The sequence below is a fragment of the Paroedura picta genome, chromosome 13 (assembly GCF_049243985.1).
Source record: "Paroedura picta isolate Pp20150507F chromosome 13, Ppicta_v3.0, whole genome shotgun sequence".
Classification (NCBI taxonomy): domain Eukaryota; kingdom Metazoa; phylum Chordata; class Lepidosauria; order Squamata; family Gekkonidae; genus Paroedura; species Paroedura picta.
Window position 1 is genome coordinate 48,283,251 of NC_135381.1, and position 71,734 is coordinate 48,354,984.

The window sequence follows — 71,734 nt, forward strand, 5'->3', positions numbered from 1 at the left end:
GTTTCAAGTTCCTGCTTCTGTTCATGCAGCTGTGTGGTGTGCCATAGGGCTGGCTGGGGGCAGGGCAGGAGTTGAGAGGGCATTAGGAATCGATCTTGTTGGTGGCTTCAGAGAGGCAGCGATGCCCGTCCTCCACCAGCTCATCTACCAAGTCACCACTGGATTCCACAGAGCATTCCAGACTCCCATAAGGCTCCTCAGGCAAGCATAAACTTACCTACAGAGATGGAGGAGGATGCTGATTCAGGCCTTCAGGGCAAAATGCTCCAACCAGGGCACTCTTGTAGATAACACTAGGCCAACATGTGTCCTCACTCCAAAGATCAGATCCAGGGTCTTATGTGGCTTTAAGGAGCCACTAGACCAGGGTTTCATGAAACCTGTGACTACCTTGCAGGGGGTTTCAAAATGGGTGGGAGTTAATAACTTTTAAGTATATTTTAAACATTTGTTAAACGTTTATTGGGTGATATGACCATATACCCCCCTTCAAGGATTGCTGCCTTGCCATGGCAAGGGGGCTTGTATAGCTCAGTGAAGGAAATGGCAAACCACTCCAGTATCTTTGCCATAAAAACCCAATGGACAAGTTCAAAAGGCAAAACGATATGACGCCGGAAGATGAGCCCCTCAGGTCAGAAGGTGTCCAATATGCTACTGGGGATGAGCAGACGGCTAGTACGAGTAGCACCAGAATGAATGAAGCGACTGGGCCAAAGCCGAAAGGACACTCAGTTGTGGAAGTAACTGGTGGCGAAAAGACAGTCCAATGCTGTAAAGATTTTTATTCCATAGGAACCTGGAACGTCAGATCCATGAATCAAAGCAAGCTGGACGTGGTTAAACAAGAGATGACAAGACTGAACATCGACATTTTAGGAATCAGTGAACTCAAATGGACAGGAATGGGTGAATTTAATTCAGATGACCATCAGGTATACCACTATGGGCAAGAATCTCGCAGAAGAAATGGAGTAGCCTTCATAATCAATAAGAGAGTAGGAAAAGCAGTCTTGGGATACAATCCCCAAAATGACAGAATGATCTCAGTTCGAATCCAAGGCAAACCATTCAACATCACTAATCCAGGTCTATGCCCCAGCCACTGCTGCTGAAGAGGATGAAGTTGACCAGTTCTATGAAGCCCTACAACACCTTCAAGAAGAAACGCCAAAAAATGATGTGCTTATCATCATGGGGGATTGGAATGCTAAAGTAGGAAGCCAAAAGATAACCAGGATAACAGGCAAGTTTGGCCTTGAAGTACAAAATGAAGCAGGACACAGGCTGGTAGAATTTTGTCAAGAGAATACAATGGTCATAGCAAACACTTTTTTCCAACAACCCAAGAGACGACTCTACACATGGACATCACCAGAAGGTCAACACAGAAATCAGATTGACTATGTGCTCTGCAGCCAAAGATGGAGAAGTTCTATTCAGTCAGTAAAAACAAGATGAGGAGCTGATTGTGGTTCAGATCATCAGCTTCTTGTTGCAAAAGTTAGGCTTAAATTGAAGAAAGTAGGGAAAAGCACTAGGCCACTCAGGTATGAACTAAATCATATCCCCGACGAATATACAGTAGAGGTGACAAATAGATTTAAGGAATTAGATCTATCAGAGTGCCTGAAGAACTATGGACGGAGGTTCGCAACATTGTACAAGACGTAGCAACTAAAACCATCACAAAGAAAAAGAAATGCAAGAAATCAAAATGGCTGTCTGAGGAAGCTTTACAAATAGCTAAGGAGAGAAGGGAAGTGAAAGGCAAGGGAGAAAGAGAAAGATACACCCAACTGAATGCAGAATTCCAGAGAAAAGCTAGAAGAGATAAGAATGCCTTCTTAAATGAACAGCGCAAACAAATAGAAGAAAACAATAGAATGGGGAGGACCAGAGATCTTTTCAAGAAAATTGGAGATATGAAGAGAAAGTTTCATGCAAAGATGGATATGATAAGGGACCAAAATGGTAGGGACATCACAGAAGCAGAAGAGATTTAAAAAAGGTGGCAAAATTATTACAGAAGAACTATACAAGAGCGAGCTTAACATCCCTGATAACCACAATGGGGCAGTTACTGACCTGGAGCCAGACATCCTGGAATGTGAAGTCAAATGGGCCTTAGGAAGTCTGAGCAACAATAAAGCTAGTGGTGGTGACAGCATTCCAGGTGAACTATTCAAAATCTTAAAAGACGATGCAGTAAAGTGCTACACGCAATATGCCAGCAGATTTGGAAAACTCAACAATGGCCACAGGATTGGAAAAGGTCAGTTTACATTCCAATCCCAAAGAAGGGCAATGCCAAGGAATGTTCAAACTACTGCACCATTGCACTCATTTCTCATGCTAGCAAAGTTATGCTCAAAATCCTACAAGCTTGGCTCCAGCAATATGTGGACTGAGAACTTCCAGAAGTACAGGCAGGATTTCGAAGAGGCAGAGGAACTAGAGATCAAATTGCCAACATATGCTGGATCATGGAGAAAGCTAGGGAGTTCCAGAAGAACATCTACTTCTGCTTTGTTGACTATGCTAAAGCCCTTGATAGTGTGGAGCACAACAACCTATCTTCATAGGGCTTGGTCCCTTGGCCCCAGATCATCTTCGTCGCTCTCCTTTGTACCCTTTCAATTTTATCGACGTCCTTCTTGAAGTGAGGCCTCCAGAACTGCACACAGTACTCCAGGTGTGGTCTGACCAGTGCCGTATACAATGGGACTATGACATCTTGTGATTTTGATGTGATGCCTCTGTTGATACAGCCCAAAATGGCATTTGCCTTTTTTACCGCTGCATCACACTGCCTGCTCATGTTTAGTTTACAATCCACAAGTACCCCAAGGTCTCGTTCACACACAGTGTTACCTAGAAGCGTATCCCCCATCCAGTAGGCATGGTTTTCATTTTTCTGACCCAGATGCAGAACTTTACACTTATTCAATTGCATCTTGTTCTCATTTCCCATTTTTCCATTGTGTTCAGATCTCGTTGAACTCTGTCTCTATCTTCCGGAGTATTTGCCAGTCCTCCCTATTTGGTGTCATCTGCAAACTTGATGAGTAGTCCCTCCACCCCCTCATCTAGATCATTAATAAATATGTTAAAAAGTACCGGGCCAAGCACCGAGCCCTGAGGTACCCCGCTACTCACCTCTCTCCAGTCTGATGAAACACCATTGACAACAACTCTTTGAGTGCGGTTCTCTAACCAATTCCCTATCCACCTGACTATCTGAAAATCCAGATTGCAGTCCTTCAATTTATCCATCCGAACATCATGGGGAACCTTGTCAAAAGCTTTACTAAAATCCAAGTAAATGACATCAACCGAATTTCCCCGATCCAGCAAACCTGTTACTTGGTCAAAAAAGGAAACCAGGTTGGTCTGGCAGGACCTGTTGGAGACAAATCCATGCTGACTTCCTTGGATCACCAAATTGTCCTCCAGATGTTTGCAGATCGCTCCCTTTAATATCTGCTCCATTATCTTCCCCACAACAGAGGTCAGACTCACTGGTCTGTAGTTTCCCGGGTGATCCTTCCTCCCTTTTTTGAAGATCGGAATAACATTTGCTCTCTTCCAGTCCTCCGGGACATCTCCAGTCCTTAAAGAGGTTCTGAAGATGATGGACAAGGGCTGTGCAAGTTCTCTGGAAAGTTCTTTGAGTACTCTCGGGTGCATTTCATCCGGACCAGGGGATTTGAACTCATCCAGTGCAGCTAAATGCCTCTCGACAACCTCTCTATCCATGTTAACCTGCCACCCAGACACTGTCCTTTGGCTACGTCCATCTCTAGATGTGCCTAAACACTTTGACCTGTGGGAAAAAACAGATGTAAAATAGGCACTAAGCCTTTCTGCTTCCTCTGCATCCTCCGTTAGAGTTTGTCCATCCGCACCCAACAGTGGGCCTATTGCCTCCTTTACTTTACGTTTGCTCCTCACATAACTGAAAAATCTTTTCTTGTTACAATGGGCTTCCCTGGCCAATCTTAGCTCACTCTCAGCTTTGGCCTTTCTGATGATTGATCTACAGTGCCTAGTAACCTGTAGGTACTCTTCTTTAGAGCTCTGTCCTTCCCTCCATTTCCTGAATATTTTCCTTTTCTTTCTTAGTTCCTCTTGAAGTTCTCTGTTCATCCAAATAGGCTTCTTAGAGCTCCTGCAGTGTTTTCGTCTTTCTGGGATAGTCATTGATTGAGCATGCAATAGCTCCTGTTTGAGTAGCGCCCACCCTTCACATGCTCCCTTCCCTTCCAGCATTCTCGTCCATGGTATGACACTCATCATGTCTCTGAGTTTATTAAAGTTTGCCCTACGAAAATCCAACATCTGCGTCTGGCTACAAGCTTCCTTGGCTCCCCATCTCAAAAGGAATTCTATGAGGACATGGTCACTTCCCCCTAGGGTCCCCACCTCCTTCACCTCATCCACCAACTCTTGCCTGTTGGTCAGTATTAAAGGCCACATCCTGAAGATGAAACTCAAATACTTTGGCCATCTCATGAGAAGGAAGGACTCCCTGGAGAAGAGCCTAATGCTGGGAGCGATCGAGGGCAAAAGAAGAAGGGGACGACAGAGAAGGAGGTGGCTGGATGGAGTCACTGAAGCAGTAGGTGCAAACTTAAATGGACTCCGGGGAATGGTAGAGGACAGGAAGGCCTGGAGGATCATTGTCCATGGGGCCGCGATGGGTCAGACACGACTTCGCACCTAACAACAACAATGACCATATACAGTAATGTCAAACTGCCAACTCCCTCCTAAAGTGTCCCCTGATGGGCCTGGAGCGGGGGGGGGGAGGGGAGGGGCCCCGAGGGGGTGTTCATACAGCCCTCCGTTCCGACCATATTCTGCATGGCCATGCCACTTCTCAATAGTAAAATCAGTGAGGAAGTTTGCACTAGACTCCCGTTTATTTTTGCCACTCACAGGGCTGCTGTGAGGTTGACTGGGGATTGGCCCCCCTGTCCCTCTGCCCGTCTTCAGATGAGCCAACAGAGGACTGTTTATCAGAATCCGAGTGATCAGAATCCCTGACCCAGGAGAGCTGGGCCTTGATAGAACTTCACTGAGTGTCACCCCAATTTCATTGCCTTCCTAGTTTCCCAAAAGAGCAGAAATTATATGCAGTCGAATTGAGACACATCAATTACAGAACAGGCAGAGTCATCTTGTGCTTTTCAAACTGTAAGATTCCCCCCCCCCACATAAAAAGATAAATAAGCCAGTGAGGAATCTCCCTCTGCTTCAGGTCTGCCTATGAATAAATTGCATTACAGTCCAACAAAGAGTGAGCAGAATGACCTCTGCCCAGGGAACTGTCGGCCGCTCACGGAGGCGGCTTCTCTTGAGCTCTGCTCTTGTTTGGGGGCTGTCTGCATTCCAGTGACCTCCGGGCTCCGCTCTCTCCTGGCGACTCCTTTGAACTCCCATCTCAGGCAGGCAGGATTTCAGCCCTCTTTGCTCTCACTGTGGAGCCGGGGAAGCCACCCGCTCGGCCCCCAGGAGGCGGCTGCTGCTGCTGCTGCTGCTTATATGGAAAATATTTGGCCTGAGCAGCATTGCAGCACGTTTGGAGTGTGTGTGTGTGTGTGTGTGTGTGTGTGTGTGTGTGAGTATTTAACTCTTGGTGTGTCTCTCATTCACTGATTGTTCTTCACAATCCCTTCCTTTTCTTGCAAAAAGCCCCACACATCAAGGCAACGAAATACGCCCACGCAAACCGGGTCAAGAGGGAGAGCGAGCCCGTGTGTGAGGGAGCAGAGGCTCATTCCCACAGCACCCTTCCGATGGGGAGGACAATCGCCTGCCGCTCCTATGGAAGCGGACTTGGGACGACCATCTTTGGGTGCTCGAGTAACGGCAATTATACTGCAGTACTGGACGAAACCTACTTGCAGCAATGAAAGAGTCTGCTGTTTCCCCCAGGATATGACAAAGCTCGCTCACGTTTCCTCAACCCTCCCCGAGTGCAATACTCTTTCCGTGATGATCTTCTGGGATCCAGAAATGATCTTTGTTAATGAATCTTCCATAGGGATGTTTTAATTGACTGCAGTGCAATAGCTCAACCTAAAGCAACCCCGTTCTTTAAATCCTTTCAAGGAGACCATCAAAGATGCCCGCGCCTCATGACCATAACTTCCCTAACACTAAGGATGGCATTTATCCCTTTGAGGTTTCAGGCCATGCCCCTTCCTCCCTACCCTGCGTCCAACCGTATTTGTATTTGTTTTATGGAGGAAACTGAGGACCTTCTTCACTATATTCCCGACTGTCCCGAGAACTAAGTTCATTAAGAATCTTCTGCCTGCTGCTGGGGGCACAGCAAAACCTGAGCACTTAATCCGCTTGTTCTTAGATATCCCCAACAGGGTTGCCCCATTTGCTGTCTCTGCCAAGAAGATTAGGTCTAACGGTGTAAACAAATTGTGCTGCTCCAATAATGTTAATCCTGATGCTGTATTTATTAGCCAATTTGAGAATTTAACTTTTATTTTATCTTGTTTTTGTATACTCTGCACATGTGACTGTAATACGATGGCCCATGGTTAATGCAATACAATCTTTTTTGTATCTGTATAATTAAGGTGTTAGGAAAGTACTCCAGGCTACTCAAGGAAAAGAACAAGCTCCCAGGTGCCATCAGCCCATCCATAAGCCTTATGAACATAGAATTAGGCAAAGGTCAGCAGAGGAAGCCCCTCCTGGAGGGATGTGGCATCCAGCTACAGAACATACCTTTCATTTGCTGTGAGTACAATTGGCAATGCATCTCACTGAATGCCTCTCAGTGGCATTAAAAACTGGATTTCATGTTCAAAACCACAGTCAAGCTATTCACACATGAGCACACGTTGCACGGAAACAAGAGTTATTTTAACGGCAGACTTTGGACATGGGGCATCATGACACCTGGGAAAAGAGCTGCGAAATCATAGGTGCTCAGGGGGCAGGAGACATGGGGCAGTGTTGACAGGCTGTGCAGGGGGCATGGATTGCGGGCTCCCCACCAGCCCGGAGTGGCTGCAGATGCTCTTCCTCTGTGCCCAGCCCCAGGCTATAGCAGGCCTAGGTTGCCAACATCCAGCTGGTGACTGGAGGTCTCCTGGGAATACAACTGTTCTCCAGGCAACAGAAATTAGTTCACCTGAAGAAAATGGACACTTTGGAAGGAGGACTTTAGGCATTTGTACCTCAATAAATCCCCCCTTGCCAAAATCCCACACTCCTCTGGCTCCATCACCCAAATCTCCCAGTATTTCCCAACCCTAGACAGGCCTTCTTTTTCAAGACCCCCCTGCACATATGTGATTGCCCCCCCTGGGACAGGCTCAGCCTGAAAGCTCAACTATAAGTCCTCATGCACCCTCAGGGCAGTCCAGTCCAGTCCAGTCCAGTCCAGTCCAGTCCAGTCCAGTCCAGTCCAGTCCAGTCCAGTCCAGTCCAGTCCAGTCCAGTCCAGTCCAGTCCAGTCCAGTCCAGTCCAGCCATCCCTACTCTAGCCTACCGTGCATGGACACCCACTCTGCCCATGCTGCTAGGACACCCTCTGCCTCCATCTGCTGGCCCCTGCCTCGGCCTTCTGCCCCTCCTCAGCCTCAGCCAGGCATTCTTCAGCCTTCTTCACTTGGAGCTCGTTTGTGTGCAGCAGAAAGGCTGGAGGATGCCGTCTAGAGTCCCTAGAAGGCCTGTTGCTTCGAGGAAGAAATGAAGGCCCCTCATTATTAAGGATTTATATAGCAGAGGAAATATCAGCATTCAAGATATTTATTTAGGCTGGGAGAGAGAGAGAGAGAGAGAGCTGAGACTTCCACTCGCCCTCACAGGGGTATGATGGATGGACAACTTTTGTCCTTCAGGAACCGCAGCCAGTCACTTCCAAACAATAGATTATTAGATTACTCACCACTCCCAAAACCCTCATTATACGCATAAAAGTATAGACTAAACCAAATGACTGTGTGAAATTTAAAGCTGTAGTGTCCAGGGTGTCTCGACAGGGGACGAAGGACTAAGCACCAGACAGCATGGTCGAACTATCAGCTGTGGTGCCCTCTCCTCTGCCATCACCAACACCACTGGTACAACCTGGTTAAGGGCTTGTCAGACTTTCCCATTAAGGGCCAATCATAGCTCTTAGCAGGCTGCCTCAAATGTATAGAAGTTGCCTGTGTGCTTTTTTGTTCCCTGTTTGGTGTTTAAAGCAGGAGCTGTTAATAAAGAGCTGTTGTTTTCGAAGAACTTGGAGTCTGTGTCTTGCCGAACCCTCAGACTTATTATAAACCTCAGTGAGATTTCTGTGCTTATCCCTGCACACAGTATCCACCAGTGGTTGAGTGCTGCTGGTTAACATGCTTGTGTGCAACAGTTGGGTTCCATGTGACGCAGAAGAATTTCACAATTTATTTCGGATCCAAAGCACAGTCTGCCAGGCAACTTCTCTGGTCAGTTGGCAACTTTGCATGACCTCTCAATCATGTCCCGAGCGATGTCTTACTATGTTTTCAAATAAATATTAACAACATCAGCAACAACAATAGGAGGATGTTTGAAATGCATTGTTTTACCGGTGCACTTATTTTTGTAAATGGCCCTGAGAGCAGAACAGTGTTGTAGAAAAGAGCCACGCTGTGATAAAACTATATAAAGCAAAGGTGTAAAATGGTTATGGGGGGCTCCCTTGTTATGGGGGGCTCCAAACCAGAGTCAGATTCACCCTTCTGAACAGCCCCATCTCAAGGCAGACATGAGCAGTTTCCCTGCCTGGAAGAAAAGTGCTGTCTGGGCTTCAGAGGCAGCCTTGGCCCTCCTTCAGCAAGACCCCTGAGTGCTGGAACCACAGCAGCAAGTTTGCAGGGCAACTCTCCAGGGGAAGGCATCCATCAAGGGAGGCAAGTATTTATTTAGCAATTCAGGCATTGCATCCCTCTGATACCTAAGCTGCAGAGCTGCCTATCCAGAGGAGATGGGCAAAGTGACTGAAAACGAAACAAAAGTCCTGGGTAAGCAGTTAAAAGTCACACTGAGCTGAAGTCTCCCAAGAGGCTTTTGGTGCAGTCTTGAAAAGAAGCCACAAGGAGCGTCCCCAACTGCTTGTCCTGTTAATAATGACCAGGCATGGCCAATGAATTCCGTGCCATGGAAAGCTTCACTTATTTCATTTATCAGTGACAGTGTGGCTTGTGTGTCCTGAGGCTGGAGATCCCGGGATTGTCTGGCCCCCAGGCAAGAGACTTTCAGAGGGGGTTTGCCTTGGCCTGCCCCCCACATCACAATCTTGGTATTCCTTGGAGGTCTCCCCCCCCCCCCAAGTGCTAGGCAAGGCCAGCCCCGCTTAGCTTCTGAGATTTCTCTGGCCTGTTCAGGTCAGGGCATCACGAGCCTCTAGAGCAGGGGCAGTCAACCTGTGGTCCTCGAGATTGCCTCTGCACTGCCTCCCCGTGTTCCAGAAAGTGCCTTTAGAAGCACAGCCTGGATTTCCACCTCTCACTTTGTGCACGCTGAACATCCACAACAGGAAAGCTCCTCTCCTTAACCCCAAAGGCCCAAACGCAGCTGAGGCAAGAGATAACAGGAGGGAGCTCCAAGGACAGAGGCTCTCACACTTGTATTAAGGGAGCTGCCCTCCATCTATTACACCAAAAGGCACCTGGAGGGACAAATCATTGCATGCTTGAGTGATCTTCTCCTCTGGGCATCCTGCCCCTTCTGCCTGCCTCAGTACTTTGCGCTGAGCTGTCTGCCAGCCCCTAGTCAGCAAGTGTCTCGGATCACAGACACCTTTGGCTCTCAGTACTCAGCCAGGTGGCGTGATTTTGCATTTTTACCCAAAGCAGCTGGGGGCAGTGAAAGCCCCCGTTCGTCATGCCCGGCTCCAGTGCTGCTCTTTGACTCTTGTTTGGTATTGCACTTCTATGGCAAAAACGGTTGGAGCCTCCTGTCGGGGCTGGAGCTTGGATGAATCAGACCTCCCAAATTCACAGCTGCAAAACTAAGGGTGACTAGAAAAAGCATGAAACCAACTGGCAGTTCGTGGTGGGAGTGGGGGATGAAGCTCATGTGGAAGTGACATTGTTTTCCTGGAAGAAAACAGGGGTGTCATCAGATTTCTTCTCCCTGCGAGAAATGCGGGATGGGCTGCCCAGACCAAAGATGATCTCATGTTCACAAAAAGGGGTTTGGAAATTGAACTTGTGTTCTTCACAGTGTCTCTGTGCTGCTGAATCAAGCAAAGAGTCTAGAGAAGAATACTGCCTATTTGGACTCATGATGCTGTTTACTAATTTGCTACTCATTTTCTTTCTCCTGCTATCTGTGCTCTTATGATCCCTGTTCCGTTGTTTGAGGAAGTGGGCCTGCACATGAAAGCTCACACCTTGAATAAATCTTTGTTGGTCTTAAAGGTGTCATTGGACTCAGATTTTGTTAGCCTAAATAAGGTTGGTGAGAAACCAAGATAATGCATACTATGTATAGGAAATAACTTGCTGATGATTTAAAAATTGCATGCTGAAAAGCTCATCTTCCTTACCTTTTAAAAATAGCTGGTTCCTGATCCTGAGGGCTCTGGAGATGCACGGAAAGTGCTGTTCAAAAACCTGGAGATCAATTCTGGGAAAGGCAAGACTTTAGTAAGCCTGTAATGAAAGGGAGCTGTCAAGAAGAACAACATTATAGGATGGGTGTGAGGACAATAAGACTTTCTCCGTTGATGTTAAAGCAGCTGAATCAGCTAAACTTTGAGAATTTTATTCTCCGTGTGTTTCAGGGCAATACTGCATCAAACTTTTCCAGTTTGAGAACTTATTTCTGTAGCTGCCATTTCCCACTATTTACATTTCATAGAAAATGCTCACACTGCTGTCGAAATAGGGTTTTCAGGTCTATAAAGCTCGAATAAATATATTATATAGAGCCTCTTGTGGCGCAGAGTGGTAAGGCAGCAGACACGCGGTCTGAAAGCTCTGCCCATGAGGTTGGGAGTTCAATCCCAGCAGCCGGCTCAAGGATGACTCAGCCTTCCATCCTTCTGAGGTCGGTAAAATGAGTACCCAGCTTGCTGGGGGGTAAACGGTAATGACTGGGGAAGACATTAGTTTTCTCACACTTAGGAACCACCCTGTATTGAGTCTGCCATGAAAATGCTGGAGGGCATCACCCCAAGGGTCAGACATGACCCAGTGCTGGCACAGGAGATACCTTTACCTTTACCTTATAGTTATATTAGTTGTAGGGACAGCCATTTTTACTGTTGCTCCTATTTTGGAAGACAATCTATCTCATTCTTTAGGACGCTCATATTGATGTCAGATATGTTTTGGGAGTTTCAAAAAACCCGACTGCGACAGATAATCGGACTCAACAGGAATTGTGATCACACAACCTCATAACACAGGGTGGGAGGGAGAGAAGCAGTTTGGCTGCCAGGGCATTCACGAGGGCGAGGCAGACGCCTGTGGTGCCTTCATAGAAACCTGCACCCCTGCCTCCTACACATGCCACCCAGTGGCATGCGTCTGCACACCCCACACTCATCACAGGCTTCCTGGCCACCACCTGCATCACCAATGGTGGCTGCATTAAGTCACAGCCACGGAATATAATTGCTGCCTAGCTGGCTGGCCAATTTGCATAGTGTCTGGGTACTTGTGGGACTGGCTGCCAGGCTGTGTGCAACAGCCACAGATCAGGTGGGGGAACAGGTCTCCCACAAGGCTGAGACTGTGTGTGGGTGAACCAGGCTGAGGGGATTGTGCTGTGTTTGCTGTCTGAATTCATGAACGGTCATTGGACAAAGAGGGCTGGAGTGTTTACAGGCAGCCAGAGTGTTCAATGAAAACTCTACTTCCCATTTGCAATGTGTGGTCTGGGCCAAGCATACCGAGGGACTGCCTCTCCGAATATATCCCCTGAAGAGCATTGTGCTCAGCGGGTTTCAACAGGCTGGTGGTCCCTGGCCCAAAAGAGGCTTGCCTGGCCTCAACCGGGGCTCCTGCCAGGTGGAAGGACCTCCTGGAAGAGCTCACTCAGTTCCGTCGGACCTGCACAGCAGAGCTCTTCCACCAGGCATTTGATTGAGGCCAGGCTTCCAGAAACACCAGGGAACACCCTTACCTCCCCCCCCCCACCCTGAAACACTCTTGCTCATAACGTCTTGGATATGTCAATTCATACAGGAGAGTAATGCGGTGAGCATCATGAAGACACCTGAGAGCAAGGGACGCTGAATGTTATTTTAGACGGACTAATGACTATTGTGTTTTAATTCATGCTGGTTTCAAATTGTTGCACATTGCATGCCAAGGTGGCTGTGCCAAGAGGGGCAGTCCTATAAATCTAATTATAAATAAATAAATTAAATAAATAAGAACTGCCAAGTAGTTCATAAGCCGAACCGGGGCTGATCTGTCAGATGGTCAATTTACCCCTGCAACTCCTGTAATGGCCTTAATGGTCTTTATGGTCTTGCTCAAATTTTTCCCAGACTTAAAAGTTGGCCTGGCTTTATAATTAACCAATGCTGTATCATGCACTCAGAATGGGCCAAGAACACATGCAAAAGACAAGCTATAAAGTCCTTTTGTGGATCAAGTTTTAAGAAGAATCCGGTGGAGTCAAGGGGAAGGCGGAGAGAGTAATGCATAAGCTACACAACAGTTGCCTGCCTTTGCAGTTGCATGACAGGACAGAGGAAGTTTCCTCACAACTGGAGTCCCTGGCTATGAAATATTTATGTTCTGCGCATATAAATATTTTGGCAAACAGCCAAGGGAGTGGTGGCAGTGGTGCATGTGGGGAATCTGTGGGAAAACAGTAATGTGCTCACATATGTGAAATCATCTTTTTTGCACACTTGAACTGTTTTAACAGAGGAACAATCTGGCAGACATTCAACAGCACTGGTCAAACCTGCGGAACAGAGCATCAGGCCAAACGGGAGATGCTCAGATTTTCTGGCCATTTATGAGCAATTGATACAAAACTGTGTCAGTTTTAATGAGGATGTTTCTGTTCTGTTTCATGCTTTCCTAAGTGTGAGAAAACTATAAAAGAAACTTCAATCAAAACCGAGTTGCCGTGAAATCTGCTAACATCAGTATTTGTAATGAAAACAGCAGAAACTAAATTGGCCTGAATGCTTTCGGGAATGTTTCTGAATTTTTGATCTGAAAATTCCCGTGACAATTGAATTTCTCCCTTGTGTAAATCAAACATGTAATTCTTTTTAAAAGCCATTTTCTTTCTATTTACCTGTTCTGTAAAATATACACATGGGTGTTTCCGCACAAGGACCAATGTTGCCAATTGGTTCCACAAAGCGGAAACGCTATTTTAAATAGTGGAATCTCGGCATTCCGCATACCTGCCTTTGTAGTGGAATCCAGTCGCGTTTCATTCGTTCCCCACAGGGTTCCGGTCTCGCAGGAATCGCTAGAAAGGAAGCGATTTTTTCTGTGCTTGGTCCCGCCCCTGGCTGCCATTCAAACAGAACAGCCAATGGGCGGTTGTTATCATGCTCCGGAAAAGCCCCTTTCCCTTTAAGCACAGTTTTTTAAAAAAAAGAAAAACACACGTTGCAACGAATATGCCTTGATTCTTCCTAACGTAGAGACCCATCGAGCTGGCGTGTGAGCTGGCGAGTCATTGTTACCACGCTCCCTGAGTGACCCCCCCCCGCACGGTTTGTTGCTTTCCGCTCACTCCGAGGGAAAAAAATGGCGATCGCTTCGCCGGAAGTTCGGAGGAGAGATCCAGGGGGAGGGACTTTGTTGGAACTGCAACAATGGGAATGCACAGGTCTTTTTTGCTAGTGTTGCAGATTGTTTGCAAGAGTGTAGTGCTTTTCGGAGGGTGAATCCACTTTTCCCGATTTCCCTAGAAGTGCTACAATGAATCGCTTTTCACGGAACAGTTGCAGGAGTGTTGCAGATCGTGTGTGACATCTTGCGGAACTGCAAATTAGTAGCGTTTACAATTTGCAAGCCTTCTGCTATATTAAAGTCGTGCAGAATGGACCACATGTCTTGGTATTATTTGTTCAGCTATAAACCAGTATTATCCAAGTCTAGTACATAGATACAGATACAAGTGACAGTGTTTGTACTGGATAAGGACTCTATAAATTGCATACAAAACTGTACAAAACGGTGCACGTAACACAAATTAATCTTCAAAAGCAACATCAGAGTGCAAAAAGATGAAGCCATTGACAAATTCATGAAACAAATAAGAGAAGGAACATTATTATTGTTGTTGTTGTTGTTATTTCCTGCCACTTCCGAAGCCAGCTCCTGGCAGGTTACAATGTCCAATAAAACCCATTAACTCCCCCCCACCCCAATAAAAGACATAAAATCACAGAACATGGTGGAACCCACCCACCCACCCATCCCCACTGCTGGAGGGGCAGGAAGGAGGTCAAGATGATTCTGTAAACTACTCACACCCAGGGGGGCCCATCGATCTTTCTCGCTGACCCCGGCCTCAACCGTAGACCTGGCAGAAGAGCTCCATTTCGCCGGCCCTGCAGAACACTGGAAGCTCCCGCAGGGCCTGCAGCTCACCTGGGAGCTCATTCCACCAAGAAGGCCCTGGTTGAGGCTAAGCATGCTTTCCTGGGGCTGGGAACGACTAGTAAATTATCACCCACAGAGCGTAAGGCCTTGCGGGGGGCATAGGTCACTTAGTTATGTGGGTCCCAACCCACGTAAAGCTTTAAAGGTTAAAGCTAGAACCTTGAACCGGATCTGGACAGCAACTGGCAATCAAAGCCGCTTGCTGAGCACTGGCTGGATGTGGGCCCTCCACGGTGTTCCAGTGAGGACCCTCGCAGCTGCATTTTGCACAAAATCCTAGACTCTAAGCAGGGAAGTGTCATCTATAAACATGAAGCTGCTGTTGCTGCTGTCCCCATGGCATGCAGATTCTGGAGGCTAATCCAGATTATGGTTGATGTCAAATCCCACAAGCTATGGCTTTCATACTAGCCTTGGGACCAAGTTGCAGCCCATCTTTTTCTGGGCATCCTGGAGGCATCTGGAACATTACTTTATTTGCAGAATGTATTGGGGGATCCAGCCCCTGGGGCAACCTGCTTATTGCCTCCTTAACTTTTATGCCCTGGTCTTTCATGGGTTTTAGTCTGAGGAGTTTTCTGAAATGGATTCACAAAAGTCATACATTTTTCTGTTGGTGAAAGGACAGAAGGGTTCATACCTTCAAAGGAGCGTGCCATGTGGTTTGCTCACACAGACTGTCTAGAAATTTCTCCCATAGGAGCTTCCCAAGGCCACACTATCCATCAGTGACTTGGGAAAGAGTTTAAAAGCAGAAGACGGGACTGGAGTCGGGAGTCATGCAGCTCTTTTAACCATAAGGCAGTCTTTCTTCTTCTGAAAGCAAAGGGGCTTCTGTCTCTCTGCAGGGGGGAAAGCCTCAACCAGCATTAGCAGTGAATTAAACTGCTTCCCTGACACAGAAGAAGTCTCACTTGGGCTATCGATTGGGTTCTTTGCCCATACAGCTGGGGAAGACCTTTGATCATAAATTGACTGAAGGGAAAGAAAGTGGTATAAATGTTATTTAAAGAGCCTATGCAGCCAGGGAGTAGAGGAAACTGTCTGCTTACAGTCCTGGGGAAAAAGTGATGCAAGAATGCAATAACAAAAATAGGACCTTGCTTTCATTGTGGGAGGGGGACTGGAGCAGCAGCAGCAGCAGCACCTGCCTCCTTTATTTGGGGGGGGGCGGGGATCCGGGGGGGGGGAGGGAGGGCTGCCAGTCCTACCAAAATTCCTTTTTCCCCATCTACATACAAAACGACTAAACTGCCTTTCCATGCATAAGAAGAAGGCAGCTGACAAGTGAAATAATACCAAGGAGTTAAAAATCCAAACCATTCATAACTTTAAGTAAGTGAATAAGGGGAGATGTCTGTTTGTGTCTCCACTCGCTCCCTCCCTCCCTCCCTCCCTCCCAGAGCCGTGTTTGTGCTCAAGGGTGCCAGGGTTCCCCTTTTGGCCTGCCCTCAGTGGCCATGAGCTCTTTCATTACTCCTCTTTACATGCAGACACCTAAATTCAGGTGGGCAGCCATGTTGCTCTGAAGCAACAAAGTTGGAATCCAGTGGCACCTTTAGGACTCACAGAGTTGTATTCAATGTGTAAGCTTTCCTATGTGCATGCACACTTCCTCACTCACAATGAAATGGGAATTTGCCAGTCTACCCACACACAGGCAGTGGGCCTTTAAAGGTTGTGATGGCTCATGGAGTGTGAACTGGGCACACCATGAAACAAACTGCATTTACCCAGTTTGTGTCCATACCTACATGTGCCATTTATAGTCCCCCTTCCCTATATACACATATATTTGGGGGTTGAGGGCGGAAAGGGGAGAACAGAGTAGGGGTTCTGGAAAGGAATAAGAAGGGTTAGATTTAAGACTGTGTCTTTTAAATTTCCCCTTCACTGCTTTTTTCAAGTATGGGGCTGGAGGTGAAGAGACGTGATTCTGAACTCAATGTGATTTTTTTTAAACGAACTTGTGTTTCTTCCTTTGTTTTATATATTTGCCCTCAGCAGTTCTTAAGCAAAGGCTAATGGTTTTCAAGAGTAACATTCATACCAGTTGGCCTCTGTTCCCCAAAGGGGCTTTTAAATGCCTGGGAAACTGTCCCAGTGGTGGAGTGGCTTGTTGGTGTTTGGATAAGGGGACCAGATTTTAACATTGGGAAAGCGGGACACCATTGACCGGGGGGGGGGGGGATTCTTGATTAAAAATTTGGTCTATATGGAGCAACAAAATTTTCCATAGAATGCATAGAATGCAAAAATAGTATTGTAATATATATTTAATTTCAACATAAGTACAATTTGCCAGGTGACACCCCTGATGTCTCTCCAAAAGCGGGACAATTTGGTCACTTTATGTTTGGAGGAAGCAGGAAAACAGCACTTTGAGCTCAAAAAGAGATCCAAGAAGTACCTCTATCCATGTTTTACGTGTGGCTCACTCAGGCCAGGTGTTTGCCCTTCTGTGTGTTTGTCCCCCCTTCCGGCCCTGTGTCCCCTTCCCCTTTTTCCTGTCTTCTGTTCTTGCCAGTTTATCTTTGCTGCAAAGGAAAGCAAAACGGTGTTGAAAACCTGTGTCCTAAATTATTGGACTACTCGAATGCAGTCATTAAGAACAACTAAAATATTTAGCATTGCTAACCTGAAATGTATTTAAAAGGGAAATTAGTTAGGATTTTTCTTTCTTTTCAGAGAAACAAATATAGAATTTTTAAGTACCTCCAAAAATGTTGAAAGACTTAAGAATTATTTTAAAGTAGGGTTTTCTTTTATTTATTTTTTCTCATTTCGAATCATTAAGATATTTTAAGAGAAAGGGAAGAGTTGGGTGAGGAGCAAACAGAAACACGGACTTGTCCTTAAATACATATGCTGGTTTTTTTTTTAACAATCTCAGTGAAATGTCAAAGGTGCCCTTCTTTGAATTCCTACCCATCAGATACAGGCAGGGCAAAGTGGAAGACTACTATGAGCGTCTAAAACAGATATTTTCCAGGCAAAGAGTGAGTATGAGATAAACACAAAACGGTGTTTTCCCAGCCTGCAATGCAACAAACATCCGATTCCCCAGCTTCCTGTCGCAGCGCCTCCTCAGAACTCAGACAGCTGACTGCCATTAGCTGCTAATTAAAGGATTTGCTACTTTCTTTCAATACAGTTCTCCAGTAAAAAAAAAAAAATTCTAATCAAAGTTGAGCCACCAGATGTATCTAAAATCCTACTGCCCTCCAAGATAGCTGTTCCTGGCTTCCTGGCTTCGAGCAAGGTCCTTGGCGTTCTTCAGCTCAATTCAAGGCTGTGGGCGTTGAGGCTCCTCTCGATAAATTAAGACAAACAAAGATAAAATCCTACCAGGAACTGTAATGTTGGCAGCCTGGGCTGAAAAGTTCTTAAAAACTTTCAAGGCAGCTCACAAAGCCCTGACTCCTTGTTGCAAAGGCAATTTGCAGTTCGAATTAGGCTTATAGGAAAACAAAATAAAATAAAACTTGCGGAGCGAGATAGCCGGAGTTTCTATCTGGACGCCATCTTGAGAATCCACAACTGGAAGACGACTAAGGTGCTGTCAGCCCTGAACTTTCCCAGGCACCAAACAATGGCTGGCACAAGTCACTTCATGCCAGCACACAATGCTATCAGCAGGAGGTTCTGGGAGAAGTTGCTCTCATTCTTTTGGTTGCTGTCTGACTTCCTTCCTCACCTTCCTCTCCAATAAAGCAGCTATCACAGCACAGATCTTCATCTTGGGTTGTGCTGTCATTTCTCTATCTTGAAGCATACAGATTTGCTATCCATAAACGTTACCATTTTTTTCCACTACTAAAAAATAAATATTAATCAGCACAATGGGGAGTAGCCACTAGATTGTATCTTTTGAATATTTTTAGGGAAAGGACTTTTAATACAGCATCAGAAAAGTGTACCTACCCAAAGCAATTCAGTGCATTGAATGGGAAAAGAGCCACTTTGTGAATAAGAACTTGTTTCTGGGCAGGCAGCTGCACCTCTCCTGTTCTGACCTAGCTATCTAGGCTGGCCCATTTCATTAGGTCTCAGAAGCTGAGCAGGGCCAGCCCTGGCCAGTCTTTGCCTGGGAGGACTCCAAGGAAACCCAGGGTTGTGATGCTGAAGCTGGCCGTGGCCAACCACCTCTGAATGGCTCTTGGCTTGAGAACTCTACGGCAGTGGTCCCCAACCCCCGGTCCGGAGACCGGTACCCACCCATGGATCAGTCAGTACCGGGCCACGGCTCCTCCTCGTCCACTTTCTAGGGCCAGCCATACCTTCTCTGCAGACACCGTGGAATAGAATCATAGAACCATAGAGTTGGAAGGGGCCACGCAGGCCATCTAGTCCAACCCCCTGCTCAACGCAGGATCAGCCCAAAGCATCCTAAAGCAAGTCAGTGTGAAACATTAACATTTATGGGGGGGGGGGGGGTTACATAGAAATGGTTGGGCCACAACATCTGAGTGTTTGGGTGCAATTTATACTCTGCATAAGAGGCTCTTGGGAGGATATAATAGGGATGAACAGAAAGCTTTCCAATGGAGACTTTGAAAATTATCAGAAAGAACATTAACAATTTGAGATGTGCAGATGGCACCACGTAACGGGTTGAAAACAGTTATGACAGTGAGAGTGGTTCCTCTGTGGAACAGGCTTCCTTAGGAGGTGGTGAGTTCTCCTTCCTTGGACATTTTTAAGCAAAGCCTAGATAGCCTAAAATCTTCATGCAAATGCACAGAAGCCAAAATATCAAACATTCCAATAATCCAGAATAAGTCAAGCAAGAAAACTGGATGAAGCAAAAAAAAAAGTTTATTTTGTGCAAAATAGGGAGATCAAAACATCACAGCAAAAATGGCTTGAACCTCCCACCTCCCAGGGCCAGAGAAAAGGTTTTAATGCTTTTCATTTACATACTTTCACAGTATCCATCATTGATTAGCACACAAAGGGATAGCTGGCCCTGGATACTGGGCGGGGGGGGGGTCATCTGGACAGGGAATTGGGGTCACTGTGGGTGGGCAGGTAATTGTGAGTCTCTTGCAATGTGGAGGGGAATTGAACAAGATGACACTTTATATGCCTCATTTAAAAGCATTATTTTCTTTCTATTTGACCCCCCCCCCCCCCAAATATCTGGTTTATAAATTTCTTCCCCAATGTACTTGACTACATTATAGATTTTGTCTTATTTGGGGGCTGGAAAGATTCTTCCTCCTTTGAGTGGTTACTGAAATGCTTCCACTTCCACTTTGGGCTCCATTTCTGCATGAGAAATTCTGTCTCCCACAATTAATTTCTTCCAAATTTGGCTCAATTGCAGTTCTGGAAATCTGACCTCTTCTGTTTTGGATCTCTGTTTCTGTACAGCAACACCCCCATCCTCAGGTTATTGACATTTTAAGTTTTAGGGATTCACGTTGTTTACTCAAATTGGAAACATGTTTGATATTGGTCATGACACCATTCTTTCCTGTTCTTTCCAGGAAAACAAACATTGCCACAGTGCTATACATGAAGGGTTTCTAAAAAGGTTGTCTCAGGTCGGTCATCATGTTGATCTGAAGCAGCAGAGCAAAGTGAGTCCAGGGGCACCTTTAAACCCAACAGAGTTTTAATCTGGGGAGAAGCTTTCATATGCATGCACTCCTTCAGAGAGATTAAGGTCAGTCACCATGTTGGTCTGAAGCAGTAGAACAAAGTTGTAGGGGCATTTTAAAGACCAATGAAGTTTAATTCTGAGTATAAGTGAGAACTGAGTGACTTGGCATACATAGTGAGATAAGAGCCTGATATCTCTGTTTTGCCCTGGGGGGTTCCATGGTGAGTGTTGTAATAAGTTGTAATTCAGCTTTAATTCTGGATATACTGTAAAAACTGAATGAATTAGCATGTATGGTGAGATAAGAACCTGATATCTGTTTGTTCTCGGGGTTCCATTGTCCTAAGTGTTATAATTATTTGCAATTCAGCAATCTCCCATTCCAAAGTAATTTCAGAAACAGACTGGAATGTGGGATTGTCATTCAATTTCCTATATTGTGGGAGAGGGAGAGATCCATGAGCACAGGCTACATTTGATTTCAGAGTAGGAAATTATTAAACAAATAGGATTTGTGCAAACAAGCCAGAGATGAAAGAGGCTCATAACCAAACTACATCTTTCAAGTGGCTGTGAAGATCCTGGGTCCCCAATATGGTACATCAAATTATTCCAGTGTAATAAACAGATTTCAAGGGAGTCTTCAATCTTCAGTTAATTCTTTAATAGGTGGAATTCTTAATTGATCCCAATGTGTTTCACTGCATAGCTTTATCAAGCGGCATCAAATCCTTAAAATATACAAAAGTATAATTGTTCAACAAATAATCAGTAACTGTATAACAAGAATATACTTAGCAAAGGACATGAATACATATTCAAAAAAATTTCAACTAGAAACTTCAATAAAGAACAATCAGTTCAGTTCAGTTCAAACTTTATTACAGTCATTCAGACCAAGTTATATGAAGTTAATACATAAAAGACCAAAATAATATGGTCATTTAATATAATACAATTTAAAACAGATCATAAAATAGAACTTAAAACAAAGAATCTAAAGTGAAGCAAAACATTGGAAATATTAATTATTTTAATCATATTAAATCATCTGTATTAAAAAAAAATCTACCTGGTATATATCGTTTTTAACCAGAATAGCATTACCACTGTAAACTTAAACAAATTAAGTTTAAAAAGAAGGACCAAAAAGTCCTAAAATTTTGAACCCAATTTATAATAGAGACTTCCAACACTGTTGTGGAACATTCTATAAACAGCTTCTCCTGGCCAAAGGGTTTGAGGTTTTAGGACCTTTCGCCGCTTCATTTTTTAACCACGTCAGCTGGGCCAGATGAATTGCATCCAAGAGTACTAAAAGAACTTGTGGATGTAATTTCTGAACCCTTTCCATTATTTTTGACAATTCTTGGAGAATAGGTGAAAGAAGATTGGAGGTGAGCAAATATTGTCCCCCATCTTTAAGAAGGGGAAAAAGGTGGACCTAGGTAACTACCGACCCATCAGCTTGACATCCATAGCTGGCAAAATTTTAGAACAAATCATCTAACAGTTGGTCCTTGAGCAGAACTGATGGCTGTGCTTACTAAGAGTCAGCATGGCTTTCTCAAGAACAAGTCATGTCAAACTAAACTTTTTTTGGAGAAAGTTACTAGTTTGCTAGATCAGGGGAATGCTGTGGACATTGTTTACCTTGATTTCAGTAAAGCTTCTGATAAGGTTTTACATGATATTCTTATTGACAAGTTGGTAAAATGTGTTATGGGTCCTATTACTATTAGGTGGATTGATAGCTGGTTGACAAAGGGTGCTTGTTAATGCTTCATCATCTTCTTGGAGAGGAGTGATGAGTAGAGTGCCTCAGAGATCTGTCCTGGGCTCTGTGTTGTTCAACATCTTCATAAATTATTTGGATGAAGAAATAGAGGGGTGGGTATTAAATTTGCAGATGATACCAAACTGGGAGAGGGTAGCCAACACACCAGAAGACAGAGTCAGGATACATGATGATCTTGATAGGCTGGAAAACTGGGCTAAAATTAATTTCAATCATTATAAATATAAAGTTCTGCATTTAGGTAGGAAAACCTATCAACTGGTTGACAAAGGGTACTTGTTAATGGTTCAGCATTTTCTTGGAAAAGAGTGACAAGTGGGGGACCCCAGGGACCTGTGTTGTTCAACATATTTATAATGATTTGGATGAGGGATTAGAGGGGATACTTATTAAATTTGCAGGTGACACTAAACTCGGAGGGGTAGCAAACACAACTGAAGACAGCAACAGAATACAGGATGATCTTGATAGGCTCGAGAAGGGGGCTAAACTGAATATAATGAAGTTCAATAGGGACAAATGTAAAGTTCTGCATTTAGGTAGGAAAAACCAAATACACCAATATAAGATGGGGGAGACTTGTCTTGGCAGTAGCATGTGTGAAAAGGATCTAGGAATCTTAGCAGACCATACATTGAACATGAGTCAGCAGTGTGACTCAGCGGCTAAGAAGGCAAATCGGATTTGGGGCTGTATCAAACGGAGTATCGTGTCCAGATCACGGGAGGTGATGGTACCGCTTTACTCTGCTCTGGTTCGGCCTCACTTGGAGTCCTGTGTTCAGTTTTGGGCACCCCAATTGAAGAGGGATGTAGACAAACTGGAACGTGTCCAGAGGAGGGCAACAAAGATGGTGAGGGGTTTGGAGACCAAGACATATGAAGATAGGTTGGGGGAGCTTGGTCTGTTTAGCCTGGAGAGGAGACGACTGAGAGGGGATCTGATAACCATCTTCAAACTGGTTCCTAAGCAGAACAGGCTTCCTCAGGAGGTGGTGGGTTCTACTTCCTTGGAGTTTTTTAAGCAGAAGCTAGATAGCCATCTGACAGAAATGCTTATTCTGTGAACTTAGGCAGATTGTAAGTGAGCAGAGGAGGTTGTGTTCATGCTTAGCTCTTGTGGCCCTTTCTTGCATGCCCAGGGGAATGATGACCACCAGTTTGGGGTTGGGAGGCAAATTTCCTCCGTGCCAGACGGCCCAGGGATTCTGGTTTCTTTTGTGGAAGGGATATCATCTGGATACGGAATTAGGGTCACTGTGGGTAAGCAGGTAGTTATGAATTTCCTGCCTTCTGCAGGGGTGTGGACTAGATATCCCTGGGGTCCCTTCCATGATTCTGTATAAACTGATGGTAAGATGGATGAAACAAGAATTTTTGAAGACATTAAGATATGCAATAGGAATGTCTTCAACGACCTCAGAAGCCGGAAACCGGCCAGTGGGGCCTGGATGACAAAGAGGTGGAAAGATTACTTGTAGAATACTGGAAGACTTCAAAGCTGCAGGATGAATTATTGGCATCTGGTTTCTTTGAAGAAAGTGTGAAGTAGTTCCCTTGGCCAGAATTACTATGTCCAAAAAATGGTAGAAGAACTTAGTCAAATAAAGGTGATTTTTAGAGTATGTGTGTGAGAGAGAGGTCTTGTTTTTGCAAACAAATGTTAATTGAAATTGAATTTGCTTGATATTTTACCTCCACACACACATTCACTCCAAGGTGACTGGCTTCGGTTGAGGAGAGGGACTCAGCCTTGAGGGCAAGGTTGAGGTCAAGGAATGAGGTGAATTTCCTCCAGGCCACACAGGCCGGGTTGTTTGGGGAGGGGGCATCATCTGGGCATGGAATTGGGGTCACTGTGGGTAAGCAGGTAATTGTGAGTTCTGTCCTCTATGAACCTGGAGGTCCTTCCAACTCTATAATGCAATGAATGAATGAATGAAGGAATGAAGGAATGAAGGAATGAATGGTGAGTTTTTGGACAAAGCCCCAGACAGAATCTGGTAACAGACTGGAGTCCAGACAGTGGTCTGTCGGGCAAACATGACCACTTGCTGGTAGTGAAAAATATGGAGGAGGTCCTTTCCTTTGAACATTTTTGCTAGATTGGAATAACCACAGAGAAGAGGATGTTTGGTGTGATCCTCTAATTTGCCGCAGCAGAGCTGAGCAGGCACCCTCTTGGCTCCATCTGTAATTCCCATCTTTCAATTAAAATTTTAAAATAAAACAGAACAAAGAAAATGACTGGGAATGTGAAGCTCAGAACCGGCATCATTACTAAACAGGATGCTTTTAAAGCTTCCTTGGAGGCTGGGTCTGGCTCCTTAATCCCCATCAGTTCATTTATACCTAGTAATGTTTTTATGGCTGCCCTATCAGGCCACAGCTGAGTAGGCAGTGGAGGGAGGGGAGGAGAGAGAGGCATTTGGGGAGAGGTGAGAGAATATCAGGAAGGGTGAGTGGATGATCTACTAATTCTCCAGGAATTTCAGAATGAGCTAAAAAGCCTCCACTGCATTTTTATTCTTTATTTTGTCAGCGATGAGAAAGCTAAGAGGCCAGGGTATGTGACACCATAGTTAAAGCATCATGAACACTTGTATTTTTCAAGGCTGCCTTGCCAGGACAAATTCCACAGCCTTCCCAAATCCCTCCCAGGGACCTCTTTCCTATTCCACCACCTTCCAGCACACGGAGGTCTCCCAGTGTCATGTTGCCCCCTCACCAATGCTTGGAGTGCCTTCCCAGACCCCGGCCCACTGACAGCCTCCTCCCACGTGTCCTGCCCTCCCTCTTTCATGAAGCTTTGGTGCATTTCCAGATGTACTGAGGACAAGAAGCATCCAAATATGTAGCTGAGTTGTCTGACTTCATCCTGATGGACTCTTCTTCCCTTTCCTACTAGTTTCATCCGTTCCTTCATGCTGCTCTTCACAGCACACAAGGAGTTTGTAATGCAGCATGGTCACTGAAGGAACAGGAATAAGCAATGAAGACTGCATGGGGATTCTGGTGGTTCAAACAGAGGATCTAAAGCACTCGAGGGAAGATATATTCCTCCTGCGCCCCCCCCCTTAAATGGACCTGAGAGAGGGACTCTCACCTGCCACTTCGCACTGAGCTGCTTGCAAGACAACAGGCACCCTTCCCTGCCTACCTCCACCTGCTGACCCCTACCTGTCCCCTTCCCTGCTGCTCTGCTCTACCAAGCTCCAGCCTGCATGTTGTGGACCAGCCAGGGCTCAGGAGCATTTGAGACTCCCCGGAGGAGCGGGATTCTTGTGTAGCCAGCTAACAGTCAACAAGAGCCAACCAGCAGGGAAATGGGGTCCAGGAGTTCCCTGATTTGCAGCCAAGAGTTGGTGCAGAATCTCTTCCACTCTCTGGCTCTGATCCAGAAGTCGATGGCCAACTACCCACCCTAAGATATTAACAGATATTAAAGGGAGCGGTCTGCAAACATCTGGAGGACAATTTGGTGATCCAAGGAAGTCAGCATGGATTTGTCTCCAACAGGTCCTGCCAGACCAACCTAGTTTCCTTTTTTGACCAAGTAACAGGTTTGCTGGATCGTGGAAATTCGGTTGATGTCATTTACTTGGATTTTAGTAAAGCTTTTGACAAGATTCCCCATGATGTTCTGATGGATAAGTTGAAGGACTGCAATCTGGATTTTCAGATAGTTAGGTGGATAGGGAATTGGTTAGAGAACCACACTCAAAGAGTTGTTGTCAATGGTGTTTCATCAGACTGGAGAGAGGTGAGTAGCGGGGTACCTCAGGGCTCGGTGCTCGGCCCGGTACTTTTTAACATATTTATTAATGATCTAGATGAGGGGGTGGAGGGACTACACATCAAGTTTGCAGATGACACCAAATTGGGAGGACTGGCAAATACTCCGGAAGATAGAGACAGAGTTCAACGAGATCTGAACACAATGGAAAAATGGGCAAATGAGAACAAGATGCAATTTAATAAAGATAAGTGTAAAGTTCTGCATCTGGGTCAGAAAAATGAAAAGCATGCCTACTGGATGGGGGATACGCTTATAGGTAGCACTGTGTGTGAACAAGACCTTGGGGTACTTGTGGACTGTAAACTAAACATGAGCAGTCAGTGTGATGCAGCGGTAAAAAAGGCAAATGCCATTTTGGGCTGTATCAACAGGGGCATCACATCAAAATCACAAGATGTCATAGTCCCATTGTATACGGCACTGGTCAGACCACACCTGGAGTACTGTTTGCAGTTCTGGAGGCCTCACTTCAAGAAGGACATAGATAAAATTGAAAGGGTACAGCGGAGAGCGACGAAGATGATCTGGGGCCAAGGGACCAAGCCCTATGAAGATAGGTTGAGGGACTTGGGAATGTTCAGCCTGGAGAAAAGGAGGTTGAGAGGGGACATGATAGCCCTCTTTAAGGGGCTTTTTGCACGCCTTCAAAATAGCACAATGGTTGCCAATTGAAAACGCTACTGATTTGCTGTTTTGCACAACGTCGTCGACAATCTGCCACACACCTGAAACCAATCTGCAAAAAGCACTTCCTTGTAGCGCTTTCAGGGAAATCCCCAAAAGTGGATTCACCCTCCGGAAAGCGATACACTCCTGCAACCAATCTGCAACACTAGCGAAAAAGACCTGTGTGTTAACATTGTTGCAGTTTCTACAAAGTCCCTCCCCCTGGCTCTCTTCTCTGATCTTCCGGCGAAGCGATCGCCATTTTTTTTTCTCCGAGCGAGTGGGGATAAACGCACCAGCGAGCCTCTTTCAGTTTAGAGGCTTCCCCGGCTTCAGTCCCTCCCCTTCAGTCACTAAGCACACTTCAGTCACTAAGCACACTACTAAGCAGTCACTTTATTTTTTACACATTCATTCAGCCAAAAATCGGGCCCGTGAGAGGGGGGGGGGGATTTTTTTTTTTTCACTCGGAGGGAGCGTGGCAACGATCAAACGACAGCTCAAACACACCAGGCAGCTGGATGGGTCTCTCCGTTGCAACGAATCAACACAGATTCATTGCAATGGGTCTGTTTTTTTAAAAAAAAAACCTTTCTTAAAGGGAAAGGGGCTGTTTGGGAGCATGCTAACGGCTGCCCATTGGCTGCTTGACGGCCATGGGCGGGACGAGCTCGGCAATAGCGCTTCCTTTCTAGCGATTTCTGCCAAGACCGGAAGCCTGTGGGAAACGCTACAAAACACAACTGGATTCCACTACAAAGGCAGGTATGCATAACTACGAATTCCACTATTTTAAATGGCGATTTTTCATTCAGTGACCAATTTGCTACAAAGATCCCGGTGTGTAAAGCCCCTAAGTATTTGAAAGGTTGTCACTTGGAGGAGGGCAGGATGCTGTTTCCGTTGGCTGCAGAGGAGAGGACACGCAGTAATGGGTTTAAAATTCAAGTACAACGATATAGGCTAGATATCAGGAAAAAGTTTTTCACAGTCAGAGTAGTTCAGCAGTGGAATAGGCTGCCTAAGGAGGTGGTGAGCTCCCCCTCACTGGCAGTCTTCAAGCAAAGGCAGGGACTGTCATTTCAGGTTAATAGCTATGGGAGAAGAGCTTAGACTGCAGTGAGCAAGCTCCAAATTGGGCTCTCCTCCAGTGTGCAAGGACTGGTCCTCGTTGCTTGGCTAATCATGAACTTTTAGGAATAATTCCCTGCAGCTGTGTTGAACTGTTTCTGTGCAGGATGTCTTGCAGTTCTAAGAAGAAAGCATTATCTCCTAGATTCAACAGACACAAGCTCTGAATGCAGACACCTGATCCTCAGAAGTTCTGCAGAGCTGCCAAATTTGTGAGTGTTTATGAAGAGCAACCCTCTGACCTTATTGAGGTTCACCTATTATTAGAGTGTTAAGTTAGAACTGCTCGGAGGGGAGAATCTTGCTTTGCTTTTGAAGTTCCTAGGAGAACCTTAACTGGTTGTTTGATTCCTCAGAATTGAATCTGGTTTAGCCAGTTCCTACACCCAACTATACCACAGATGGTTCCTTTCAGGAACTGGGTGATTAGCTGTAAGATAGTTGCTTCAGATATACTGGAATGAATTACATTTCTAAGCAATACCCATCTACTTTTTAGAAGCTCGGAAAAACCATATCTCCTGTTTTTGCTGGAAGAGAATGAAGAAAGAGAAAGGAGAAACTGGAATGTGGAAAGAAGGCAAGCTAAATGGAAACAGCTGGAAAGTATTAACAAAAGGATTGCAAGAGAAGGATTCAGAAAGTCTGAGGGAAAGAAGAGAGCAAGAACTGTCACTAGAGGGAATTTGAGCTGCTAGTTCTTGAAAGGCATAAATTGGGCAAGGTGAACAGCAGGCCCAGGGAGAAGACTAGGAGGGGGAAGCAAATGTGTTCAGGGAAGCATCAGAGCGGTAAGCAGTAAAAAAAAACAACCCGAGTACTACCTAAGGTGCCTGGTTCTCTCAGGCCTTCTGGGGAACTGTCAGGAGGGAAAGGAAAGCAGGGAGCCAAGGGCTTGGAAAAACTGCAGCTGAAGCACAGAAAAGACAGGAATGAGAAGGAAAACTAAACCTATCTGCAACTTAGTGCTACAAGGAGAGTAACTGCCCAGCACTGTAAATTCTTTTGCCTTAAAAGGCCCTGAGCCATTTTAAAAATGCCTCTTTCATTAGAAAGACCCTAGTGGAAAATTGCTGAGTTGGCAGTTATAAAGGGACCACAGCACACTGGGAGAAGAGTGGCAGAAGAACAGAAGCGTCTCATTGCTTTTGGGTTGTGCACTTACCTTGGAGTTCACACAGGTTTGGAAGCAGCCGCCTCAACTATGTTGGTGAACTCTGAATCATCTTCAAAGGTGGGGGGATGCCCCTCTCTCCTTCCCCTCCACCTTCCCCCCAGAGTAGGAAGTTGATGTGCCTGCCTGCCCCTCCTCTCCCCTCCCTTGCCCCCCTGCATGGCTCACCTGGCTGACTGTACTCCACTCCAGGTGCAGTGCAAGCTGTCATCGCTGCCACTGCCCCTGCTCTCCTGGCCTTGGCCAGTGGAGCTCCAGAGCCCATGAAAGGGCCATGGAGCTGAGGCAAGGAGAGCGGCAGCGGCAGTAGCAATGGCTTTCCTTGCACTGCACCTGCACACCTCTGCAGGCCCAGGGCAAGGCCCAGGAGGAGGCACACTGCATGCTGGAGTGGAGCGGAGCTGGCCGGGTGAACCATGTGGGAAAGGGGAGGGTGGAGAAACATCAACTTTGACTCTGGGGAGTAGTTCCCCCACCCCTGAAGCCCTCTGAGGCAGCCAGAAGCAACCCCGAAGCATATCTTGGAATGCCCGCCTCAGCTCCATCCGAGGGTGGGATTCAGCGCCTCAGACTGCCTTGGTGCAATCTGTCTTCGAAGCAGCTCTGCTTCAGAGGTTTTTCAAAGTACCTCCACTGGATTGTTAAGGATTGTATTTCTGCCTTAACTCAATCCATTATTAGAGGGTTTTTAATATATCCAACACATATCTATTCTTGAGTACATGTGGTGACTGTCACAGAAAAATGTATAGTGTCTACATTTTGGGTGTTTAAATTTCCAAGCAACTTCCAATTCCAACATATCTAAAAAAAATATATACATTATTTGGTAATTTCTCACATTTGCAGTTCCTGGCTCTAACCTCCTTTGCGTCTGTTACTCCAATAATGTTGCCAAAGTTCATTTCTCCTTCTTGGAATTCTGAGATATGAAGAAAAAAAAACTTAAAAGAGCACTTGATAATTAATTTGGCATGTATATTGTTGCTAACATGCACGTCTTGCCCTCCATGAATCTTAAATTTAAGTTAATATATCTTCCCCGAATCATGGTTAAACTCCATCATTTTGCCATTTTACAAAAAAGGAGAAGTTACCCGGCCTATGAATTACCGCCCTATACGCTTACTCTCTATAATTGGTAAACTCTACAGTAAGCACCTGTCCTTGAAACTATCTAACTGGTACTCAGCAAGAACATTATAGGGCCTGAGCAAATTGGCATTAAAAAAGGCTGTTCAACATAAGACAATTGCGCTGTCCTATCCTTTTTATGTGACAAGTATATAAAGCCTCCAAGAGGCAAACTATTTGTAGCATTCATAGATTTGAAGATGGCATTTGGCTCTATCCTTAGATCGTCTCTGTGGAGCAAACTTGCCAGTCTCAATATTGACCCTCGCCTCTTATTTCTGCTAGAGAGTTTGCACTCTAATAACTTTTGTCAAATAAAATTTTCCCAACAGGGTAATCTAACAAATAAAATACCTGTAAGAATGGGTGTCAAGCAGGGCTGTATTTTGGCACCTCAGTTATTTAATCTATTCTAGGAGTTGGAGTGTACGCTACTCCCCTATCCTTTCCTCTTCACCTCTTAATAATTGGGGGAGGGATGGGATTTTTAGCTGCCATGTTAGTTAGTAGATTGATATTTTAATGGGAATTTTAATGGGATTAGTTGTTGTGACCCGCCTCGAGCCTATTGGGAGAGGCGGGAAATAAATCTAATAATAATAATAATAATAATAATAATAATAATAATAATAATAATATTCCTACATGACCTCCCTGTATATATCTGGAGGAGGTGAATGGTCATCCGCCTATGTTAGGGTCAAGACCTACCCCCCTACTATTGTATGCTAATGACACAGTGTTATTATCCAGAACAAGAATTGGTCTTAAGCATTATCTTAACAAATTTAACGAGTACTGTCGGGAAAACAATTTAAAAATTAACTTCGAAAAGACCAAAATAATGTTTTTTTTCAAAAAGGCACTATAAATATTTATGTATAATTGGCGGAAATAACATCGAACAGGTCTATCAGTTTAAATACCTTGGAATCACGTTAAATTTCAACAACAAATGGCTCACGCACAAGAGGAAAGTTAGGAGTTCCATGAAAGGCCCATTGGCTCTACTAACAAAATTTTATTCTCAAAAGGGCAATCAGGACCTCTATGCAGCGCTGAAAATATATAAGGCCAAAATGGTTCCACAGCTGCTTTATGGGATACCAATCTGGATCGAAGCATTCAATCACGATCTAGAAACACTCCATGGCTCCTTCCTCAGGTCATTATTCCAAGTCCCTAGAAATGTGGCTAATGACATCTTAATTGCTGAACTGGGCCAACAGAGACTTGAAGCCAGAGCCTGGTCTCTTACCTTTAGATACTGGATCAGTTTTCATTTTAGGGCTCATTCAAATACCCTTTTAGCTGCCCTGCTAAGCGATCCCATAACTCCAATTGGTCTCATAGACTCTCTAACAAACTCCTCTCATTGGGCTTAGACATACATTCTTTGATGGACCACGAGGAGAAAAGTATTTATAAGTGTATATTAAGGAGACTAGAGGACATTGAATATCAATCCTTACTGTCATTTACTTCTCCATCTTGCTCCCCCCGTGTATGGAATATTTTTCCGCTATATAAAGTTATCCCCCCTACCTGACTATCATTGAAGCCTTCTCTGACAGGAAAGCACTCTTATTTGCTCGGCTGAACTCTCTAATGTTCTTTTAGGAAGGTTTAACCGCATTCATTTAGCGGAGAGACTATGTTTTCACGGCTGTATGGTCCCTGATCTCCTTCCGCACATTATTATGTTCTGCCCTAAATTTTCTCTATACCACCAGGGGGTATCCGACATTCTATCTTCCTTTCATTTCCATAGTAACGAAACGGCCGCAATCAATAAATTACTTGATAGCAAGGATCCTGAGCAGATCGCCCGCATTGCAAAATTTTTAGCAAAGGTTTTTAGAATTAATTCCTTGTTTTTAACAAAATTGAGTAACCCTGTCTGATTCTTATAATTGTACTATTTTGTATTTCCATACCAGTATTGCTTTTTATGCCAATAAAGGCTTTTGTTTTTTGTTTGTTTAATATATCTTCCATCCAGTTCTTTAATTCTTCTATAACATCTAATTGAAGATTGTTTTTATAAACAGCTACTTTGTTTTGTGAGAAGGCAAGATTTGCTTTCCCTATTTTTTAAATTCAGAAGATGATCATATTTCTTCTATATATGATTCCCTTGAAGATACCAACTTTCTGCTTTTTAAGTTCTGCTAAAAATTCTGAATGTTTTGTAGGGGAATTTAGTCCACTGATATTTAATGATAGTGTTTTGAAATTTTTCATTTATCTGATGTTGATGCCTCAGTTGGTTCTGAATCCTTTGGTGGGCTTTGTTTTCTATCACTATGATTGATTATGCATAGGAGGGAAAAATGGCCAGCCCTCACATGGCAGTGGGGCAACTTGATGCTGACCCATGACATTGCCCCCTCCCAGCCCTGGCCTGCTTTAGGACCTCAAATGCCCCACATTTGAAACTAAACATGAGCAGTCAGTGTGATGCAGCGGTAAAAAAGGTGAATGCCATTTTGGGCTGTATCAACAGGAGCATCACATCAAAATCACAAGATGTCATAGTCCCATTGTATATAGCACTGGTCAGACCACACCTGGAGTACTGTGTGCAGTTCTGGAAGCCTCACTTCAAGAAAGACTTAGATAAAATTGAAAGGGTACAGAGGATAGCGACGAAGATGATCTGGGGCCAAGGGACCAAGCCTTATGAAGATAGGTTGAGGGACTTGGGAATGTTCAGCCTGGAGAAAAGGAGGCTGAGAGGGGACATGACAGCCCTCTTTAAGTATTTGAAAGGTTGTCTCTTGGAGGAGGGCAGGATGCTGTTTCTGTTGGCTGCAGAGGAGAGGACATGCAGTAATGGGTTTAAACTTCAAGTACAACGATATAGGCTAGATATCAGGAAAAAGTTTTTCACAGTCAGAGTAGTTCAGCAGTGGAATAGGCTGCCTAAGGAGGTGGTGAGCTCCCCCTCACTGGCAGTCTTCAAGCAAAGGTTGGATACACACTTTTCTTGGATGCTTTAGGATGCTTTGGGCTGATCCTGCGTTGAGCAGGGGGTTGGACTAGATGGCCTGTGTGGCCCCTTCCAACTCTATGATTCTATGATTCTACATTGAGGGAATGGTGATTTTTCAGCATTCCCTATTGTAATGCAGGCACCATCAGTGGCCATGCTGGGCTGGGCCCATGACTACAGGGAAGAGCCCCAGCAGGGGCACAAAATGTCCTGTTTGATTCCACAGTGCTTCCTCGTGCTGCAGAGCTAAATGGGGCATTTTTTCACTCCTTTGTGAAGCTATCCAGCCTTACTGAACTGAAGCCTCTGCCACCACTGCCACACTGGGATGCAGTGGAATCTTTCTGCCCCAATGTCGGGAACCCGCTTGCTAACTGAAAAAACAGGGTGCCCCTTTGAAGAAAACGTCACGCCAGCCCTGGTGAACGATACAACAGGAACAAGCTTTATTTCAGCAACGTGGAGTCCGCTGGTATGGAGTAAGAGCTTCCACCGAACTCCAGGTGGAAGCTCCCTTTTATACAAAACCCACCTCCTTAGGCTGTATTGCCCCACCCAGTACTTGCGGAGGGAACATGCTGATACAATCATGACTCATGCACATATGCGAGGTTTTCCGGGGTTCCTGATGGCCCATTTTCCTGGAACAAAGGGCCATCTCCGGGCCCTTGTCAAAAGGTGGAGGGGGACATTGAGGTTCTTTAGCGGCCATTGCCACCTCAACGATCGGGTGGGGCGCCCAGCTGCCGGCTTGCCTATGATCACCATGCCCCACCTCCGTGATCGCGGGCGCCTCTGATGGCGGGGTTCGGTCCCGTTCCCAAGCCACCAAGGACCGAACCACGACATTCTGCCCCCCCAAAGGTCCATTCTCCAACCCCCCGGGACGGCCAGGATACCGCTTGTGGAAACGTTCAGTGAGTCGGGGCGCAAGGACGTCCGCTGCCCAGACCCATTCCCGGTCCCCCAAAGCGAAGTCCTTCCATTCCACGAGGTACTGCAACTTCCCCCTGTGGAGTCTAGAGTCCAGGATATCCGCCACCTCGTGGTGCTCCCCCCCCCGGCAGGACCTCGGGCGCTGGCGGGGAAAACACGGGGTGCCAAACGTCACCGTCCGGAGTTTTTTTTAGAAGGCTCACGTGAAAGACGGGATGGATGTGCCGGAGGTTCTTGGGGAGCTTGAGCTTGACCGAAACTTCGTTGATCGGGGCCAAGACCTCGAAAGGCCCCAAAAACCAAGGGCCTAGCTTCTTGCTGGGCAAATTCAACCGTAGGTTCCGGGTGGAAAGGTAAACTCGATCCCCCGGTCGGATCTCCTCAGCTGGTCGTCTCTTCCGGTCGGCGTCCTCTTTCTGCGCTGCCTTGACTTTGTGGAGCTGCTCCTGCAGCGACTTCCAGCAGCTCCCGGCACGCTTCCCCCACTCGCGAAGGTCGGCCGATTCCCGGGCGGGGACCTCTCCAAGCTCCGGGAAGTGTCTCAGGTCTGTCCCGTAGACGACGGCAAAAGGCGACATCTCCGTGCTGCTGTGGTCTGCGTTGTTGTACGCGAACTCGGCCAGGGGGAGCAGGGGCACCCAGGTGTCTTGATGATAGGAACCGAAACACCGCAAGTACTGCTCCAGTACTTGATTAACCCGCTCGGTCTGCCCGTCCGTCTGGGGGTGGTAAGCGGAGCTCAGCCCTTGCTCGATGTCTAACAGGCGCAGGAAAGCTTGCCAAAACCGGGACACGAATTGTGAGCCCCGATCGGAAATCACCTTGTCCGGCAGCCCGTGCAGTCGGAACACGTGATCCAGGAACATCCGAGCCAACTGTGAAGCACTGGGGACACTGGCGCAAGGAATGAAATGGGCCTGTTTGGAAAATAGATCTACCACCACCCAGATCACCGTTTTCCCCTTGCTGGGAGGCAAGTCTGTTATAAAGTCCATGGAGATCACTGACCACGGCCGGGTCGGGACCTCGAGCGGGTGCAGCAGACCTTTCGGCTTGCCAACCCCCGGCTTGCAGGTCAGGCAGACAGGACAACCACTGACGTAAGCTTTTGTGTCCCGCCGCAGACTGGGCCACCAAAACCGCCGCCGGGCCAACTTCCAGGATTTTACGAAACCGAAGTGCCCGGCGGTCTTAGCATCGTGGCAGAGGCTGAGGGCTTCCCGTCGTAGCCCTTCCGGGACGTAGACAGCCTCCCCCCTCCGCCAGAGACCGGAGTCCAAAATCAAAGAGTCCCGGAGCTCAGCCAGCTCCTCGTCTGTCCCGTAGGCTGCCACTAGGCGGTCTCGGAGCGGGGCGGTCGCCGGGTCGGGCTCCCATTCCTCCCTGGCCCGACGCCTAGTGACGACCCCCCGTCCCAGCTGCTCCTCACCAAACACGGACCTGGTGCAGGGAGCGTACCCCTCCCCATAATGCGGCAGACGGGAGAGGGCGTCCGCGAGGAAATTCTCTTTGCCGGGGATGTGACCAAGCTTGAAATTGTACCGCGAAAAGAACTCCGCCCACCTCATCTGCTTGGCGTTCAGGGATCGCGGTTGCCGGAGCGCCTCCAGATTCTTGTGATCTGTCCAGACCTCGAACGGCTCCTCTGTTTCCTCCAGCCAATGCCGCCATTCGGTGAGGGCGAACTTAATCGCAAACGCCTCCTTCTCCCAGGTAGACCAGTTCCGCTCCGTTTCGGCGAATTTTCGTGAGAGGTAGGCCGCCGGCCTCAGCTGTCCCGCCTTGTCTCGCTGCAGGAGAACCGCCCCGGCTGCTGCGTCGCTGGCGTCGACTTGTACCACCATCGGCTGGGTTGGGTCGACGTGCAGTAGCGTGGGCTCAGACGCGAAAGCTTGCTTGAGGGCCAGGAACGCTGCCTCCGATTTCTCATTCCAGCCGAGCGCTGCGCTGGGCCGCGTGGCGCGAGGACCTCTCCCCTTGGTACCTAGCAAGTCCGTGAGGGGAGCCACTACGGAGGAGTATCTGGGGATGAAGCCTCTAAAAAAGTTAGCAAACCCCAGGAAGCTTTGTAGCTGTTTCCGGGTGCGGGGCCTTTCCCAGGCCAGCACCGCCTGCACCTTCTCGGGGTCCATAGCTATGCCCTGGGCTGAGATGCGGTAGCCCAAATAGTCCAGGGAGGGACGGTGGAATTCGCACTTAGCCAGCTTCACGTATAGGTGGTTTGCCAGCAGGCGCTTTAACACCTCCCTCACCAGGGTCACGTGCTCTTGGGGATCTTGGCTGTAGATCAGGACGTCATCCAAATAAACCACCACCCCCTGAAACAGAAGGTCCTGCAACACCTCATTAATTAGACTCATGAAAACCCCAGGTGCCCCGCTTAAACCGAACGGCATCACTTTAAATTCGAATTGTCCCAATTGACAGTTAAACGCTGTTTTCCACTCATCCCCCTCCCGGATGCGTACCCGGTAGTACGCCTCCCTTAGGTCCAGCTTAGTGAACAGAGTCCCTTTGCCCAGCCGGGCCAGCAAATCCGGGATCAGCGGGAGGGGGTAAGCGTTCCCCGCTGCGATGGCGTTGAGGCCCCGGTAGTCCTGGCACAGCCGTCGGGACCCATCCTTTTTCCGGACGAACAAGACTGGAGCTCCCATGGGACTGGAAGCGGGCCGGATGAAACCTCGGGCCAGATTTTTACCCAAAAACTCCCGGAGGTCCTTGAGCTCACCCTCACTCATCTTGTAGATGCGCCCTTTGGGTAGTACCGCCCCCTCTGGGATGTTGATAGCGCAGTCCGTGCGGCGGTGTGGGGGTAGCTCGTCCGCTTCCCGCTCGCTGAAAACGGCTGCGAGGTCTCGGTACTCTGGCGGGACCTCGGGCTCTGGTTTCTCCTGCTGCGCCGCCGCCGCTCCCCTGGGACGCGCCGCCGTCCTCTTGTGGCTGGAATTCTCGTGGGGGACCCGATGCCGTGCACCCACCATCAAGTCGAACTTCAGGGTCCCCGCCCGCCAGTCCACCACGGGGTTGTGTTCCTTCAGCCAATCCAGGCCCAACACCGCCCGATATCCCGCTACGGGGACCTGGATCAGCCACCGCAGCTCTTGGTGGTCCCCTATGTGGATGGCGATAGGACCCACCTCCTCCCCAAAAGGTCCCCCCTGAATCGGGCTGCCGTCCATCTGGACGAAAACCAGGGGAACCTTCCGAATGCGCTTCGGTAGCCCCAAAGCCCGGGCTATCTGGGGGTGGACCATGCTGTGGTCGCATCCAGAGTCCAAAAGAGCCTCCCCCACCCAACTTAGTCCGTTCTCCGGGTTCCGGAGCTCTAAAATTACCACGTTCGGAGGTCGCGCCTCATGCTGTAGGGGTTTTCCCTCGCACCGCGGGACCTGCTGCCCGGCACCGTCTACAGCAGGTCCTGGCCGTTTCCCGTCGCCTGGGCGCTTCCCGGTTCGTTGCGGAGGTCCTCCGCCCGGCGTGCCTGCTGGGGGCGTGTCGCACCTCCCCCCTGGGAGAGCCCGCGGTCCTCCCCCCCTTGCCGTTGGCACGCTGCTGCGAAATGTCCTGACCCCCCGCATTTCAGGCACAGACCTTCCCGGCGTCTCCTTTCCCGCTCGGGGTTCGGGGGTCGTTTGGGGCGAGAGTTGTCGGGGCCCGGTCTCGGCGCCTCGGCTGACCCGCCTTTGGCCTCCCGGGGGGGTGCGGCGGCCCAACCCAGGCTGGCTTCCAGCTTGGCGACCACAAAACACCACCCCTCCAGTGTAGACAGATCTTCTTCCGTCCCCTTGATCACGGCCCATTCCCTGAGCTTCGGGTTAAGGCCCTCCCGGAAGTACTCGATTTGGGTCTCCTCGTTCCAGGAGAACACCTTGCCTGCTTCCCTCCGGAAAATGTCTATATAGTCCATAACCCCCCTAGTACCCTGTCGAAGTCCCTTGATCCGACTCTTTGCCTTGTCCTCAGCCTGGGGGTCCTGGAATCGTCGGCGGAGCGCGACCACGAAGTCCTGCAGGTCCCGAGTTGCCGGGTCGCCGCGCTCGGCCAACCCTAGGTACCACTGACCCGCCTTGCCCTGGAGACACGAGGCCACCCCCCAGACCAAGTCCTCGGAGTCCTCATACCGGTCTCCATACCTCCGGGCATGCGTCAGCGCGTGGAGGAGGAACTGCGGGAGGTCGTCCGGCGTCCCGTCGAAACGCGCCTTAAGCTCTGGGGGGGAACGTTTTGGAGAGTAGTCCGACCCCCTCCGGATCCGGGATTCTCGGCGTCCGCCGTCTCGTCCTGCTCCGCTCCACCGGCTACCAACTTTCCCAACGACGCCGTGCCGCTCCCTGCCTTGCACGTCGCTCCTGCGTTGGTCCGGCTCTCGCCGCCCCGTCGGCTCACCCGCTCCCCCGAGATCCTCTGCTGTCTCGCCTCTCCGCTGGCCGTCTCGCCTACTCGGGACTGAAAACTGCTCCGGGTCGGGGTCCGGGGCCCGCTCACCAGTACCGGGCTCGTCCTCGTCGCTGGAGACGTCCTCACTCGACGCGATCCCCTCCGCCGTTGTATTACCAGTCCCTCCGGGCCCGGCCCGAGCTTGCTCACGGGCTTCAGCTGCCTGCAAGCGCCTGGCCAAGTCCGCCATGGCCCGCCGCAGGTCCTCTAGGGATTCCTCAGGTCCTACCGGGCGAAGCGCCTGCCTCAGCTGGGTGTCCCAGGTTGGGGCCAACCCCCCAGACCTCGGCGCGCTCCCCGCCGTGCTTGGGAAACCCATGGCCCGGCGCCTTCCCTTGGCCGCCGCTGCCGAGGGTCTCGGGGTCCCGGACAGCTGCTCCTGGCCCCCCGATTTTCGGAGGAAATCTCCCGGGGACATTAAACTCATGTTCCCGGGGTTCGTGGGGGTCGAGACCGCCCCGTTGCTTGAAAACGCCATCTCTGGATCCGTCCCGATAAGCGCTCGGATGCGATGCCGACCCTGGAGTTCGGTGGGAAGCTCTTACGATGTCGGGAACCCGCTTGCTAACTGAAAAAACAGGGTGCCCCTTTGAAGAAAACGTCACGCCAGCCCTGGTGAACGATACAACAGGAACAAGCTTTATTTCAGCAACGTGGAGTCCGCTGGTATGGAGTAAGAGCTTCCACCGAACTCCAGGTGGAAGCTCCCTTTTATACAAAACCCACCTCCTTAGGCTGTATTGCCCCACCCAGTACTTGCGGAGGGAACATGCTGATACAATCATGACTCATGCACATATGCGAGGTTTTCCGGGGTTCCTGATGGCCCATTTTCCTGGAACAAAGGGCCATCTCCAGGCCCTTGTCAAAAGGTGGAGGGGGACATTGAGGTTCTTTAGCGGCCATTGCCACCTCAACGATCGGGTGGGGCGCCCAGCTGCCGGCTTGCCTATGATCACCATGCCCCACCTCCGTGATCGCGGGCGCCTCTGATGGCGGGGTTCGGTCCCGTTCCCAAGCCACCAAGGACCGAACCACGACACCCAACTTCATGTGCTCACACGAAAAGCAGCATCAGACCATGTCTGGTGGGTGAAATTTTCCCCCTTTAGTACACAAGAAGCAGCAGGGCGTGCTGCCACAGCACGAGAACCTGGCAGTGGCCCAGTGTGGCTGCCAACATGCATAACTGGTCTCTGAGACAAACTTCATTTGGTTGTACTTGAAAACTCTTTCTGTTCTTTTGAACAAGTTTTCTTCTTGTAGTTCTTCATCCAATACTTTGCCCTGTTCTGGTTAAATTGTCATTCATGCTTTTGTACTTCCAGTACAAATGGTATCTTCTAATGATAACTTATTCCCCTCTTTTGTAGAATCTGTGTCAGGAAATCAAAATCTTTCTTGTTTTTAATACACCTACTAAGTCCTGAAAGATCTACACTTCTTCTATCATCCGCAGAGATTCTCTTGGCTTCTTTAATACAATCAGTGTCTTGTTTTCTCTTCTGTAAATATCAGACCAGTATATCTTATGGAAGCTTATTCCCTTGTGCAAATATTGAATTCATTATCTATAACATTTGGCAGGGTGCTTTAGGTTGGTCCTGCTTTAAGCAGGGGGTTGAACTAGCTGGTTTGTATGCCCCCTTCCTGCTCTATGATTTTATAACTCATCTACTTCTAAGTGTTGTTCTTCTCCCAGACAATATATTGTCTAAGCAGGAAATCAGTAGTTCCTTTCCTTGTGGTTCTTAATGTAAATTTCAACTTCTGGAACATTCTACTTTCTGCCATATGAACTGCATAACTTCACATTGGAGGTTGACCCTCTTTTTCAGTGAAAGGATGCTGTTGTGTCTACCTGTGTCTGGCTCCAAATAGCCTCTTCTCTCTCTCTCTCTCTTTCTCTCTTTGGGTCTTCTTAGCTTCACTGTGAATTATTACTTCCAACTGATTCCCAACTTTGCATATGAAAAGAATGCACATGGGAACAATGTGTTTTTAATTGGTGGATGAATATTTGATGGAGCAGAGATGGCACAAACCCTGCTTCCAATTTACAGCTGAATGTGTGATACAAACCCCATGTTTCTGCAGGATCTGGCCCCTGGTTGCAAAAAGAAAGCTCATTCATAGGGACAAGTGTTCCCACATACATGCAGGATGGACATGCATTCTCTGTAACCAATATCATCCTTGTACGAGCTAATAGGAGGTTATCTGTATTTTTTTTTAAATGAACATTGTGCAATACACAGACTAGACCAGCTTTTCTCAACTTTTTTTTACAATTGAATTTTACAATTGAATTTTACAATTACAATTTTACAATTGAAAACCCCTGAAATATTTGTGGCACAATCATGCAGAATATGGTTGGGAAGCACAGGTGTGTACACACCCACCCAGGGCCCACCCCCTCCAGGCCCATAATTGGCCATTTGGGGAGGTGGCTGCTGATTGACATTATGATATACTAGGAATAAAGCCCATTGTAGTGAAAATACAATGGGCGCTAGCAGGGGGTGCGGGGGTGCGGGCAGGGCTCTCTGGAAGCGGCCCTGTAACCTGCGGGCGCGGCGGGCTCCTGAATAGGTAGAAAGGGGGAGGGGTGGCAGATCTGCGGCATCGCCAGCGGCACGCAGTATAGCAGGGGTCCCGGGGGCAGAGCGAAGAAGAGGCGAGGGCAGCGTGAGGCAGGGGAGCTTACTTGCGATAGTGGCCATTTTGGAGGGTTGACAGCGGCTCGGCGGCGTCCTTGTCGTGGCAGTGGGCAACAGGAGGACGTGAGCAGGAAGGTCATTGGCTCCTCGCACAGCTCGTCAGTGGCCTTCTGCTGTTGGCGGCGATGTTGGAGCGGGGGCGGCGGCTCATCGGCATGTCATAGAATCATAGAATCATAGAATCATAGAATCATAGAATCATAGAATCATAGAATCATAGAGTTGGAAGGGGCCATACAGGCCATCTAGTCCAACCCCCTGCTCAACGCTGCATCAGCCCTAAGCATCCTAAAGCATCCAAGAAAAGTGTGTATCCAACCTTTGCTTGAAGACTGCCAGTGAGGGGGAGCTCACCACCTCCTTAGGCAGCCTATTCCACTGCTGAACTACTCTGACTGTGAAAAACATTTTCCTGATATCTAGCCTATATCGTTGTACTTGAAGTTTAAACCCATTACTGCGTGTCCTCTCCTCTGCAGCCAACAGAAACAGCATCCTGCCCTCCTCCAAGTGACAACCTTTCAAATACTTAAAGAGGGCTATCATGTCCCCTCTCAACCTCCTTTTCTCCAGGCTGAACATTCCCAAGTCCCTCAACCTATCTTCATAGGGCTTGGTCCCATGGCCCCAGATCATCTTCGTCGCTCTCCTCTGTACCCTTTCAATTTTATCTACGTCCTTCTTGAAGTGAGGCCTCCAAGACTGCACACAGTACTCCAGGTGTGGTCTGACCAGTGCCGTATACAATGGGACTATGACATCCTGTGATTTTGATGTGATGCCCCTGTTGATACAGCCCAAAATGGCATTTGCCTTTTTTACCGCTGCATCATACTGCCTGTTCATGTTTAGTTTACAATCCACAAGTACGCCAAGGTCTCGTTCACACACAGTGTTACTTAGAAGCGTATCCCCCATCCAGTAGGCATGCTTTTCATTTTTCTGACCCAGATGCAGAACTTTACACTTATCTTTATTAAATAGCATCTTGTTCTCATTTGCCCATTTTCCCATTGTGTTCAGATCTCGTTGAACTCTGTCTCTATCTTCCAGAGTATTTGCCAGTCCTCCCAATTTGGTGTCATCTGCAAACTTGATGAGTAGTCCCTCCACCCCCTCATCTAGAATATCTTTAAACCGCCCGTGGCGCCATGGGCGCCACGGACTAAATAATTCGTTAAGGGCTCTTGAGGTGGGATTTGTCCGTGATGAGGAAGGCTCCGGGTTGGACCCTTCCTCAGGACAGACAATCGGAGGGACCAATCGGCAGGCGCAAAGCGCCTGCCAATTGGTCCCTCCGATTCCCAGCCCCAGCAACTTCGAGCCGCGCACAGCGCGGCTCGCAGTTCCTCCTGGCCTGACGCGGCGAGAGGCGCGAAGCGCCTCTCGCCGCGTCAGCCGCCTACCCGAGGGAGCTCCCGGCAGCCGCGCGGAGCGCGGCTGCCGGGGGCTCCCTGCCCGGCGGCTTTGCGCCTCTCGCCGCGTCAGGCCGCTGCCCGAGGGAGCCCCCGGCAGTCGGGTGCTCCCTCGGCTAGCCGGCTGACTCTTGCCGCATCGGGCTGCGTCTCGCAGTGTCGGGCCGCTGCGAAACACCCCGGCAGTCGCGCGGAGCATGGCTGCCGGCCCCTCCCTGCCTCCCCCGCCGCTGCTAGCAACACGGAGCCGACTACGAGAGCCGTCGCCGCGGGACAACACAGACTGTATGTATCAAGAGCCCACTGTATCCCTTTTACAGCGGGCTATATTTCTAGTTAATAAATATGTTAAAAAGTACCAGGCCAAGCACCGAGCCCTGAGGTACCCCGCTACTCACCTCTCTCCAGTCTGATGAAACACCATTGACAACAACTCTTTGAGTGCGGTTCTCTAACCAATTCCCTATCCACCTGACTATCTTAAAATCTAGATTGCAGTCCTTCAATTTATCCATCAGAACATCATGGGGAACCTTGTCAAAAGCTTTACTAAAATCCAAGTAAATTACATCAACCGAATTTCCCTGATCCAGCAAACCTGTTGGTATGGGTCGAGGGCCGAAGTTTCATCCAAGGAACCTAGGAGTTGGTCCGCTGCGGCCCGCTCTATCACCTTACCCAGAAACGCCAAGTGCGAAACTGGGCGGTAACTGGCGGGGTTCCACGGGTCAAATGATGGCTTTTTCAGTAAGGGGTGTACCACTGCTTCCTTGAGCCCCTTGGTTAACTCTCCAGATGTTAAGGAGAGGTTGACAATCTCCCTCAAGGGGCCTCCTCTCCGCTGGTCGCCCGATTTGAGCAACCAGGATGGACAGGGATCCAAGGGGCAAGTGGTCGCCCTCACTGAACCCAGTAACTTGTCCACTTCAGTTACAGAGAGCCGAATGAAGCCATCAAACACTAACCCTCTTGGCGGCCACGGAGCTTCCAGTTCACTAACTGTAACAATCGTGGCAGGTAGGTCACGGCGGAGCGACAGGGCTTTGTCCGCAAAATAGCTCGATAATGCCACAGAGCTCAATTCCAATTCCCTTACTGTTTGTCGCCCTTCTTCGAGGGCGGTAAGTGATCTAATTATCTTAAATAATTGTGCTGGGTGAGAGCTTGCGGACGCGATTTCTGCGTCATAGAAGTCTCGTTTCGCCGCTTTCACCGCATTCTCATACGCCTTCATAAGCGTGCAATGAGATGTCCTTGTAGCTTTGTCACGAGTCTTCCTCCACACTCGCTCAAGCCATCTCACTTCCTTCTTCCTCTCCCGAAGCTCCTGGGAGTACCATGGAGCCTGTTTGAGGCGAAGGCGGAGAGGGCACCTAGGAGCAATCTTGTCAATGGTGGCCGTAAGGCGGGATTGCCAGTCCTCCACCAAGGCCGTCAACGAGGTGCCGGAGGGCATCGGGTCCCGCAGGGCATTCAGGAATCTCTCAGATTCCATGAGTCTCCGCGGGCGGACTAGAATACGCCCGTCACCCAAACAGAGAGGGGGTGGTATCCTCAGTCGAGCCTTCAGGGCATGGTGGTCTGACCATGGAACGATGTTATTCGCCACCAGATCTACCGCTACACGTGCACCAAAGATCAAATCGAGGGTGTGACCAGCCTGATGGGTGGGACCAGCAACAATCTGTGAGAACCCTAGTGTCTCCATGGCTGACACTAGATCCAGGCCAAGTCCTGAAGACGGCGCATCCGCATGAACGTTGAAGTCCCCCAAAACTAAAAGTTTTGGGTACTGCAACGTCCAGGCAGCCACCGCCTCCAGCAGGCCTGGCAGGGAATCTGGAGGGGCAGTGGGTGATCGATACAGCAACCAGATCACCATGTTCTCGACCGATTCCCACCCAAGACCGACACACTCAATCCCCGGAATCGTTGGCGCAGGGAGAGCCCTGAAGGAGAAGGTCTCTCTGGCCAGAATTGCCACCCCCCTCCCCTCCCCTCCCATGGAGCCGGGGTTGATGCAGGATGGAAAACCTCTCTAATTCCCTATCTACCTGACTATCTGAAAATCTAGATTGCAGTCCTTCAATTTATCCATCAGAACATCATGGGGAACCTTGTCAAAAGCTTTACTAAAATCCAAGTAAATTACATCAACCGAATTTCCACGATCCAGCAAACCTGTTACTTGGTCAAAAAAGGAAACCAGGTTGGTCTGGAGGACCTGTTGGAGACAAATCCATGCTGACTTCCTTGGATCACCAAATTGTCCTCCAGATGAGGACAGCTCATAGGGAACCAAAAGTAAAAGGATTCAGATGCCTTTATACTAATGCCCGAAGCATGGGCAATAAGAAGGCTGGAACTTCTCATGCTGATGGAAAGGTATGACCCAGTAGGCATCACAGAAACTTGGTGGAATGATTCTCATGACTGTAATATAATGCTGGATGGATATGAACTGTTCAGAAAAAACAGAATAGATCGAAGAGGTGGAGGAGTGGCACTGTATGTGAGGAAAGGGCTTACCTGCCAGGAAATTCTAGTGAAGAAGAGCATATCTACAGTGGAAAGCATCTGGGTGAAAATAAGCGAGGGGAAAACAAACAGTGTGGTGGTTGGTGTCTGCTACCGACCGCCTGACCAACGAGAGGATGTGGATGCTGCACTTTGTGAGCAGCTTGAGAAAATATCCAAGCGGCAGGACCTTGTCATCATGGGTGACTTCAATTTCCCAGATGTGTGGCAATAGGCCCACTGTTGGGTGCGGATGGACAAACTCTAACCGAAGATGCAGAGAAAGCAGAAAGGCTTAGTGCCTATTTGACATCTGTTTTTTCCCACAGGTCAAAGGGTTCAGGCACATCTAGAGATGGCCGTAGCCAAAGGATAGTGTCTGGGTGGCAGGTTAACATGGATAGAGAGGTTGTCGAGAGGCATTTAGCTGCACTGGATGAGTTCAAATCCCCTGGTCTGGATGAAATGCACCCGAGAGTGCTCAAAGAACTTTCCAGAGAACTTGCACAGCCCTTGTCCATCATCTTCGGAACCTCTTTAAGTACTGGAGATGTCCTGGAGGACTGGAAGAGAGCAAACGTTATTCCGATCTTCAAAAAAGGGAGGAAGGATGACCCAGGAAACTACTGACCAGTGAGTCTGACCTCTGTTGTTGGGAAGATAATGGAGCAGATATTAAAGGGAGCGATCTGCAAACATCTGGAGGACAATTTGGTGATCCAAGGAAGTCAGCATGGATTTGTTTCCAACAGGTCCTGCCAGACCAACCTGGTTTCCTTTTTTGACCAAATAACAGGTTTGCTGGATCGTGGAAATTCGGTTGATGTCATTTACTTGGATTTTAGTAAAGCTTTTGACAAGGTTCCCCATGATGTTCTGATGGATAAGCTGAAGGACTGCAATCTGGATTTTCAGATAGTTAAGTGGATAGGGAATTGGTTAGAGAACCGCACTCAAAGAGTTGTTGTCAATGGTGTTTCATTAGACTGGAGGGAGGAGAATAGCGGGGCACCTCAGCGCTCGGTGTTCGGCCCGATATTTTTTAACATATTTATTAATGATCTAGATGTCGGGGTGTAGGGAGTACTCATCAAGTTTGCAGATGACACCAAATTGGGAGGACTGGCAAATACTCCGGAAGATAGAGACAGAGTTCAACGAGATCTGAACACAATGGAAAAATGGGCAAATGAGAACAAGATGCAATTTAATAAAGATAAGTGTAAAGTTCTGCATCTGGGTCAGAAAAATGAAAAGCATGCCTACTGGATGGGGGATACACTTCTAGGTAACACTGTGTGTGAATGAGACCTTGGGGTACTTGTGGATTGTAAACTAAACATGAGCAGGCAGTGTGATGCAGCGGTAAAAAAGGCAAATGCCATTTTGGGCTGTATCAACAGGGGCAACACATCAAAATCACAAGATGTCATAGTCCCATTGTATACGGCACTGGTCAGACAACACGTCAAGAAGGACGTAGATAAAATTGAAAGGGTACAGCGGAGAGTGACCAAGATGATCTGGGGCCAAGGGACCTATGAAGATAGGTTGAGGAGGGCAGGATGCTGTTTCTGTTGGCTGCAGAGTAGAGGACACGCAGTAATGGGTTTAAACTTCAAGTACAACGATGTAGGCTAGATATCAGGAAAAAAATCACTTTTCTTGGATGCTTTAGGATGCTTAGGGCTAATCCTGCGTTGAGCAGGGGGTTGGACTAGATGGCCTGTATGGCCCCTTCCAACTCTATGATTCTATGATTCTATGATTCTATGGTAGTGACATTGTATATAATCAGGGATTGGCTCTACTGCCCCGTCGCCGCCATCCCAATGCATCATCGGTCAATTTGAGGTTGGCAGTGCATGAGGAACCTGGATGGAAGGGGGCTCACAAAAATGGGGCAGGGGGATGGAGGGATACCTCTGTGACCACCCTTGGGCCACAGTTGCCTTTTTCTAGAGTGACACTAATCCTTAGGTTTATATAATTAGAAATAGAGGGAGGTTAGCAAGACAGCACAGTCTCCAGCTCTCTGACTTCACCAGACATGGCCATTCTGCCCAGGCGTTGGGGTGGGGTGGGTGGGCTCATGCGATTCCCTCCCCCAGAGATGGGGCCCCTGCATTCCTTTATGAAGTTATCAGTGCCGTGGAGTGTCACTTGCTGACTTGTGGATGCCGGCATGCTGACCTAAAGCTAGATCTCTTTTAGCCGCCCAGAACTTCAGCCGGCCGCTGGTCTCCCTCCCCTTTGCTCTCATTTCCAAAATCATAAATCCTGTTCTGGTCCTCCTCTTTGCCTGAGGGTGTTAAGTTCAGCTTCCTGTTGTAATCCACTCCAGGGGCCTGAGGAATGGCGCTGGGGCAGCTGATGGTGTCGTTCGCGAACCCCTGGTGGGAATTGCTGCTGGCTTTGGATGGAAATGCAAATGCAGCATTCAGTGGGAAAGCTGTTTTTAAAATCCTACCCAAAACAAGGTGAACAACTCTGTGCAAACAGACATGAGTTCTTTCTGTTCTTCGAGTTACCTGTGTTTTCATTCCTTCTTTCCTTTTGTCCAGCGTGGCCAACAGACACGTTTTTATCCTTTGACCGTCAGAATCACCCCCCCCCAAGAGCCACTTGATGCAGTGGTTAAGAGCAGTAGACTCTAATCTGGAGAATTCGGTTTGATTCCCTACACCTCCTCCACATGCAGCCAGGTGTTCTCTCTGAGCTCTCTCTGTCTCACAGTTCTCTCAGAGCTCTTTTAGTTTCACCTTCGTCACAGAGTATCTGCTGCAAGCAGAGGAAGGGAAGGTGATTGTAAGCTACTTTGAGACTCCTTCAGGAAGTGATAAGTGTGGTACAAAAACCCCAGCTCTTCTTTTTAAAAACCATTTCATGGTGTCCCTTTTTTACAGGAACATCTTTCCTATGAGGTTAAACTGTCATAAAAAGAAAGGACTGCATTTGAGAGAAATATTACTCAGAAGTAATGTGCAGTAAAGTGATGCCTCCTGAAGCTCAACAGAGTAATACACAGTTGTGCTCCTCACAATCCTCCTGGTACCACAAAATGGCCATGGTGGTGTGTTATGTATGTGGACAGTCCACAAAACATGATGTTCCAACAACGTCCCATGTTTGTTCCAACAACGTTCCCTGCGCCATATGGAAAGGGTGGTATAAAAATCTGAGAAAATAAAGTAAAATAAACAAGGACCTCAGTGGGCTGCAATGTGCAAGAACCCACCCTCCAAAGCAGCATTTTCTCCAGGGGTACCGACCTCTGTTGTCTGGAGATTTGTTGCAACAGTAGATCTCCAGGCCCCACCAGGGGGATGGCAACCCTAGTCTTACATCATACTCCTCTGTTATCACAAAAACATGCAAGTTGCAAAGGAATGGCTCAGGAGAATCCTTATTTAAGTTTTATTATGCCTTTCGTGCCCTGTCTTCTGCTTTTGAAATTCCATATTCCTTATTTATGATATATCGTGTCTTACACCTTTTTGCATTTTTACCTAATGTTTATAATCGTTGTCCTACTGAGTTGTTTACTGATGTCCTTATGCTGTCTGATTGATATTGTGGGATATTGTGGGAGCCTCAGCAAGAAAGGCAGGCTACAAATCCTGCAAACAAATAAACACATGTTCATAAGGAAGAGGTAAGTGCATGCAAAGACCCCTACCGGATCAGATCTTTGGCTAATTATGCTGTTAGGTGATGATGAAGGTCATAGGTCCAAATAGATGGGTCATCCCAGCTTGATTGTCCTGTGTTTTCATTGGGGGGGGGGCTCTCTCATAAAAGTGGTGAACATGTTGACATTAAGACCATCAGTCCCCTCTTGCTCCACATTCCTGTGACCAAGGAAGGGAAAATTAAGAGCCTCCTTTCTGGAGGAAACATTGAGGTTTCCAAACAGAGAGCCCAGTATTGTGCCATAAGGTGTAAATTAAGCCAAAACCACGTTATTGGAAATCTGTCATGCCTTAGATATATTAACTCTGATACCTGTTTAGCTTAATTCTGTTTTAAATGTTTGATTTATAAGTATTTATTTACTGTTAAGCATTTTATTAGATTGCAATTTTAAAAGTTGTGCAGGTTTTGCAGCTGGCTTGGAGCTGTACTAAAAATGAATCTGACTCTACTGGCAGTGGAGGAGGAGGTCCCAGTTACCACGGCCGTTCTGCTCCCTGCCTGCACTGCAGTGGCCCCGCAGACACATTCAGGTGTGGACCTTGAGCAAGACTGAGGAGTGACCTGCTGGTGCAGGCAACATTGTGCTCCCCCCCCCCTGCTGTCCCCACCCATGAACACAAGGCAGGGTCAGCCCTGGGTCGTATTTGGGTGGGCAGCCTCCAAGGATTTGGGTGCTGTTTCCTCCAAGGAACACAAGGGGCGGTCATGGCATGGAGGTGGGCCATGGAAAACCACCTTTCTAGCCTGTCAATTCTGCAGTTGTAGGATCCCCGACACACATGCCATATGATAAATAAAAATATTAATTCTCAGATCCAAATGGCTAGCCATGACAAGTGACCCCAACTCCCAGCAGAGCAGCAGCCTATGTGGAAGCAAAGTTTCAGCAAGTGGCATCAAAGAGGACGCCAATTTTATAAGCCCCCCCCCCCATTTCCTTCTTTTCCTCTGAAACTCTCTGTTATTATCTTCCTCTCCTTCACCTGCCTCATATTTAATTGAAAACACAGATCTGTAGCCCAACGGGCTTTATTTTCAGCACAGAAAACAGAGCGACCTCCAAGCAGCTGTCAGTCATGACGACCTCAAGCTTCTGTGCAACCTGCACGGGACTCCCCCCCCTCCCCCCCCCCCCGGCTGAGTTCCTGTTTCATTGCAATCCAGTCAGGGGATTCTGACAAGAGTCGGGTTCCTGGTGGATGACAGAGAATCACTGAAATGTCCTTCTGGTGACCTTCAGTTTCTGGCAGCTTCAACTTCCCTTGTGGTAATCAGAGAGCTGGCAGATGAGTGACACACATGGACTGCGCACCCCCATGCAGCCTCACACGCTCACTGGCACTTGTACAGACAGACACACGCTCCAACTGCAGGGACAGAAGCCACCTTAAAGCAAGCAAATGCACAAAGAGATGAAAGCCCACAACTGGGTGGCCACAAAGGGGGGTCACAGCCACACAGCCCAGATGCACCAAGGCCCATTCAGATCCGCTCTGCTGGCCCTCTGCTTGCCTCTGCCTGGGCTCCGTGGCCACGTTCTCCCTGGGCATGCTGTCAACATGGGCAGTCGGGATGGACAATATGGCTTGGAGAAGCCCCGAAATACTCAAATCGTTCATGTACTTTTCAGACTTATTAGAGCCAAATTTTAAAAAATCCATTGGTTCAAACCAGCTGAATTAGAGGAGCCTTAATCAATTTGAGCTTCATAATAAAGGAGAAAGAAAAACAAAATGGGAATGTCTGGATCAGATCAGACAGCTTTAGAAATTTGGAAATTGACTCTCACCCTGACAAAAGTGCCACCCTGGTTCACATTTCTGTGCACGGCAGTTCCTCTGCACACACCCACTGGAGAGGGAAGGCTCTCCACTGCAGGTGGCCAGAGATGCTGCAGGTGAGCACGGTCACTTCCTGGGCATTAGAGGGATGGGAGGAGCAAGCAAGTCCCAAACATGCGGGACACATCTTCTGGGGAGCATCCTGGGACAGAAGTGGGAATGGACGTGATATCCGTTGTCCCGCCCCAGGGAGAGCCAGAAGAGGCAGGGAGGTGGCAGGCAGAGTAGGCCAGGGCAGCAACCACAACCACTGAGGCCGAAGCAGCAGCCGTGGAGAGGCAGAGATATGGCCGGTGGAGGCGGCTGTGCTGGCTGAAGTCAAGGCAGCGGCCGTGGAAAGACGAGGAGATGGCCAGAGGAGTACATCGAGGCCGTGGCTGAACCACCTGAAGCTGAGGCAGCAGCCACAGAGAAACAAGGAGACATCCGGAGGAGAAGGCCATTGCGGCTCCGGCTGAGGCCAAGGCAGTGGCCATGGAGAGAGAGAGTCTGTGGAGAAGGCCGTGGCTGTGGCTGTGCCAACTGAAGCCAAGGCAGCACCCACAGAGAGCGAGGCAGCGGCCACGCCTGCACTGCCAAATGCCACAGCAGTGGTCCCTTTTCGGGGCCCTAGTGGCGGAGGCCCGAAAATGGTAGCTGCAGAGGGCCAGCTGGGGCAGGGCAGGAGCTTGCCCAGGGTAGCGAGCAGGTAAGAGGCTCCCTGGCCACAGCAGTGGGATTGCGAATCCCCCCCCTTCCCTCCAGCCCACTTCAGAGACAGCAAGTTCTTACTCTGGCCGTGGTGGTCCATGTGGGAGCCTTCAGCGCATCCTGCGCATGCTCCACCCCCTCCTGGGTGCTGCTGCGGCTGATGAGAGGGAAAGCTGCCTTTAATGAAAATCCCGAGTTCACTGGCTGAGGCTTCCTCCCCTGTAAGCAAATATTAAGGTCAAAGTTACTTTTGTTTACTGGACTTGAGTATCAAACCGTCTCCTGTATCTCTGGTTACTTGGTTACAAATCTATGGGGCCCCCTCCCCCGTGTGCAAACAAAACACCCCATTGTCAGTGGGAGGAGAGATAAGAGTTAAGCCTGCTCTGATAAACTGCTGCATGTCTCAGGAATGTGAGATATTTAAGCCCAAAGGTGATACCTCATTCTCTGGTCCTCATAAAATCTTTGACAGGAAGATGGTCTGCTTCTTATTTTAAACATCACTAAAGAAGACTGAACTGACCAGGCAAGTCAGTTCCCCCCCCCCCATCTAGTTCATTAATAAATATGTTAAAGAGTGAGCCCTGAGGTACCCGGCTACTCACCTCCCTCCAGTCTGAGGAAACACCATTGACAACCGCTCTTTGAGTGCTCCCTGCTGTGTCTTCCAATAATGTGATCATGTGATAATGCTACCTTTACATCTTAATTTGTTACTTAGTGTTTGCGTTCTAAATGGATAAGAAGTCATTTTGAAAGTTGCTTTGCCACCTTTTAAACAATCTTTGGCTCTCAGCTGGTCTGTTTTGCTGTTTTAGCCGCTACCCTTTTATGGCAATTGCCAGCTGCCTATTTTCTCCAGGCAACGAAACATGATAATTCGTGACAGCTGTCAGATATCTTGCTGGCTTTCTTTTAAGTATATCGCCTCCTCCTCCTCCATTTCATCCGGTGACATCCATGTAGGTCAGGTGGAGAGACAGTGATTGGCTTCATGGCACAGTGGGGGCTGGAAACGGCCGTTGGGTCCTCACCTGACACGCCACCCATTATTCAAAGTAGGAACATCTTGCAAGGAATGGCTCACTTCCCCCTGTCCTGCTATTTCCTGTTTCCCTGAAATCTCCGTGGTCACTCCCATTTTCCTGCTTCTTCTTCCACCAACTTTTATCTGCCCTCACCCATTTTTGGCTTTGCCTCCTAATGGGTCCGTCGCGGCCTCCCCTATCCCTTGCATGCCCCACGTAGGCCCTCTGATGGGAATCCATGTGTGCCCCTGCCCGGCAGAGCTGCCAGGGGCATTTCTTTTTATTTGTAAGAATGCAGCCTTGCGTTGTTACGTGATCATGCATGCTGACAAATGAAAAGCAAAAGGTTTACGCTGCCCCGCAGCATAGCAGAATCTTGTTGCCCAGGCTGCCTCGTGTGGGGGCACAAATCCAGGGTGGATGTGGGGAAACAGGTCAGATGTCCCCCTGTGTGGCATCAAGAAGAATCAGAGTGACCAGCCCAAGCCAGAAACCAGGTGGCAGCGTGGCCCAACCCCAGCAAGGAGGCCAGGGAAAAGCAGGCGAGGTTGCTTGCCAGGGATTTTGCCTGGAGAATCTTCCTGGGTAGCCTCCCATCCTAGTAGCCCCCTGCTTAGCTCCTGAGGTGGAAGAGATCAGGCTGTACCCAGCCGTCTTCCTCCCGCTTTACCATTAGTCTCCTGGTATTACCTTTGAGGGGGAAGATGCTTAATATAGATTTCTTTCTAAGGCTGACCAACTCAGATGCTGAGCATTAGACCCAATGACCTCCTTCTGTCAAGTTAGATAAATCTCCCTTTTGTTAAGCCTTTCTTTGATGGAGAAACAAAAACTGCACATAATAGAGGATATTTGCTTGATATACTGAAAAAGCATCTAGAAACAAGGACTCCCTGGCAGGCACAGGTTTTACCAGTCATTTGACCCCCGTCTTCCTCTGTGTGCTGAGTGCTTTTATTTATTTAGATATTTATACTTCAGTTTTCCCCCCAGTAGGAACTCAGAGTTACTTACAACTTCATTCATTAAGGAAGGAATTCATTCATTAAGGAATTCTTATGTTATTATATAAACCACCCTGAGCCCCCGGGAGGGCCGTATATAAATATAATAAATATAATAAATAAATAAATAAATAAATAAAATAAATTCTCCCTTCTTATCCTCAAAACAACCACCCTGTGAGGTAGGTTGAGAAAGTGGCCGGTCCAAGTTCATCCAGACAACTTTCATGACCAAATGGGGATCTGAACCGATGTCTCCTAGCTCCTAGTTCAAAATTCTAATCACTGCACCACTCTGGTTCTTAAAACATGTTTTCTAGAATCCAGCTTCTCTAGCAAAGAACCAGAGCAAAATTAGATCATAGCCGCCTGTTTTGCTAGTGTCAAATACAAGCTTGGCTTCAAGAAAGTCCCATGAGAGGCAAACAATTAAAAGGAATGTAAATAATGTAGTTTATTCTGACCCAAAAGTCTTAACGGAAAAACTTCAAATATGTTCATATAAATGAATCCTTTCAAAATAATGCTTGAATAGCTATCAGTTATTTTCAGGAAATTATTTCTTTCTTCAGAAATATTTCATCATGCCTGAAGAGCTGAATTAGAGTCAATGCTTCTCCTCCCTCTAGGCATATGTGGCAACTATGTGGACATTCCCTGAGGTCCAAGGGTTTAGATCCACCTTGATTTCAGGCCCAGTCTTAGTATGACAATGAACTGTGTCCAGTGATTACCTTTGAAACAACTGGATTCAATTCCACTTTCCTTACACCAAAGGAGTGATTCTAAGCAGGGAAGTAGTGGTGGGATTACAGGCTCTGACTTCCTTTAGTTTCAGAACATTTCCTTCAGGGCCTCAGGAGGAAGGTCTAAATGGGAGGCATTTCTATAAATCAAAACAGACAGAGCATCAAATGTATCAGTAAAAATCAGGAGAATTAACTCCCCAATACTAGTGATATGAGTGGAAATACTGGGCTTGAAGCTACTTAAAAGTAGGGGTTACTATTGCTAACCTGATGAAGCCCTTGAGGCTGATATTGAGAGAGAAAAGAAATAAGGACGTGACTAAGGCACATAGTATAATGGTACTGGGAGACTTCAACTACCATCACATTGACTGGGTAAACATATGTGAGTCATTCTGCAGAAATGAAATCATAGAATCATAGAATAGGTGCTATCCTGCCACCTGCTAAAATAGTCACCATTGCAAAATTAGTACACAAAACCCATAACAACAAAATGTATATTATCCTGCTTACATCACTTATTGGCTTTTGTCTGCGAGTATAGATTTACATCATGAGTTGAGGCCTATACATCTCACCAACATTTTTCACCCTTCCTTCCACTTCACATGACTCAGGCTTAATGTCGTGGTTTGGTCCTTGGTGGCTTGGGAACCGGACCGAACCCCGCCATCAGAGGCGCCCGCGATCACGGAGGTAGGGCATGGTGATCATAGGCAAGCCGGCAGCTGGGCGCCCCACCCGATCGTTGAGGTGGCAATGGCCGCTAAAGAACCTCAATGTCCCCCTCCACCTTTTGACAAGGGCCCGGAGATGGCCCTTTGTTCCAGGAAAATGGGCCATCAGGAACCCCGGAAAACCTCGCATATGTGCATGAGTCATGATTGTATCAGCATGTTCCCTCCGCAAGTACTGGGTGGGGCAATACAGCCTAAGGAGGTGGGTTTTGTATAAAAGGGAGCTTCCACCTGGAGTTCGGTGGAAGCTCTTACTCCATACCAGCGGACTCCACGTTGCTGAAATAAAGCTTGTTCCTGTTGTATCGTTCACCAGGCCTGGCGTGACGTTTTCTTCAAAGGGGCACCCTGTTTTTTCAGTTAGCAAGCGGGTCCCCGACATCGTAAGAGCTTCCCACCGAACTCCAGGGTCGGCATCGCATCCGAGCGCTTATCGGGACGGATCCAGAGATGGCGTTTTCAAGCAACGGGGCCGTCTCGACCCCCACGAACCCCGGGAACATGAGTTTAATGTCCCCGGGAGATTTCCTCCGAAAATCGGGGGGCCAGGAGCAGCTGTCCGGGACCCCGAGACCCTCGGCAGCGGTGGCCAAGGGAAGGCGCCGGGCCATGGGGTTCCCAAGCACGGCGGGGAGCGCGCCGAGGTCTGGGGGGTTGGCCCCAACCTGGGACACCCAGCTGAGGCAGGCGCTTCGCCCGGTAGGACCTGAGGAATCCCTAGAGGACCTGCGGCGGGCCATGGCGGACTTGGCCAGGCGCTTGCAGGCAGCTGAAGCCCGTGAGCAAGCTCGGGCCGGGCCCGGAGGGACTGGTAATACAACGGCGGAGGGGATCGCGTCGAGTGAGGACGTCTCCAGCGACGAGGACGAGCCCGGCACTGGTGAGCGGGCCCCGGACCCCGACCCGGAGCAGTTTTCAGTCCCGAGTAGGCGAGACGGCCAGCGGAGAGGCGAGACAGCAGAGGATCTCGGGGGAGCGGGTGAGCCGACGGGGCGGCGAGAGCCGGACCAACGCAGGAGCGACGTGCAAGGCAGGGAGCGGCACGGCGTCGTTGGGCAAGTTGGTAGCCGGTGGAGCGGAGCAGGACGAGACGGCGGACGCCGAGAATCCCGGATCCGGAGGGGGTCGGACTACTCTCCAAAACGTTCCCCCCCAGAGCTTAAGGCGCGTTTCGACGGGACGCCGGACGACCTCCCGCAGTTCCTCCTCCACGCGCTGACGCATGCCCGGAGGTATGGAGACCGGTATGAGGACTCCGAGGACTTGGTCTGGGGGGTGGCCTCGTGTCTCCAGGGCAAGGCGGGTCAGTGGTACCTAGGGTTGGCCGAGCGCGGCGACCCGGCAACTCGGGACCTGCAGGACTTCGTGGTCGCGCTCCGCCGACGATTCCAGGACCCCCAGGCTGAGGACAAGGCAAAGAGTCGGATCAAGGGACTTCGACAGGGTACTAGGGGGGTTATGGACTATATAGACATTTTCCGGAGGGAAGCAGGCAAGGTGTTCTCCTGGAACGAGGAGACCCAAATCGAGTACTTCCGGGAGGGCCTTAACCCGAAGCTCAGGGAATGGGCCGTGATCAAGGGGACGGAAGAAGATCTGTCTACACTGGAGGGGTGGTGTTTTGTGGTCGCCAAGCTGGAAGCCAGCCTGGGTTGGGCCGCCGCACCCCCCCGGGAGGCCAAAGGCGGGTCAGCCGAGGCGCCGAGACCGGGCCCCGACAACTCTCGCCCCAAACGACCCCCGAACCCCGAGCGGGAAAGGAGACGCCGGGAAGGTCTGTGCCTGAAATGCGGGGGGTCAGGACATTTCGCAGCAGCGTGCCAACGGCAAGGGGGGGAGGACCGCGGGCTCTCCCAGGGGGGAGGTGCGACACGCCCCCAGCAGGCACGCCGGGCGGAGGACCTCCGCAACGAACCGGGAAGCGCCCAGGCGACGGGAAACGGCCAGGACCTGCTGTAGACGGTGCCGGGCAGCAGGTCCCGCGGTGCGAGGGAAAACCCCTACAGCATGAGGCGCGACCTCCGAACGTGGTAATTTTAGAGCTCCGGAACCCGGAGAACGGACTAAGTTGGGTGGGGGAGGCTCTTTTGGACTCTGGATGCGACCACAGCATGGTCCACCCCCAGATAGCCCGGGCTTTGGGGCTACCGAAGCGCATTCGGAAGGTTCCCCTGGTTTTCGTCCAGATGGACGGCAGCCCGATTCAGGGGGGACCTTTCGGGGAGGAGGTGGGTCCTATCGCCATCCACATAGGGGACCACCAAGAGCTGCGGTGGCTGATCCAGGTCCCCGTAGCGGGATATCGGGCGGTGTTGGGCCTGGATTGGCTGAAGGAACACAACCCCGTGGTGGACTGGCGGGCGGGGACCCTGAAGTTCGACTTGACGGTGGGTGCACGGCATCGGGTCCCCCACGAGAATTCCAGCCACAAGAGGACGGCGGCGCGTCCCAGGGGAGCGGCGGCGGCGCAGCAGGAGATACCAGAGCCCGAGGTCCCGCCAGAGTACCGAGACCTCGCAGCCGTTTTCAGCGAGCGGGAAGCGGACGAGCTACCCCCACACCGCCGCACGGACTGCGCTATCAACATCCCAGAGGGGGCGGTACTACCCAAAGGGCGCATCTACAAGATGAGTGAGGGTGAGCTCAAGGACCTCCGGGAGTTTTTGGGTAAAAATCTGGCCCGAGGTTTCATCCGGCCCGCTTCCAGTCCCATGGGAGCCCCAGTCTTGTTCGTCCGGAAAAAGGATGGGTCCCGACGGCTGTGCCAGGACTACCGGGGCCTCAACGCCATCGCAGCGGGGAACGCTTACCCCCTCCCGCTGATCCCGGATTTGCTGGCCCGGCTGGGCAAAGGGACTCTGTTCACTAAGCTGGACCTAAGGGAGGCGTACTACCGGGTACGCATCCGGGAGGGGGATGAGTGGAAAACAGCGTTTAACTGTCAATTGGGACAATTCGAATTTAAAGTGATGCCGTTCGGTTTAAGCGGGGCACCTGGGGTTTTCATGAGTCTAATTAATGAGGTGTTGCAGGACCTTCTGTTTCAGGGGGTGGTTGTTTATTTGGATGACGTCCTGATCTACAGCCAAGATCCCCAAGAGCACGTGACCCTGGTGAGGGAGGTGTTAAAGCGCCTGCTGGCAAACCACCTATACGTGAAGCTGGCTAAGTGCGAATTCCACCGTCCCTCCCTGGACTATTTGGGCTACCGCATCTCAGCCCAGGGCATAGCTATGGACCCCGAGAAGGTGCAGGCGGTGCTGGCCTGGGAAAGGCCCCGCACCCGGAAACAGCTACAAAGCTTCCTGGGGTTTGCTAACTTTTTTAGAGGCTTCATCCCCAGATACTCCTCCGTAGTGGCTCCCCTCACGGACTTGCTAGGTACCAAGGGGAGAGGTCCTCGCGCCACGCGGCCCAGCGCAGCGCTCGGCTGGAATGAGAAATCGGAGGCAGCGTTCCTGGCCCTCAAGCAAGCTTTCGCGTCTGAGCCCACGCTACTGCACGTCGACCCAACCCAGCCGATGGTGGTACAAGTCGACGCCAGCGACGCAGCAGCCGGGGCGGTTCTCCTGCAGCGAGACAAGGCGGGACAGCTGAGGCCGGCGGCCTACCTCTCACGAAAATTCGCCGAAACGGAGCGGAACTGGTCTACCTGGGAGAAGGAGGCGTTTGCGATTAAGTTCGCCCTCACCGAATGGCGGCATTGGCTGGAGGAAACAGAGGAGCCGTTCGAGGTCTGGACAGATCACAAGAATCTGGAGGCGCTCCGGCAACCGCGATCCCTGAACGCCAAGCAGATGAGGTGGGCGGAGTTCTTTTCGCGGTACAATTTCAAGCTTGGTCACATCCCCGGCAAAGAGAATTTCCTCGCGGACGCCCTCTCCCGTCTGCCGCATTATGGGGAGGGGTACGCTCCCTGCACCAGGTCCGTGTTTGGTGAGGAGCAGCTGGGACGGGGGGTCGTCACTAGGCGTCGGGCCAGGGAGGAATGGGAGCCCGACCCGGCGACCGCCCCGCTCCGAGACCGCCTAGTGGCAGCCTACGGGACAGACGAGGAGCTGGCTGAGCTCCGGGACTCTTTGATTTTGGACTCCGGTCTCTGGCGGAGGGGGGAGGCTGTCTACGTCCCGGAAGGGCTACGACGGGAAGCCCTCAGCCTCTGCCACGATGCTAAGACCGCCGGGCACTTCGGTTTCGTAAAATCCTGGAAGTTGGCCCGGCGGCGGTTTTGGTGGCCCAGTCTGCGGCGGGACACAAAAGCTTACGTCAGTGGTTGCCCTGTCTGCCTGACCTGCAAGCCGGGGGTTGGCAAGCCGAAAGGTCTGCTGCACCCGCTCGAGGTCCCGACCCGGCCGTGGTCAGTGATCTCCATGGACTTTATAACAGACTTGCCTCCCAGCAAGGGGAAAACGGTGATCTGGGTGGTGGTAGATCTATTTTCCAAACAGGCCCATTTCATTCCTTGCGCCAGTGTCCCCAGTGCTTCACAGTTGGCTCGGATGTTCCTGGATCACGTGTTCCGACTGCACGGGCTGCCGGACAAGGTGATTTCCGATCGGGGCTCACAATTCGTGTCCCGGTTTTGGCAAGCTTTCCTGCGCCTGTTAGACATCGAGCAAGGGCTGAGCTCCGCTTACCACCCCCAGACGGACGGGCAGACCGAGCGGGTTAATCAAGTACTGGAGCAGTACTTGCGGTGTTTCGGTTCCTATCATCAAGACACCTGGGTGCCCCTGCTCCCCCTGGCCGAGTTCGCGTACAACAACGCAGACCACAGCAGCACGGAGATGTCGCCTTTTGCCGTCGTCTACGGGACAGACCTGAGACACTTCCCGGAGCTTGGAGAGGTCCCCGCCCGGGAATCGGCCGACCTTCGCGAGTGGGGGAAGCGTGCCGGGAGCTGCTGGAAGTCGCTGCAGGAGCAGCTCCACAAAGTCAAGGCAGCGCAGAAAGAGGACGCCGACCGGAAGAGACGACCAGCTGAAGAGATCCGACCGGGGGATCGAGTTTACCTTTCCACCCGGAACCTACGGTTGAATTTGCCCAGCAAGAAGCTAGGCCCTCGGTTTTTGGGGCCTTTCGAGGTCTTGGCCCCGATCAACGAAGTTTCGGTCAAGCTCAAGCTCCCCAAGAACCTCCGGCACATCCATCCCGTCTTTCACGTGAGCCTTCTAAAAAAAACTCCGGACGGTGACGTTTGGCACCCCGTGTTTTCCCCGCCAGCGCCCGAGGTCCTGCCGGGGGGGGAGCACCACGAGGTGGCGGATATCCTGGACTCTAGACTCCACAGGGGGAAGTTGCAGTACCTCGTGGAATGGAAGGACTTCGCTTTGGGGGACCGGGAATGGGTCTGGGCAGCGGACGTCCTTGCGCCCCGACTCACTGAACGTTTCCACAAGCGGTATCCTGGCCGTCCCGGGGGGTTGGAGAATGGACCTTTGGGGGGGCAGAATGTCGTGGTTCGGTCCTTGGTGGCTTGGGAACCGGACCGAACCCCGCCATCAGAGGCGCCCGCGATCACGGAGGTAGGGCATGGTGATCATAGGCAAGCCGGCAGCTGGGCGCCCCACCCGATCGTTGAGGTGGCAATGGCCGCTAAAGAACCTCAATGTCCCCCTCCACCTTTTGACAAGGGCCCGGAGATGGCCCTTTGTTCCAGGAAAATGGGCCATCAGGAACCCCGGAAAACCTCGCATATGTACATGAGTCATGATTGTATCAGCATGTTCCCTCCGCAAGTACTGGGTGGGGCAATACAGCCTAAGGAGGTGGGTTTTGTATAAAAGGGAGCTTCCACCTGGAGTTCGGTGGAAGCTCTTACTCCATACCAGCGGACTCCACGTTGCTGAAATAAAGCTTGTTCCTGTTGTATCGTTCACCAGGCCTGGCGTGACGTTTTCTTCAAAGGGGCACCCTGTTTTTTCAGTTAGCAAGCGGGTCCCCGACACTTAACAGCCCATGGGGCACATGCGAAGGAAACGTTTAAGATTTAAAAACAATGAAGAGAAGCAGCAGAAAATAGTTTAGCGACATCATCTATGCAGGCGTTAAAAGAGCCACGGGGAAACAATTTTAATGTATATCAAAAGTAGCTGAATATTTTGACAACCATATTTCAAAAGTGGCAAGATGGGGCTGAAGGAGGTATAGTCGCTCAGAATCATAGAATCACAGAGTTGGAAGGGGCCATACAGTCCAACCCCCTGCTCAATGCAGGATCAGCCCAAAGCACCCTAAACAACAAGTCCTCAACCCTGCGGGATTACTTCGTAAGGCATGAGGCTGACCTGGCTTGCGTGACGGAAAGCTGGGTGCGCGAAGGCGAGACCGTCGCCTTGAAAGATCTGGCACCGCCTGGGTTTTCCGTCCTGCATCAACCCCGGCTCCATGGGAGGGGAGGGGGGGTGGCAATTCTGGTCAGAGAGACCTTCTCCTTCAGGGCTCTCCCTGCGCCAACGATTTCGGGGATTGAGTGTGTCGGTCTTGGGTGGGAATCGGTCGAGAACGTGGCGATCTGGTTGCTGTATCGATCACCCACTGCCCCTCCAGATTCCCTGCCAGGCCTGCTGGAGGCGGTGGCTGCCTGGATGTTGCAGTACCCAAAACTTTTAGTTTTGGGGGACTTCAACGTTCATGCGGATGCGCCGTCTTCAGGACTTGGCCTGGATCTAGTGTCAGCCATGGAGACACTAGGGTTCTCACAGATTGTTGCTGGTCCCACCCATCAGGCTGGTCACACCCTCGATTTGATCTTTGGTGCAGGTGTAGCGGTAGATCTGGTGGCGAATAACATCGTTCCATGGTCAGACCACCATGCCCTGAAGGCTCGACTGAGGATACCACCCCCTCTCTGTTTGGAGAACGGAGTGCAATTAACACCTGCACCAGTTGCCAGGAATTTGGGAGTGACATTTGATGCCTCCCTCTCTATGGAGGCTCAGGTCACCAATGTAGCTCAGACGGCATTTTTCCATCTTCGCCAAGCCCGGCTACAGTGATCCATGCAACGGTCACTTCCAAATTAGACTTCTGTAACTCGCTCTACGCGGGCCTTCCCTTGTCTTTGACTCAGAAGTTACAGCTGGTCCAAAATGCAGCTGTCAGGGTCCTCACTAGAACACCTTTGAGGGCCCACATTCAGCCGGTGCTTCGTCATCTGCACTGGTTACCAGTCTGTTTCCGAATCGGATTCAAGGTATTGGTATTGACCTTTAAGGCTATACGCGGCCTGGGTCCTGTCTACCTGCGGGACCGCTTGGTTGATTATGCCCCCCGCAGGGCACTCCGCTCTGCGGGTATGAATTTACTGGTTGTCCCGGGCCCACGGGATGTTCGCCTGGCCTCGATCCGGGCCAGGGCCTTTTCAGTCCTGGCCCCAACCTGGTGGAATGAGCTCCCAGAAGAGCTAAGGGCCCTGCGGGATCTACCAGCTTTCCGCATGGCCTGTAAGATGGAGCTCTTCCGCCAGGCATATGGTTGAGGCCAGGGCAGGTCTCCCACTAATCCATCAGAGGATCCCCTCCAATATTGAGATCTCTAACATCGAGATCATTGTTAGATCTATTGTATTGGTGCCACCCTCTTCTGAATATTATTCTCTCCACCAGGCTGAACTAAGATCAGAATTATGACCACCTCCGCTATAGGTTATATGTAACTTTTGCTGATGTTAATTGGGGGTTTTATGGGGATTTTATTGTGTTTTAACTATTTATGTTGTAAACCGCCCTGAGACCTATTTGGAGAAGGGCGGTCTAAAAATTTAATAATAATAATAATAATAATAATAATAATAATAATAATAATAATAATAATAATAATAATAATAATAATAATAATAATAATAATAAAGCATCCAAGAAAAGTGTGGTTTTCTGAGTGTCTTGAGGGATGGGGTGGAGGTTGGAAGGGGCCCGAGCATAACTGCATCCTGAGTCCCTTATCTTGTCCCACCTAGAATCATAGAATCATAGAGTTGGAAGGGGCCATACAGGCCATCTAGTCCAACCTCCTGCTCAGCGCAGGATCAGCCCTAAGCATCCTAAAGCATCCGAGAAAAGTGTGTATCCAACCTTTGCTTGAAGACTGCCAGCGAGGGGGAGCTCACCACCTCCTTAGGCAGCCTATTCCACTGCTGAACTACTCTGACTGTGAAAAATTTTTTCCTGATATCTAGCCTACATCATTGTACTTGTAGTTTAAATCCATTACTGCGCGTCCTTTCCTCTGCAGCCAATGGGAACAGCATCCTGCCCTCCTCCAAGTGACAACCTTTCAAATACTTAAAGAGGGCTATCATGTCCCCTCTCAACCTCCTTTTCTCCAGGCTGAACATTCCCAAGTCCATTCCCAATGGTTGGTGAGAGATGCTAAATGCAACAAAAAGAATTTGTTGGTTATGTTCAGAGCAAGACACCAACTAAGAAAGTGGTAGGCCCAAGAAAGAAAGAAAGAAAGAAAGAAAGAAAGAAAGAAAGAAAGAAAGAAAGAAAGAAAGAAAGAAAGAAAGAAAGAAAGAAAGAAAGAAAGAAAGAAAGAAAGAAAGAAAGAAGCCTACAACAAGCATAGGGGTGATACATTAACAATCAGTTTCTCTAAATGAAATTAAGCCCTCAGGACCAGATGGATTGATGTCACTTCTGTGTCTCTATCCATTAATTCTGAGAATTCTTGGAGAACAGATAAGGTTCCAGAAAACTGGAGGCCAGCAAATGCTATCCTCATCTTCAAGAAGGGGGTAAAGGAGCATCCAGGTAATTATTGACCCACCAATTTGATATCTACACCTGGGAAGGTTTCAGAACAAATCATCAGCCATTCTGTGAACAACTTAAAAGGATGGCTGAGATTATTAAGAGCCAGCATGGGTTCCTCAAGAACAAATCAAGTCAGAATGACCTAATATCTCTTTTTGAGAGAGTTATGACCTTGCTGGATCAGGAGAATGTGATGGACAGTTTATGTTGATTTCAGTAAGGCTTTTGATAAGGTTCCACATGATATTCCACCTGGCAAGTTGGCAAAATGTGGTTTGGCTCCTATTACAGTTAGGGAGATTTGTAACTGGTTGACAGATCACAGCCAAAGAGAGCTTCTTCATAGATCTTATGGAGATGCTCAGCAGGTGAAGACAACAACAACAGAGAGGAAACAAGCTCAAAGGGGGTCAAGCTACAACAAATAAAACAAAATAACAGATTAAATATTTATTATATAGTGTGTACATATGTAAAATTATAAACAGTGGGTATCTGAAAATCAGACTGTACTATTTATAAGCATTCCTAGAGGACATCCTCCACACCAACACCCCCCACCACCACCACATTGTTCTTGTACCTCCCACCCCATGCCTTCCTCCCCCTCCCCCACCCCCTTTTTAGGTTTACAATCTCCATCTGTTTCCATTTTCCAGCTCCCAATATTTGTTCTTTCTTTTTTGGACAGCTTGATTCTGTCTAGTGAAAATGAATACGGGATGCTAGATGGGGTCACTCGTGGAGTGTGGACTTCTGAGGAGTCTTGGAGCAGTTCCAGACACAGGGTGGGGGTGGGGGACGGGGTCAATTCATCGTATAAATTGCAGTCCCTTCCTCTCCCTCACATGAGGGTTAGCCACCACTCTTGTCTCAGTTTATGCCATTCACTTTAAATCACTTTGTGTGCATTCCAGCTTTACCTACTCTTGAGTAGTCATTTGGCAAGAAGGTATGCATATTGATCTGCCTTGCACTGGGATTCCAGCTCTGTTATTAGTAAAGTGACAATTGTCATAATTGTCAATAATAACTAATACTTGAAGAACAGCAGTATGAAGAGCTGTGTGTGTACTTTGGATCACAGAGAAAGAAGAAGAGTTGGTTCTTATATGCCGCTTTTCCCTACCCGAAGGAGGCTCAAAGCGGTTTACAGTCCCCTTCCCTTTCCTCTCCCCACAACAGACACCCTGTGGGGTGGGTGAGGCTGAGAGAGCTCTGATATCACTGCTCGGTCAGAACAGTTTTATCAGTGCCGTGGTGAGCCCAAGGTCACCCAGCTGGCTGCATGTGGGGGGGTGCAGAATCGAACCTGGCATGCCAGATTAGAAGTCCGCACTCCTAACCACTACACCAAACTGGCTCCAGGAAAGAGGAATGGTGCATAAAGGCAGACACTGAATACAAAGTCCTGCTTAAAGGCTTGACTGCTGGGGAAATCTGTTTATGTAGAAAGCTGTTCATGTAGAAAAGTTCCTGGGGGGGGGGAGGGGTTAAAAACCAATAAGTCTTCAGGTCCTGATTACACAAACCTGTGCATTATTAGGGAACTCAAATGTGAGGTAGTTGTTTTACCAACCCATATATGTCACTTATCACCAAATTCAGATGCTGAACCAGAAGACTAGAGAGTAGCAAACAGAGTCCAGGGGGGAACCAGGCAATTGCTCATCTGTAAAGGTAAAGGTATCCCCTGTGCAAGCACCGAGTCATGTCTGACCCTTGGGCTGACGCCCTCCAGCGTTTTCGTGGCAGACTCAATACGGGGTGGTTTGCCAGTGCCTTCCCCAGTCATTATCGTTTACCCCCCAGCAAGCAAGCCGGGTACTCATTTTCCCGACTTCGGAAGGATGGAAGGCTGAGTCAACCTTGAGCTGGCTGCTGGGATCGAACTCCCAGCCTCCTGGTCAGAGCTTCAGGCAGCATGTCATCTGCCACAAGAGGCTCATCTGTAGCTCACGCTAAATAGCCTGGTGAATCCACTTTATGTGATTCTCCAACTAGCGCTTTAAAATGGAGGATGTAGCTGGCCAGTCACTGCCCAGATGCTGGAGGTTGGTGACGTCACATGGAAGGGCCGGAATATAACGAATATGTAAGGTAAGCATTTCACTACATTTAATGGGTGCAAAAATGCCCTTCATATTCTGAGGAAGAACCTTTTTTTGCAAATTCATTTCACAATGGAAACAAAGACGCATGGGAGAAACCACTTTTAAAAGGAAAAGGGGAATGGAGAGGGAGACTGGGACTGAGATGACCACAAGGAAAATGAAAACCATAAAATCAGGTATGGACCCAAGAGGTCATCTGGAAACTGGGTCTGCCAGCCTCTCTCCTGGCTCTGAAGGAGCAGCTCTGCTCCTGCTGACGTTGGCTTCCTTAGGCCAACACCTGAGCCCCGGGATCTGCCTTCCTGTGGCCACACTGGAGAGCACATTCTGGCTTGAGTTGCCAGGTACAAAATTCCATGCCAGTGCTGCCCTCTTGCCTGCACCTGCATTTCTTGGGTTGCTTCTGTTCCCTGCTGCTTACCTTTTGGGGTGCGACATCCCTTGATATCTCCCTCATTTGTTTGTCTGCCTTCAGGGTTCTGTTGACTGTGAAACCAAGAATTTTAATTGCCTATAATACAGAGAGTCTTTGTCCTACCTACCTGAAATTTGGGGGGTGGGGAGAATCTCTTGGGTGAGGAATATGACACCTGAGAACTGTATCCTAATGATCTGGAGGAAAGCAAATTAGAGCCATAAGTGTTCTGCCTTTGCTGGCCCTTCATAGGCCGCAAGGACCCTTTATCCTATTGCTCTGAAATATGGCAGGCAGTGGTCATTGGTCAGCCATGGAAGCTCTGACCATTTCATTTATACTCTCAGGAAAACAACATGTTATGGCTGGACCTATTGAAACCAGTGGAAATAAATAATGAAAAAAAATGCATGGCCTTGTGAAATAAAGGAAACAAATGTCTTCTGAACATTGTTATTTTGTGATCCTTCCTGTAATCTGTGGGTTTGTGGATTCAGCTGGCTGTGTGAGATTAATATACTCTGAAGCCCCTAAAGTCTGTAAGTGTGCTCAAGGGAGCAAGACCAAGGCACGGGACTCTACGGAAAGGCCACTACAGGGGAGCTGGGGTGGACGCATGTATCCCTCCTGCACAGAAACATCTGAGGAATATTAACAGGGAAGCCCACACGCTGTGGAGGTCCCACTGGGCTTCTCAGGGTGGGGGTGCTGCATGTGGTCAGGAGCCACTGCCTAGGCGTGAGGTAGTTCTGGCGCGAGGATCTGCTGTGCAAGCAGTTCTGGAGGGAAGAGCCATCCTGGCTCAGGTATTCCGCTGGCTTCCTTTGTTCCCTTTCCTCAAGAGCACAAACCAGAAGGAGGGAAGAGAGCCGGTTCACAAGCAGCCCAACTCCCACAAAGAGAATCCAGAAACACCCCCCCCCCCACACACACACACAGCCTTTATCAGCAGTTAATTAAAACCTGACAAGAAGATTAACACATAAAGGGCCGTTTTGTTGTTGTTGTTATGTGCGAAGTCGTGTCCGACCCATCGCGACCCCATGGACAATGATCCTCCAGGCCTTCCTGTCCTCTACCATTCCCCGGAGTCCATTTAAGTTTGCACCTACTGCTTCAATGACTCCATCCAGCCACCTCATTTTCTGTCGTCCCCTTCTTCTTTTGCCCTCGATTGCTCCCAGCATTAGGCTCTTCTCCAGGGAGTCCTTCCTTCTCATGAGGTGGCCAAAATATTTGAGTTTCATCTTCAGGATCTGGCCTTCTAAAGAGCAGTCAGGGCTGATCTCCTCTAGGACTGACCGGTTTGTTCGCCTTGCAGTCCAAGGGACTCGCAAGAGTCTTCTCCAGCACCAGAGTTCAAAAGCCTCAATTCTTTGACGCTCGGCCTTCCTTATGGTCCAACTTTCGCAGCCATACATTGCAACTGGGAAGACCATAGCCTTGACTAAACGCACTTTTGTTGGCAGGGTGATGTCTCTGCTTTTTAGGATGCTGTCTAGATTTGCCATAGCTTTCCTCCCCAGGAGCAAGCGTCTTTTAATTTCTTTGCTGCAGTCCCCATCTGCAGTGATCTTGGAGCCCAGGAAAATAAAATCTGTCACTATCTCCATTTCTTCCCCTTCTATTTGCCAGGAATTGAGAGGGCCGGATGCCATGATCTTTGTTTTCTTGATGTTGAGTTTCAAGCCAACCTTTGCACTCTCCTCCTTCACCCGCATCAACAGGCTCTTTAGTTCCTCTTCACTTTCTGCCATTAGAGTGGTATCATCTGCATATCTGAGGTTGTTGATATTTCTCCCTGCAATCTTGATCCCAATTTGTGACTCCTCTAATCCCGCATTTCTCATGATGTGCTCTGCATACAAGTTAAATAGGCAAGGCGACAGTATACAGCCTTGCCGAACTCCTTTCTCAATTTTGAACCAGTCAGTGATTCCATGTTCAGTTCTCACTGTTGCTTCTTGACCTGCATATAAATTTCTCAAGAGACAAATAAGATGCTCTGGTATTCCCATCTCTTTAAGAACTTGCCACAATTTGTTGTGCTCCACACAATCAAAGGCTTTTGCATAGTCAATGAAGCAGAAGTAGACGTTCTTCTGGTACTCCCTAGCTTTCTCCATGATCCAGCGTATGTTGGCAATTTGATCTCTAGTTCCTCTGCCTCTTCGAAATCCTGCCTGTACTTCTGGAAGTTCTCGGTCCACATATTGCTGGAGCCTAGCTTGTAGGATTTTGAGCATAACTTTGCTAGCATGAGAAATTAGTGCAATGGTGCGGTAGTTTGAACATTCTTTGGCATTGCCCTTCTTTGGGATTGGAATGTAAACTGACCTTTTCCAATCCTGTGGCCATTGTTGAGTTTTCCAAATTTGCTGGCATATTGAGTGTAGCACTTTTACTGCATCGTCCTTTAAGATTTTGAATAGTTCAACTGGAATGCTGTCACTACCACTAGCTTTATTGTTGCTCAGACTTTCTAAGGCCCATTTGACTTCACATTCCAGGATGTCTGGCTCCAGGTCAGTAACTACCCCATTGTGGTCATCAGGGATGTTAAGCTCGCTCTTGTATAGTTCTTCTGTATAATTTTGCCACCTTTGTTTAATCTCTTCTGCTTCTGTGAGGTCCCTACCATTTTGGTCCCTTATCATACCCATTTTTGCATGAAACGTTCTCTTCATATCTCCAATTTTCTTGAAAAGATCTCTGGTCCTCCCCATTCTATTGTTTTCTTCTATTTGTTTGCACTGTTCATTTAAGAAGGCATTCTTATCTCTTCTAGCTTTTCTCTGGAATTCTGCATTCAATTGGGTGTATCTTTCTCTTTCTCCCTTGCCTTTCACTTCCCTTCTCTCCTTAGCTATTTGTAAAGCTTCCTCAGACAGCCATTTTGATTTCTTGCATTTCTTTTTCTTTGGGATGGTTTTAGTTGCTACCTCTTGTACAATGTTGCGAACCTCCGTCCATAGTTCTTCAGGCACTCTGTCTATCAGATCTAATTCCTTAAATCTATTTGTCACCTCCACTGTGTATTCGTCGGGGATATGATTTAGTTCATACCTGAGTGGCCTAGTGCTTTTCCCTACTTTCTTCAATTTAAGCCTAAATTTTGCAACAAGAAGCTCATGATCTGAACCACAATCAGCTCCTGGTCTTGTTTTTATTGACTGGATAGAACTTTTCCATCTTTGGCTGCAGAGCACATAGTCAATCTGATTTCTGTGTTGACCGTCTGGTGATGTCCATGTGTAGAGTCGTCTCTTGGGTTGCTGGAAAAGAGTGTTTGCTATGACCATTGTATTCTCTTGATAAATTCTACCAGCCTGTGCCCTGCTTCATTTTGTACTCCAAGGCCAAACTTGCCTGTTATCCCGGTTATCTTTTGGCTTCCTACTTTAGCATTCCAATCCCCCATGATGATAAGCACATCATTTTTGGGCGTTGCTTCTAGAAGGTGTTGTAGGGCTTCATAGAACTGATCAACTTCATCCTCTTCAGCAGCAGTGGTTGGGGCGTAGACCTGGATCACTGTGATGTTGAATGGTTTGCCTTGGATTCGAACTGAGATCATTCTGTCATTTTGGGGATTGTATCCCAAGACTGCTTTTCCTACTCTCTTATTGATTATGAAGGCTACTCCATTTCTTCTGCGAGATTCTTGTCCACAGTAGTATACCTGATGGTCATCTGAATTAAATTCACCCATTCCTGTCCATTTTAGTTCACTGATTCCTAAAATGTCAATGTTCAGTCTTCTCATTTCTTGTTTAACCACGTCCAGCTTGCCTTGATTCATGGATCTGACGTTCCAGGTTCCTATGGAATAAAAATCTTTACAGCATCGGACTGTCTTTTCGCCACCAGTTACTTCCACAACTGAGCGTCCTTTCGGCTTTGGCCCAGCCGCTTCATTCATTCTGGCGCTACTCGTACTAGCCGTCTGCTCATCCCCAGTAGCATATTGGACACCTTCCGACCTGAGGGGCTCATCTTCCAGCGTCATATCGTTATGCCTATTGGAACTGTCCATAGAGTTTTCATGGCAAAGATACTGGAGTGGTTTGCCATTGCCTTCTCCAGTGGATCACCTTTTGTCAGAGCTCTCAGCTATGACCTGTCCGTCTTGGGTGGCCCTGCACGGCATAGCTCATAGCTTCACTGAACTACGCAAGCCCCCTTGCCACAACAAGGCAGCGATCCTTGAAGGGGGAAAGGGCCGTTTTAATTAACTTAATATCACATTCCATTTTCCAGCTCACCCCAGCATACGAGACACCTGCAGATCTTTACAAGAAACCAAGCAAAAGGGAGGATCCCCTGATGGGGCATGAAGGGGACAAGGAAGAAAAAAGAAAATCAGTTTTGAACTTCACTTTACAAAGTTCTGCAGATATCTCCAACTTCACTTTTCAGAGAAAAGACACCCCCACACCCCCTCAGAAAAGCAGGTGGTTGACACACACCCCTTTGAAAAAAACCACTATATAAGCCATGTAATTTTGAGGATCTGGAATAAATTTAATATCATAAGTTAACCCTTTCCCCCTCTTTGCTGATTCTCATCTAAAGAAAGCTTCTTGTGTGGAAGCCCATAACTGTATTCTAGAATAAACTCTAATTTTATATTTATTTCAGACCCCTCCTCCTTTTTAACCCTGTGATGAGGACCTAAAGATTCTCAGACCTTTAAAAGACTGCCATAATCCTGTGGGAAAGAACTTATTTGCGGAAGCAGGCCAGCACCGGGGAGGGCAGACCCAAGACGCTTAACAGAGATATTTTTACTTCCCAGCAGCAATGTAACATCAGTCTGTCTGTCTGTCTGTCTGTCTGTCTGTCTGTCTGTCTGTCTGTCTACCTACCTACCATCTATCATCGACCTACCTATTGAATTTGTATATAACAAAAAATAATTTTGTTGTTATGTGCGAAGTCGTGTCCGACCCATCGCGACCCCATGGACAATGATCCTCCAGGCCTTCCTGTCCTCTACCATTCTCCGGAGTCCACAAAAAATAATATATCCAACTCTAAAACCACATACAATATACTTAACAATAATCCTAAAACAATTCCCCAACCCTCTGCTACTTGTTCTCACAAAAGAAGGCCAGCAACTTAAGGGCTGGTCCCCCTATCCCTGAGTCAGCGAGGCAGTGGACCAAGAGCTCATGACAGATCACATCAAATGTGGCTGATGGATCTAAGAGCATGAGAATGGCTGACCCACCTTGATCCAGTTGGCACCAAAGATCATCCTCATCCGACCGGCATGGTCTCCACCCCGTGGCCAGGACAGGAGCCAGACTAATATGGATTCTGGGCTGAAGTTTCCTCCAAAAATGCCAGGAGCTGGTCCACCGTGGCCCTCTCAACTACCTTGCCCAAGAATGCAAAATGTGATCCCAGGCAGTAGATGGCAAATCAGAAGACGGCTGCTGAGGGAACTGTCCCGAAGAAAGGGAGAGGCTCACAGTAACCCTCAGGGGATCACCTATCTGCTGGCGTTCATTGGGCATTCATAGTATATGTCATATACATGATCTCAATAGTCCCCTTAAAATCCCTGCAAGGTAAGCAAGTACTCACCCATTCTACCCTGCGAGAGAGTCTGCTTCCCCAAGGAAAGTTTCTGTGGAGAGTTGTTCATGGAGTTCACAGCATGGGGCAATGAAATTCTCTGGCAGGCTATGTTGAACTAAATAGACCATCGTTGTTGTTAGATGCGAAGTTGTGTCCGACCCATCGTGACTCCAGGCCTTCCTGTCC

The 71,734-nt window shown here is 48.7% G+C and overlaps 2 long non-coding RNA genes across 3 annotated transcripts; both read right to left on the reverse strand.

The window, feature by feature from the left end:
• Positions 1-7,132: 7,132 nt before the first annotated feature.
• On the reverse strand, positions 7,133-41,149 carry LOC143822824 (uncharacterized). 2 transcript variants are annotated; one of them, XR_013226269.1, is made up of 4 exons: positions 40,979-41,149; positions 29,608-29,688; positions 10,547-10,626; positions 7,133-7,709 (listed from the first exon to the last, which is right to left on the reverse strand). It is a non-coding gene; the product is annotated as an uncharacterized LOC143822824 (long non-coding RNA). The 2 variants fall into 2 exon arrangements; XR_013226268.1 differs by lacking the exon at positions 7,133-7,709 and adding an exon at positions 8,169-8,511.
• An 8,608-nt stretch (positions 41,150-49,757) lies between these two features.
• Positions 49,758-54,008, reverse strand: LOC143822825 (uncharacterized). The gene is made up of 3 exons (XR_013226270.1): positions 53,920-54,008; positions 51,232-51,369; positions 49,758-50,005 (listed from the first exon to the last, which is right to left on the reverse strand). It is a non-coding gene; the product is annotated as an uncharacterized LOC143822825 (long non-coding RNA).
• Between the last annotated feature and the right edge of the window lie 17,726 nt (positions 54,009-71,734).